At 41.0% G+C, this 72,089-nt stretch overlaps 2 protein-coding genes and 1 pseudogene across 2 annotated transcripts; 1 reads left to right on the forward strand and 2 right to left on the reverse strand.

The window, feature by feature from the left end:
* The first annotated feature begins 16,132 nt into the window (after positions 1–16,132).
* Positions 16,133–17,179, forward strand: LOC111876022 (cyclic nucleotide-gated ion channel 1-like; annotated as a pseudogene).
* Positions 17,180–17,659: 480 nt separating this feature from the next.
* On the reverse strand, positions 17,660–24,700 carry LOC111876018 (long chain acyl-CoA synthetase 4). The gene is made up of 18 exons (XM_023872534.3): positions 24,497–24,700; positions 22,755–22,818; positions 22,571–22,660; positions 22,419–22,475; positions 22,256–22,304; positions 22,075–22,151; positions 21,839–21,878; positions 21,661–21,755; positions 21,358–21,531; positions 21,109–21,219; positions 20,335–20,489; positions 20,169–20,244; positions 19,924–20,041; positions 19,214–19,471; positions 18,810–18,949; positions 18,435–18,617; positions 18,027–18,146; positions 17,660–17,929 (listed from the first exon to the last, which is right to left on the reverse strand). The coding sequence occupies exons 1-18, from the start codon at positions 24,646–24,648 to the stop codon at positions 17,894–17,896; spliced, it is 1,995 nt and encodes a 664-aa protein (XP_023728302.1). The 5' UTR covers positions 24,649–24,700; the 3' UTR covers positions 17,660–17,893.
* A 36,612-nt stretch (positions 24,701–61,312) lies between these two features.
* Positions 61,313–64,590, reverse strand: LOC111876017 (beclin-1-like protein). The gene is made up of 9 exons (XM_023872533.3): positions 64,276–64,590; positions 63,512–64,044; positions 63,285–63,409; positions 63,146–63,194; positions 62,918–63,076; positions 62,730–62,815; positions 62,567–62,638; positions 61,850–61,999; positions 61,313–61,765 (listed from the first exon to the last, which is right to left on the reverse strand). Exons 1-9 carry the CDS (start codon positions 64,442–64,444, stop codon positions 61,486–61,488), a joined length of 1,623 nt encoding a protein of 540 aa, XP_023728301.1. The 5' UTR covers positions 64,445–64,590; the 3' UTR covers positions 61,313–61,485.
* Positions 64,591–72,089: the final 7,499 nt, after the last annotated feature.

Consider the following 72,089-nt stretch of genomic DNA (forward strand, 5'->3'; position numbering starts at 1 on the left):
TCAAGTTTCTGGTACTGGAGTAAGCCAGGCGTGTTATGGGTGCGGAGAGACTGGACACTTCAGGAGGAATTTACCCAAGGAAAGAAATGATGGTGGTATGGGGAGAGTGCTGGCAATGGGACAGAATGAAGCAATAGCAGACCCCACGGTGGTTACGGGTACGTTCCTACTCAACAACACTTATGCATGCATACTCTTTGACTGTGGTGTGGAGAGAAGTTTTGTGAGTCATAAATCCAAACACCTACTTAGTCAAAAACCCCAACCACTCAATAAAATATTCATTATAGAAATGGAAAATGGTAAAACAGAAAACACAAGCGATTTGTACGTAGGATGCAGACTAAATTTAAACGAGTACTTGTTTCGAGTCGATCTTATGCCCATCTCCATAAGAAGTTTCGATGTCATCATCGGTATGGACTGGTTGAGCCTTCACCATGCCGATATACTTTGTCACGAAAGGGCCGTTCGCCTAAATCTGCCAAACGGCGAAACTCTTGTCATTTATGGCGACAAACCTAGTTCAAATTTACAAATCATTTCCTATATTAAAGCACAAAAATATCTTCGCAAGGAATATCATGCCTTTCTAGCCCACGTAGTAGACCAAAAACAAGAACCAAAGAACATTAAAGACATTCCGGAAGTCTGTAATTTCCCAGACATCTTCCCAGAAGATCTTCCAGGAATTCCACCAGAGCGCCAAGTTGAGTTCAGAATCGACTTAATCCCCGGAGCTACCCCAGTAGCAAAGTCGCCTTACCGTTTAGCCCCATCCGAGATGCAGGAACTGTCCAGCCAATTAAACGAGCTGTTGAGCAAGGGATTCATCAGACCGAGCTTCTCACCATGGGGAGCACCAGTCCTATTCGTGAAAAAGAAGGATGGAGCCTTTCGCATGTGCATCGATTATCGGGAACTAAACAAACTCACGATCAAGAACCGATATCCCTTACCGCGTATAGACGATCTATTCGACCAACTACAGGGAGCAAACTACTTCTCAAAGATCGATCTAAGATCTGGTTATCACCAACTGTGAGTACTGGAAGGAGACATCCCCAAAACGGCTTTCCGAACACGTTATGGTCACTATGAATTTATGGTAATGCCCTTCGGATTAACAAATGCTCCAGCAGTGTTCATGAACTTGATGAACCGAGTATGTCGACCCTTCCTGGATAAATTCGTGATTGTGTTCATAGATGATATACTCATCTATTCAAGAAGCCAGGAAGAACACAGCCAACATCTCCGCAAAGTACTGGAAACATTAAGGGCAGAGAAACTTTATGCAAAATTTTCCAAGTGCGAATTTTGGATTCAGGAAGTGGATTTCCTAGGACATGTTGTAAGCAAAGAAGGAATACACGTGGAACCTTCCAAGATAAAGGCAATAGATAGTTGGACTACTCCAAGGACCCCTACAGAAATTCGGCAATTTTTAGGACTCGCCGGGTATTATCGAAGATTCATACCGAACTTTTCAAAGATTGCCAAGCCACTTACCACCCTAACCCAGAAAAATGTGACCTTCGACTGGGGAGAAAAACAAGACAGCGCATTTCAGACACTAAAGCGAGCCTTATGTAGTGCGCCCATCCTAACCTTGCCAGAGGGAACAGAGGACTTCGTGGTCTATTGTGAAGCATCAAACCAAGGACTTGGGTGTGTCTTAATGCAAAGAGGGTGTAACACCAAGAATTTAAAACAATGTTTCTCATTTTATAAAGGCAAAATTCATTTAATATTCATAAAAACATCATTGTTTGTAATTCATTTCATAACATATAAAAAAAACCCCAAGATCAGATAATATAAAATCCCGCGTGTGTGCACTGATCAGGCCGGCGCCTTCCCGCGATCCTCACTAGTACCTGAAACAAATAACACCAACACTGTAAGCATAAAGCTTAGTGAGTTCCCCAAAATACCACATCAAACATATTAGCCACTCGAGGCTACAACTCTGTAGGTCCGTGCACCCATACTCTGTGAACCCTCAGGTTCTAACTCTGTAAACAAGCATAGCATAAATCACATAGAAGAATGTAGTGCAACACATAACATACATAGCATACAAATACTCTATCATATAACTCTGGTTACCTACTCAAGGTAAAGTATAGTGAGAAGACTCACCTCGCGTGTCTCGATATCTCACAACCCTGGGAATCCCTCGTGCCCGATTCTCCGAGCTCTAATCCTCCTATAACATTATATGTCCCTAGTTAACACTTTATATCTCTAATTTTGACTATCCCTAAGAAGTCAACACAGGTCCACTCTGGTCAACGGTCAACTTTGACCAGACTCGGCGAGCGCCAGGGCGACTCGGCGAGTCTAGACGTCCTCACCAATTCTCTAAGATTCCCTTTCTACACGTCGAGTATCTCCCCTGACTCGACGAGTTCCTCCTGGAAGAATCGCGGGGCCACCCCGACTCAACTCGCCGAGTCTGAAGAACAACTCGGCGAGTCCCAGTTCGACTCAGACCACCTGTTAACCCTCTCTAACTCGCCCTGACTCACCGATCCAACCCATAACCCGGACAGGACCATTCTAAGGCAATCTTCAAGCTACTCGCCGAGTCTGTTCATCAGACTCGGCGAGTCCATGCCATGCAACTGCTCAAACTGCTTTCTAAGGTCAGATCTGCTCCGGCAATTCATAGGTCTGGCCTTCCTAGACTGGTTCATCACATAAAGTCCTTATTTCGGTGCTCATAATACACCCCATGACTCATAATTGACGTTTTGACCTAAGGCATAAGGATTCCAATCCAAAACCTCCATTGATTCCCGAAAAACTCAGGCATGGGACACTCTGGACTTCCAAGGGTCCCAATATAGGGTTCCAATCGTTTGGGGGACTAAGGAAACACTCGATCTAGCCACAAAAGGGTTCAATAAACCCTAAATCCATATACACATCAACATAGAAGGGAACAACTTGAAAATATTACCTGAATAACGTTGCTCTGTGTCCCCAACCCTCAGAATATGGCTTCTCCTGTTGTTCCCTTAACCAAGCCTCCTCCTCCTTGCAAAATAACACTTCCAAGATCAATAATGGTCTTCTACCTTGCTCCAGATGCTCACAATCGAATTAGGGTTTCACTCAAAGGACTAGGGTGAACAATGACGGCCATAAGGCCCCTTATATATGTCCCAAACCTGGGAAGTTAGGGTTTCACTAAACAGCGCGGACTCACCGAGTCCATATCCGGACTCGCCGAGTCCAGTCGCGAACCCGCGACCAGATCCGCGATCCTACTCGGCGAGTCTGAGCTCCAACTCGTCGAGTCCCCTCTTAAAACACCCAAAATCATAAATATAACAATACCTGGAATTCCGGGCTGTTACAACTCTCCCCCACTAGGACTAGACTTCGCCCTCGAAGTCTCACTCTGAAAATAGCTCTGGATGCTGCTCCCGCATCTCACGCTCCGGCTCCCAGGTCATTTCCGATCCCTTCCGGTGCTGCCGTTGAACTAACACTAGAGGTATCTCCTTATTTCTCAGAACCTTGATCTTCCGATCTCTGATGACCACTGGTCTCTCGGCATAATTCAGGCTCGCATCCACCTGAATGTCCTCTAATGGAACTACTGCCGACTCATCGGCTATACACTTTCTCAATTGCGACACATGAAAAGTGTCGTGGATCTGTCTCAACTCCGTTGGTAACTCCAAACGGTAGGCCACCCGTCCTACCCTTGCAATCACACGAAAAGTCCCAATATACCGGGGCCCCAACTTGCCCCTCTTCCTGAATCGAATCACTCCTTTCCAAGGAGAGACCTTCAAGAGTACGAAGTCGCCGACCTGAAACTCAAGCTCGGACCGGCGTCTGTCTGCATAACTTTTCTGTCGGCTCTAGGCGGTCAATAACCTCTGTCTAACCTGCTGAATCTGCTCTGTCGTCTGAAGCACGATCTCTGTACTGCCCATCACTCTCTTTCCCACCTCTCCCCAACAAATGGGGGTCCGACATCTCCTACCATACAACAGCTCAAAGGGCGGCATACCGATGCTCGAATGATGGCTGTTGTTGTAGGAAAACTCCGCCAAGGGCAAATACGCATCCCAGCTACCCCCAAAATCCAACACACACGCCCGAAGCATGTCTTCGAGCGTCTGAATCGTCCGCTCACTCTGACCGTCTGTCTGGGGATGATATGCGGTACTAAAATGCAATCTAGTACCCAACTCCTCATGAAATTTCTTCCAGAATCTGGAAGTGAAACGCACATCACGATCTGAAACAATCGAGATCGGCACCCCATGCCGAGATACTACTTCTCTCACATACACCTCCGCCAATTTCTCTGCTGAAGAACTCTCACTAATGGCAAGGAAGTGAGCGCTCTTCGTCAATCTGTCTACAATCACCCAAATTGCATCAACCCCTCTGGCAGTCCTTGGCAATTTGGTGATGAAATCCATAGTGATCTGTTCCCACTTCCACTCGGGAACTTCCAATGGCTGCAACTTGCCATGCGGTCTCTGGTGCTCGGCCTTAACCCTACGGCAGGTCAAGCACCTCTCGACAAAACCACGCGACGTCCCTCTTCATGCAAGGCCACCAATATTCTCTCCTCAAATCCAAATACATCTTTGTAGCCCCGGGATGGATCGAGAATTTCGATCGATGTGCCTCCTCCATCAAAGTAGTACGCGTACCACCCACAAACGGTACCCAAATCCGACCCTGGAAGGTCATCAACCCTCGAACATCCGTAACGAACTCTGAAACCAAACCAACAACCCGTTATCTCTTCTGCATCTCCGGTTGCATAGCCTCCGATTGTGCCCCACGAATGGCATCCAGTACTGGAGCTATCACGGTCAACCTCAAACATACATTTCGTAATGGAGTGCTCTCCCCCTTACGGCTCAACGCATCTGCTACCACATTAGCTTTGCCCGGGTGGTATAGGATCTCGCAATCATAATCTTTGACCACATCCAACCACCTCCTCTGACGCATGTTTAGGTTGGGCTGGTCCATCAAGTACTTCAAACTCTTATGGTCCGTGTATATCGTGCAACGAACCCCATACAAGTAATGACGCCAAATCTTGAGGGCGAACACTACCGCCCCCAGCTCTAGATCATGCGTGGGATATCTCGCCTCGTGAGGCTTCAGCTGCCTCGATGCATATGCTATTACATGCCCTCTTTGCATCAGAACTGCACCCAACCCCGAAATAGATGCATCACAATAAAATACAAAATCCTCCATCCCTTCCGGGAGAGCTAACACCAGGGCTTCGCACAATCTCTGGCGAAGTGTCTCAAAAGAGGTCTGCTGCTCGGGTCCCCATGAGAATGCAACCCCCTTTCGGGTCAATCTAGTGAGTGGCACTGCAATTCTGGAGAAGTCCTTAATAAATCTCCGATAATACCCTGCCAACCCAAGGAAACTCCTGATCTCAGAGGGTGACTTCGGCACCTCCCAACTCATCACCGCCTCAACCTTGGCCGGATCGACCAATATCCCTTCCTGATTAACAAGATGTCCTAGGAATTGGACCTCCCGCAACCAGAAGTCACACTTGGAGAACTTTGCATAAAGCTTCTCCGATCTCAAAACCCTAAGGACCTCCCTCAAATGCTCCTCATGTTGCTCTCTAGATCTCGAATACACCAAAATATCATCGATAAATACAATCACTGACCGATCCAACATCGGTCTACATACCCTGTTCATGAGATCCATGAATACAGCCGGGGCGTTGGTGAGCCCAAAAGGCATCACCACAAACTCATAATGCCCATATCGCGTTCTGAATGCTGTCTTCTGTACGTCCTCATCCCGCACTTTCACTTGATGATATCCCGACCTCAAGTCGATCTTGGAAAACCAAGATGCTCCCTGCAACTGATCAAATAAATCGTCGATCCTCGGTAATGGGTAACGGTTCTTGACCGTCAACTTTTTCAACTCTCGGTAATCAATGCACATCCGGTGTGAACCATCTTTCTTCTTGACGAACAGAATAGGTGCTCCCCACGGCGAGCTGCTCGGCCGAATGAATCCCTTCCCCAGCAACTCCTGAAGCTGCGAGGATAACTCTTGCATCTCTGGAGGTGCAAGACGATAAGGCACCTTAGCGATAGGCGTGGCCCCCGGAATCAAATCAATACCAAACTCCACTTGTCTCACAGGAGGTACTCCCGGCAGCTCCTCGGGAAAGACATCTGGAAACTCACGCACCACCGGAACCTCCCCAACTGAACTCGGTCTCTCAGAAGTCGCTCGCGTATCCATCACATACGCCACAAAACCCTTACAGCCCTGCTGTAGACACTGCCTCGCTCTAGCGGCCGAACAAAAGGCTGATCCCGAACGCGTACCCTCGCCGTATACCGAAAGAACTCCCCCACTAGGGTCTCGTATAGTCACCAGCTGACGCTTGCAGTCGATGACTGCGCCGAATCGGCTCAACCAGTCCATGCCCACAATGACACAGACATCACCCATCGCGATAGGAATCAGGTCAATCGGAAACTCAACCCCGAAAATCTCTAACACACATCCCCGGAAGACCCCCGTGGCACAAATCACTCTATCATCAGCTATGGAAACTCTTAGAGGCCGACTCAATGCCTCACGACTAACACTGATATGCTGACTAAAGACCAAAGATACAAAAGACCGACTCGCACCCGAGTCAAATAACACTAAAGCAGGCACGGAATTCACAAGGAAGGTACCTACGCATAACCTAATATAAGCATAATATTTCAACATCAATATAAATACATGAAAGGAAACGTACCAGCCACCACATCGGGCGCAGCGCGGATTTCCTCCGCAGTCAGCTGGAAGGCTCTCCCTCGAGCTCTCGGTGCCTCGGTCTTCATAGGCCGACTCTCTGTAGCTCTGATGGCGGCAGGAGCAGATCCCTGAGGTGCTCCGCACAGCTGCGGACACTCAGCCTTCCGGTGTCCAGTCTGGTTGCAGTGAAAGCACACTGCAAACCCCTTGGGGCAGTCCTTGGCCATGTGCCCCTCCTTGCCACATTTGTAGCAAGACCCCGCTCGGCAAACTCCGTCATGCCCCTTGCCGCACTTTCCGCAAGTGCGGCCCTTCTGGCTCCCTGGTCTGGGATCAGCAGGCTTGGCCCGCTTGGCGGCCGGCTGCGACTGTGCCGGTCGCCGATCCCTCCCCTGAGACTCCGCCTCCTCCCTGGCCTGAGTCTCAAGCTCGATCTCCCTCTTCCGGGCAGTTGCCTGAAGCTCGACAAATGTCCGGTACGAGGAGTTCGCAGCGAACTCCCGAATATCCCGCCTCAAGATGCTCAAGTAGCGGCTCATACGTGCCTGCTCAGTGGGCACGTGCTCAGGGCAGAACATCGCCCTCTCGTGGAACATCCTCGTGATTGCTGTAACAGACTCAGTACCCTGCTTGAGGGTTAGAAACTCATGTGCTAAACGCTCCCTCTCCACCTGGGGAACGTACTCATCTCGAAACATGGTGGTGAACCTCTCCCAGGTCACCACAGAAAGCTCAGCAGGTGTATAATGCGTCGTTGCAAACTTCCACCAGTCCTTCGCTCCCAAGCGAAGCTGGTTCAGCGCGAATCGGACCTTCAAATGCTCAGGAGACGAGCAAGTGAAGAAGCACCCCTCAATATCAGATATCCACCTCATCGCTGCCACCGGATCTTGGGTCCCATCGAACTCTGGTGGTTTTGTGTTGCTGAATTCCCGAAATAGTAACGCATCCCCACCCTGCAGCCTTGCAGCAGTCACCGTTGCGGTACCGCTGCAGCAGCAGCCTCAGTAAGAGTGGCATAACGCTCGTCGAATGTCTCAATCAGCGTGGTCTTTATGGACCCAAACATCTCCGGAATCTCTGCCCTGATGGCTGCAGCTACCTCCTCCTGGATGATCCGGCGGATATCCTCCTCACTGGTACCACTGCTCTCGGACGTGAAACGTGTCCTCACCATGATCTACCGCTGAAATACGACATACAATAAATTTAGAATCCCCACGAACACACTCACACTCGTCAACTCTTTCCTCCTTGATTCTTGGCATTCCAAAGATTCTTACTTGGGCTGCACCCCGCTCCGGTGCTTCCAGTAGTACGGGCCCAATACTACTGTCCGCACCGCACCAGAATACACTCCAAGTCCTCCTCTTCGGATTCCAGGTCTCAAGTACTCTATCATGCGTAGACCACTCTCTAATAGATCTCTCATAAGTCCCTCGCTGCTACCTACTCACTCTCAAGCATCTCATAGCAGCTCACCTCTCCCTAGGCTAAGGCATCACAAATCAGGCCAATCTAGTTCTAATAGCAATGCCTAGCCTACTCTAGCATGCAGATACATCATATCAATATTAACATCACATAATGTAAGGGTATTTTGGGAAATCACCGTTCGGGCGCGGGCTGATCGTACACACATCTCTTGCTCTGCGTCTTTTCAAAAATCTTTTAATCTTTTGAAAATTACATCTCAAATCCTCAGTTTGAGTTCAAATACGCCCGGAGGTGTACTCGAATCCCTCAAACCAAGGCTCTGATACCAAATTGTAACACCAAGAATTTAAAAACAATTTTTCGCATTTTATAAAGGCAAAATTCATTTAATATTCATAAAAACATCATTGTTTGTAATTCATTTCATAACATATAAAAAAAAACCCCAAGATCACATAATATAAAATCCCACGTGTGTGCACTGATCAGGCCGGCGCCTTCCCGCGATCCTCACTAGTACCTGAAACAAATAACACCAACACTGTAAGCATAAAGCTTAGTGAGTTCCCCAAAATACCACATCAAACATATTAGCCACTCGAGGCTACAACTCTGTGGGTCCGTGCACCCATACTCTGTGAACCCTCAGGTTCTAACTCTGTAAACAAGCATAGCATAAATCACATAGAAGAATGCAGTGCAACACATAACATACATAGCATACAAATACTCTATCATATAACTCTGGTTACCTACTCAAGGTAAAGTATAGTGAGAAGACTCACCTCGCGTGTCTCGATATCTCACAACCCTGGGAATCCCTCGTGCCCGATTCTCCGAGCTCTAATCCTCCTATAACATTATATGTCCCTAGTTAACACTTTATATCTCTAATGTTGACTATCCCTAAGAAGTCAACACAGGTCCACTCTGGTCAACGGTCAACGGTCAACTTTGACCGGACTCGGCAAGCGTTAGGGCGACTCGGCGAGTCTAGACGTCCCACCAATTCTCTAAGATTCCCTTTCTACACGTCGAGTATCTCCCCTGACTCGACGAGTTCCTCCTGGAAGAATCGCGGGGCCACCCCGACTCAACTCGCCGAGTCTGAAGAACAACTCGGCGAGTCCCAGTTCGACTCAAACCACCTGTTAACCCTTTCTAACTCGCCCTGACTCACCGATCCAACCCATAACCCGGACAGGACCATTCTAAGGCAATCTTCAAGCTACTCGTCGAGTCTGTTCATCAGACTCGGTGAGTTCATGCCATGCAACCGCTCAAACTGCTTTCTAAGGTCAGATCTGCTCCGGCAATTCATAGGTCTGGCCTTCCTAGACTGGTTCATCACGTAAAGTCCTTATTTCGGTGCTCATAATACACCCCATGACTCATAATTGACGTTTTGACCTAAGGCATAAGGATTCCAATCCAAAACCTCCATTGATTCCCGAAAAACTCAGGCATGGGACACTCTGGACTTCCAAGGGTCCCAATATAGGGTTCCAATCGTTTGGGGGACTAAGGAAACACTCGATCTAGCCACAAAAGGGTTCAATAAACCCTAAATCCATATACACATCAACATAGAAGGGAACAACTTGAAAATATTACCTGAATAACGTTGCTCTGTGTCCCCAACCCTCAGAATATGGCTTCTCCTGTTGTTCCCTTAACCAAGCCTCCTCCTCCTTGCAAAATAACACTTCCAAGATCAATAATGGTCTTCTACCTTGCTCCAGATGCTCACAATCGAATTAGGGTTTCACTCAAAGGACTAGGGTGAACAATGACGGCCATAAGGCCCCTTATATATGTCCCAAACCTGGGAAGTTAGGGTTTCACTAAACAGCACGGATTCGCCGAGTCCATATCCGGACTCGCCGAGTCCAGTCGCGAACCCGCGACCAGATCCGCGATCCTACTCGGCGAGTCTGAGCTCCAACTCACCGAGTCCCCTCTTAAAACACCCAAAATCATAAATATAACAATACCTGGAATTCCGGGCTGTTACAGAGGGAAGGTCATCACCTACGCCTCAAGGCAACTAAAGACGCACGAAGTAAACTACACAACGCACGATCTTGAGCTAGGAGCAGTCGTCTTCGCTCTGAAGATATGGAGGCACTACCTCTACGGCACAAAATGTACAATCTTCACCGATCATAAAAGCCTCCAACATATCCTCAACCAGAAGGAACTCAACATGAGACAGAGACGATGGGTAGAACTACTAAGTGATTACGAATGCGAAATTCGATATCACCCCGGAAAGGCTAATGTAGTGGCTGATGCACTCAGTCGGAAGGAGTACTCAGGTCGCCGAGTGAAGTCCCTAACCATGACGATCCATTTACACCTGTTCACGCAAATCAAGGAAGCCCAAATAGAAGCCTTGAAATCCGAAAATGTGACAGGAGAAGCCCTAAAGGGAATGGATAAGAACCTTGAGACCAAGAGCAACGGAGTTCATTATTTCATGGATCGAATTTGGATACCGAAGTTTGGTGGATTCAGAGAAATCGTTATGGACGAAGCCCATAAAACACGATACTCCATACATCCCGGCTCCGATAAGATGTATCTCGACCTCAAGAAGTTGTACTGGTGGCAAAACATGAAAGCCGAAATTGCTACCTACGTGAGCAAATGCCTGACATGTGCCAAAGTCAAGGTGGAATACCAGAAGCCTTCGGGTTTATTACAACAACCAGAAATACCCGAATGGAAGTGGGAGCGGATAACCATGGATTTCATAACAAAATTACCCAAAACAACAAGCGGACTCGACACCACTTGGGTAATTGTCGACAGGTTAACTAAGTCAGCGCATTTCCTACCGATCAAAGAGATGGATAAATTGGAGAAGTTAACAAGGACATACCTCAGAGAAATTGTACGACTGCATGGTGTGCCCATATCCATTATCTCGGACCGAGATAGTAGATTCACCTCAAGGTTCTGGCAGTCGCTACAAAAAGCTTTGGGTACGAGACTAGACATGAGTACCGCTTATCACCCACAAACCGACGGCCAGAGCGAGAGAACCATACAAACCCTAGAAGACATGTTGAGAGCTTGCGTGATCGATTTTGGCAAAGCATGGGACACACATCTACCCTTGGTCGAGTTCTCGTACAACAATAGCTACCACACCAGTATCAAAGCTGCCCCGTTCGAAGCCCTCTATGGCCGCAAGTGCAGGTCACCTTTGTGCTGGGCCGAAGTGGGGGACACACAACTAGCAAAAGGACAAGCAACTGACAACACGCTCACTGGACCAGAAATCATAAGGGAAACTACGGAGAAGATTGTTCAAATCCGAGAACATCTAAAAGCATCAAGGGATAGACAAAAGAGTTACGCAGATAAGAGACGAAAACCCTTGGAATTCCAGGTTGGAGACCATGTCCTACTCAAAGTCTCGCCTTGGAAAGGTTTAATACACTTCGGAAAACGTGGGAAACTGAACCCTAGATACATCGGACCATTCGAGATCCTTGCCAGGATCGGTCCAATGGCTTACAAACTTAGACTACCTCAGGAGCTCCACAACGTACACCCTACCTTTCACGTATCGAACCTAAAGAAGTGCTTATCCGATGAGACCCTTGCCGTCCCTCTAGACGAAATTGCAATAAATGAAAACCTCCAATTTGTGGAGGAACCAGTAAAGATCATGGATCGGGAAATCAAAAGGACTAAACAAAGCCGCATACCTATTGTAAAGGTCCGCTGGAACGCCAAGCGAGGACCTGAATACACCTGGGAACGCGAGGATCAGATGAAACAGAAATACCTGCATCTTTTTCCTAACCTGTAAACTCTATCTTAGATTAAATTTCGGGACGAAATTCCCTTAACAGGGGGATGATGTGACAACCCTATATTTTCCAAAAGCATTGTAACACTCGAAAGTCAAATACAACGAAATTAACCTCGAAAATAAAGTGTTCAAGTATCTAAGTTGGGATGCATCAAATATTAGATATCATGCCAAGGTTCCCAAAAACATAAAGAACGCTTAAAACCGGGTTATATTGAAGAAATTATAACCACTCGTATATTTACGACACACCGTTAAAACATTAATTGACGTAAAAAGTAAAATCTCAATAAAATGCATTTTGGCCCTAAGTATCTAAACAAAAGTCGTAGATCTCGTTGAAAGGTGAGCGTGCATAAAAAGATCGCCCAAATTGGACTTCGTATGAAGAAGTTACGAATTTCCTAAGTTTCGTTACAGTAGCAGAGGGCTAAAAACTCAAATTGAAGATTGAGTGTTATTTAGCTATCGCCACCTAAACGGAAGTTGAAGATCTCCACAGTAGTAATAAAACGATAAAAAGACAAACGAAAACCGACGTCGAATAAAGAACCTATGAATTTTTAACGAACTTTAGGAGGCCCGGCCTATTAAAGATATATCATTAAAAATAAAGTCAAAACTATCCGATGGAGTCTAAATGAAAGTTGTAGAGTATAATCTCACCTACACGTGGATATAAAGAACACGAAAAACGGAGCTCGTACGCGAAAGTTACGGAATTTAGAAGAGGACAGGCCGGATTACGCCCCGCGTACTAGACCCAGAGTCGAATCCCATCGGCCCGCCCCCTCTACGCTTAGCTAGCCAGGAGTCGTAAGCCATGACGCCATATTACGCCCCGCGTAACCGAGGTACGCCCAGCGTACTCCGGAAGTACGCCCCGCGTACGAGGCAATTCCAGCCTATAAATAGAGAGGTTGAGCTTCGAGTTTTGGCACACTTTCACAATTCCTCAGTCATTCTCCCAGCTCCAGAGACCATTCCCTCACCTCGGTTTCCGTACTCGAGCCCCCGACGAAAGATCTACGCTGCAGAGATTCCCGAGAACCCGAAGACGCAACTTTCCGCGGTCGAAACTCTGCTCAACTCTAGCCTCTCTCTTCGAACTTAACGGGTGAGTTCATACCCCTACTTTTCAATTCTTTTCACATTTTAGGGGGGAAATACAAGTACATTACAAATCAAAGTATCGTGTTATAAACATAATACCTTTCTTATAGAGTTTTGATACAAATATCTTTATGTTTAAAGGGCTATTATATCACCAAGTTGTTCTTACAAAATGGAAACATACTTTTTGAGAAACTATAATGGATATAGTTATCAAGTTATTCATACATTATACATATACATCTTGACAAACGAAATACTTTCAAAAGAAGTAAAGTCTTTATTATCGTAAATCTATTTATACCAAGTAATGTGAGACATTCAAACTTCAACGTACTCGTATGTATGCATTTCAAGTCCTGTATTATATACCATAATCTCTTGGAGAGAGAGCATGATACTTGTGTATAGATCTATACGAGATTGACAACCCCGCACCTAAACTATTAGCTATAGTTAGACCGGCAGGTCTGGGGTGACAAATGTCATAACACTACAACACCTGAAGAATGTTGTTACAGGCCGTCAGTGTCAATAGTATGGTTATAAAACTCACATAAAAGTATAAAAACAAGTTTGATTTACGAGATTCATATTAGCATTCAGTTTTCCACTTTATTGTTAACACAAAGTTTATCATTATTATTCAAGTATGGAAAACACTAACGCACTCCAACACTGGAAACTTTTCAAATCATTTATAGAAAATATTGGATTTTCTGAAAACCTCGTTCATCGATTTACTATCAAAAAGGACATACATTTCAATGCAAAACACTTATGAACTCACCAACTTAATTGTTGACACTTTTTCAAAACCACTTGTATTTCTCAGGGAATCAGTAATACGGGTAACTACCAGCTTTTGGAAGAGGAACACTAAGGATGTTTTATTATTGAACATTTATCATCATATTGTAATATTCTTTTGCTAATATGTATAACGCAACAATGTACGTTTTCATTATATATATGATGGTTGTGTTACTTTCTTTACAATATTCAATTGTTGTGATACTACGTGAAGTCATCCACCCCCAAATGTTTCCGCCATTCTGGTTTGGGGGTGTGACATAAGGTGGCGGATGCTCTTTCACGACAAACCGAGGGCAGCACTGAATTTCAAGTCCTTCAGTCTACTTGGTCCTTGCCCTTGGAAGACCTGAATGAAGAAATCAAGAACGACTCACTCATTCAACAAGTGAAGGCTGACATAACAAAGGGTAACAAGGTGCACGTGGGATACTGAGTCGAGAACGACAGGCTCTTGTATAAGTGCAGGTTAGTAATTCCTCATAACTCAAGGCTAATACCTACTTTACTCAAAGAGTTTCATGATTCGGTGATCAGGGGACACGCTGGGGAACTGAGAACCTATCAAAGGTTAGCCTTTGAATGGTTTTGGGTGGGAATGAGAAAGACGGTGCAGAAACACGTTCAGAAATGTCAAGTTTGTCAAACTCAGAAATCCTTAAACACACATCCAGCCGGATTCCTTCAGCCTCTAGCCATTCCAGAACAGGTGTGGGACGACATCTCTATGGATTTCATAGAAGGTCTACCTAACTCGAAAGGATACAATGCCATTTTCATGGTGGTGGACCGCCTCACAAAATATTCACATTTCATAGCAATGAAACACCCTTTCACAGCAGTGTCGGTGGCAGTTACATTTGTCAAAGAAATAGTAAGACTCCATGGGTTCCCAAGAACCATAGTTTCCGACAGGGACAAGGTTTTCATGAGTTCGTTTTGGTGTTAGCTATTTAAGTTGCAAGGTACTAATTTACTCAGAAGCACCGCCTACCATCCCCAAACGGATGGCCAAACGAAGATAACCAACAAATTGGTGGAGCTCTACTTACGTTGCTTCATACAAGGGAATCCTCGAACGTGATCAAATTGGTTACCTTGGGCTGAGTTTTGGCACAACACAGCCTATCACACGTCCAGAAAGATCACACCTTTTAAGGCGTTATATGGTCGAGACCCACCTCAGGTGCTTAAGTTACAAGGAGGGGAGACAGTTGTTTCTACTGTGGAGGAACAATTACTAGAGAGAGATGCCATACTCGATGATCTTAAGGGACATCTGCTCCAAGCCCAACAAAAGATGAAGAGAGAGGCGGATAAAAACCGCTTGGAGGTTTCGTTCAATGAAGGGGAATGGGTATTTTTAAAACTGCAACCTTACAGACAACAATCTGTGAGACACGGACCATTCCAAAAGTTGGCTGCTCATTACTATGGGCCTTTCATGATTATCAAGAAGGTGGGATCAATGGCCTACAAGCTCCAACTGCCTGAGACGGCCAAGATTCACCCCGTATTCCACGTTTCGCAATTAAAAAAAACCATTGGGGATCAGGTAGCAAGGCCCACGCTACCAGCCCACTTGTCGGAGGACATGGTTTTACAATGGAAACCAGAATCTGTTTTGGGGGTGAGGAGCCAAATGGAGAAGAAAGGACAAAGAATGGAGGTTTTGATCAAGTGGAAGGACATACCAGATTTCGAGTCCACATAGGAAGACTTCACCAATATCCAACAAACATTCCCAGACTTTGACCTTGAGGACAAGGTCAACCTTTAGGGAAGGAGTAATGTGGTGCACCCACCAGTGCAATTCACCTATCAGAGAAAGAGGACAAAATAGATTCCAATTATGGAGGGGACCACAGATACTCTCGATAGCACTGCAAGAGTAGTGGGACAGCAGGGGCAATTTGGGAATTAGAATCATTCTCTGTCTTGGCAGTCTATATAGTCGGCAGGGTATATCCTTTTGGGGAAGAAGCAGAAAGAATTAGAAGTTTCTTCTATCTAGGAGACCTTAGCATCTCGAATAGCTATTTCTATCATTTCTATTGTTCTTGTTCTTGTTATGAAGTGAATAGTTTAATACAATCATTTGACTGCCAATCAATTTCTTGATATTGTGAGTGAGTTCATAACAGTACGCAGGTGCCAATGTTTGAAATAATGGACGAAAGACTGTTGGATGTAATGTGTGACTGTTTAAAACCGGTTCTATACATAGAAAACAGTTGCATAGTTCGTGAGGGAGATCCAGTGGATGAGATGTTGTTTGTGATGCATGGGGAGTTGCTGACGTGGGCTTTGGATCCAAATTTGTCTTCAACTCTTCCCATTTCAACAAGAACTGTTAAACCGCTTACAGATGTTGAAGCTTTTGCTTTGAAGGCTGAACATCTCAGATTTGTTGCTTCACAATTTAGGCGTATGCATAGCAGGCGCTTCTACTTTCAGGTAATAACAACCAACCTATTTTCTTGCTATATAAAAAATGTTGATAAATAGTAGCAACCTACTTTCTTTTTTTGTGAATAAGGTCATTTTTAACGTGTTACGTGTTGGAGTAATCTATTTTAAGGGAAAATGTCACTAAATACTAACCAAGTTTCACAATTGTGTTATTAAATAAGCTGTAATTATTTAAAAGAAAATTCAACTATTATATGTTTTACTGTTTATAATGCTATAGAATATTCCATCGTATTTATTAATAAACCTTGATATGAATATAATATATACAGGTACTACTCACAACAATGGAAGACATGGGGAGCTTGTTTTATACAGGTGGCATGGCGTAGACACTGTAGAAGGAAGCAAGAGGTGGCGTTGCGGGAGGAAGAAAAATGACTGCTGGAAGCATTGGCAAAAGGTGGTGAAACCGCCTCCCCAAGTTTTGGAGCCGCCATTTATGCGTCTAGGTTTGCCGCCAATATTTTACATAGTTTAAGGAGGAACCATTCACATGGGACAAAATTATTGCTGCCTGTGGTTCCCACAAAAGCCGGTGGAACCCGATTTTAGTGATGATCATCTTGAATAAGGTACTATACATAATACATGTTTCATTTATACAGATTTGTAGAAGATTATCTTGTTGTAATTTATGAACAAGTCTAGTGAGGTTGGTTGTGCATATAGATTTGGATTCATTTTATTTGAGCAAAGTGCTTCTGTATGAAGTTTTGTATAAATAAAGATATGTTTCTTTTTTAAACTGAAAATGACCAATTTACCCTTACAATCAAACAACAATTTTTCATGTCTATCAAATTTAACATGAAAAAAAAAAAAAAAACATGTCGAATAGGTAAATGATTGCATCTTAATACATTAAGCCAAGTTTTTTTTTTTTATTTAACCCATTAAGTTATTCTCTTCAGATTAAGTGAAATATATATAGGCATGTATAACCATCTAGATTCAGACTTAACTCACTATGGACATTCTTGGAAGGTTATCTAGTAAATTATGAACAAGCCTTATGAGTTAGTAAACAGATTTGGATTCCTTTGAGGCTAACGATCATCTGACATACATTCCAAAAAACAACTTTAATGTGAATGGAGTTGGGTTAGGGAAAAGGAGAAAAATATAAAGGGTTGGTGTCATAAAACATTAATTCAGGTTCTTGCTTAATCTATTAAGTCCTTGTGTCCAAATTAACTCAAAAAGAAATAACCACGGATTAAATGCTTAATCCATAATACTCATTATAATAATTTTGGATATACATATATAAAATGTATGAAATACTACAACACACTTTGATAGCAACCAAAGAACAAACTACTTCAAAGTTTGAAGTAGAAATATAAACTGATTGGTAGTAGCTGAAAATAATCATTTGGATCCTCATAGAAAATATATTGTTTATTTATATTATATTAGAGGCATCTAAAAATATCTTGATTATCGGCTGCTTTTATACATACCATCCACGACATTCTGCAAAATGGTTTCAATAAATTATTGAAGTATATGATTAAAAAAAAAAGTTGATGATTATTTGAATACTAGATAGGGTAAAGAGGTAATTATTTACCTGGTAGTATTTAAGAAACTGGGCTCTCTTCTTCTTGAAGGTTGGAGTTAGCAGATCTCGATCCATGTCAAATGGTACAGGATCAAGATGAACAGCTTTCACAAATTCAAAACCTTTCAACTGCCATCAAAATTCAGAAATTTATAGAGTAAATTAATATTTTGGTCCTAAAAATTTTTCTCCTGCAACTTTGGTCCTTATTTGAGATTCTTGTAACGTTTTTGGTCCATGTTCCAAGTAAATTGACTATTATTTTGGACCTTGAACATAGCTGATTTTTGCAAATTTGGTCCCAAAATATAGTCATTTGATTTTTAACACGGACAAAAATTGCAAGTGAAAATTTTGATTTACACTTTCATAAATTATACATATATATAAAAAATAAATAAATAAATAAAGATAAACCTTTTTCTGTTTAGCAATATTTGTTAGGTCTCCAAGAATATAAGCATTTGTTTTGGGGTTTTCACAAATGGTACAGAAATCACCATCCACCCCGTTTTCTACTGCCCATTGTTCAAGTGATTCTTTGTTTGGGTTCACAACCGCAACAAGGAAAGATTCAAAGCTGTTTCCATATACCCATATCTGAAACATGTAAAATCACCATTTTGCCCTTCAATGACCATAACACGGTGAAAGAGAAACGTAATTAACAATATATATATATATATATATATATATATATATATATATATATATATATATATATATATATATATATATATATATATATATATATATATATATATATATATATATAGATAGATAGATATTTACCGAATCAATGCTGGGAACAAGGGAGAATATGCTTTCTAGATTCTCGACGGAGACATACTCGCCTTGTGAAAGCTTAAAAATATTCTTTTTTCGGTCAATGATTTTCATGCTTCCATCCGGTTGCCACTCCCCAATATCCCCTAAAATCTTCAATTTTAGCCTTTTATTTTTTTTCTTTCAAGAAAATAGTTTTGGTATATACAAAAACAAGACTATTTTTTGGTAAATAACGTGTCTCTAGTCTAGATCTTTTCAGCCACTTGCCCCTTATGTGGGGTCCACATGTGTAACTTGTAAATTAATTTTTAGGTTCAACAAAATAATTGAGTTCAATGGCCACTTTTAAAAAAGTATTTGGCATTACTTAAATGCAAAAGCTGACAATGGAAGAATTACAAAAATACCTGTGTGGAACCATCCATCTACAAGTACTTCTTTGGTGAGGTCTTGACGTTTATAATATCCGGAGAATAATGAATTTCCACGTAATAGTATTTCTCCACGTGGAGGTGTAGTGGGCCCCATCCCTAGAGCATCGTATCCCATTTCAGGAACTGAAACCAAACATACATCCACATTTGGTAATGGTGGGCCCACTGTCCCACTCATTGATAGTTCATTTGGTTGTGCAACAAATGATCCCGCACACGTTTCTGTTAAACCTATAAAAAAAAATTCACATATGTATTTAAAGTTGATTACGATTTTACAATGTAATAATATAGGGTAAAAGGAGCAAAACCAAAGAGATTACTAAGTAAAGGGAACAAAAAAAAGGATCCATTTTGGACCAAAAGGAAATAAAATTATGAATGGGGACCTAAAATGAAAAAGATTGTTTTTGAACTAAAACCAAAAAGATTGCTAAGCATAGGGACCTCAAACGAAAAACGCTTCCTTCTTTGACCAAAGCAAAAGAAAAAAAATTCACTAACCACAAGAACTAAAAAAATAAATAAATAACCAATTCTATTTTTTGGACTAAAACAAAAGAAAATTACTAAACACAGGGACGAAAATTTAAAATTAGTTCCCTATTGGAACGAAAATTACTAACTGCAGGGACCAAAAATGTAGTTTTTAGTTTATGCTATGTAACAAATTTATTTTATACCGTATCCTTGAAGAACATGAGCACATGTGACCACTCTTAAGAAGGTTTCCACAGAAGGAGAAAGAGGTGCTGCTCCAGATAAGATAAGTCGCATTTTTCCTCCTAGACCTTCTTTCACCTATTTTTTTTTTAAACATAAATTAAATGATTAAAATACCATCTACATATCTAATGATTACAAAAAAAAAAAAAAAAAAAAAAAAAAAAAAAAAAAAAAAAAAAAAAAAATCAACTACATGCATTACCTTACTAAAAATAATCTTGTCAAACCTTGGTGCTGCCTCTTCATGTTTGTACCCTCTAATCATGTTATGCAGTTTGCTGCAGATATAAAAGTCAACTTTTTTAATATGCAACTTTCTGTATACATATGAATGAAAAAAACTATCTGTATATAAAAAAAAAACTCACTATGTATATGCAATATTAAATAAAGTATGCTTGAGAAAACCGCCTGAAGAAATTTTCTCCAGCAACCCTGAATAGATTCTGTCTAGCACACGTGGCACAGCACAGAACACTGTTGGCTTTAGCTCTTTCACATCGTCTATCAATAATTTTATGTCCTGAAATTCAGTATCAAAAGAATTCTTACATCACAATATATATGTATACATGCAATGCATGTGAGTGAGTGTGAGTGTGAGTGTATATACACAGTTACACACACATACGTATATATCTATAAATGATGTTATATATGACCATTGAAACTTTTCCCATCTACCCTTTTGACCATTAAGGCTTTTAAAGGGACGAGTTTGTAAATTAAGTTGATGTTTTGTGTTTATTTTACTATTTTACTGGTTCGAGCATGTTTTATAGGTTTTTTGTCTACGTGGCGTCCATGTGGCAGAGACATATGATACCATGTATGTGCCATGTGGCACATAGGATGCCATGTAGGGAAAAAAAAAACATACAAAACATGCTACAGTATGTTACAACGATAAAACGAATACAAAACATCAAGTTAAGTTCTAAAAACCTTTAATGATCAAAAGGTGAAAGGAAAATAAATAAATAAAACTTTAATGGTCTATATGACATAAACACCTATATATATATATATATATATATATATATATATATATATATATATATATATATATATATATATATATATATATATATATATATATATATACACATATTACAAAATTTTTGAATTTGATTATGACTTACCCCACGCCAAAATCCTATTGAGGCACCAGTGGAAATGAACAATTCTTCAATGACCCGATCGAATATATGGGCAAGAGGTAGATATGAAAAAAATACATCGCTCACTTGGAACTGATAAAAACCAGAAGAAAAAAAAAGTTAAAAGACATGTGGGATTAAATTAAAAAGGATAAGAAAATAGGATGTAATTAAATGCACAAAATAGATGTAATTTAGGTTGTTTGTTAACTAATAGTATTTAATAGTAACCTCTTCACTCATGCTGTCAAGGTGGTGATTTACTCCAGACAACATTGAAAGAATGCTTTCATTGGTTAAGATGACTCCTTTTGGTTCACCAGTAGTTCCACTTGTATACATGATTGTACAGATGTCACTTCTAGTCTTCAATGGCAGCTCAACTCTGTCTTCAACTTCCTTTGACTATTAATCAACCAACCACATCAATCATATATAGATTATTATAATTATAATAAAAAAAAAAAAAAAAAAAAACAAACAAACAAACAAATTTACACAATATAATGAGTTAAGAATATCAGATCTGCTTACCAGATGTAAAAATTCTTCCCAAGAATAAATTTCCAAACCACATTTTTCAGCAAGTAACTTCTGTTCATTTGTGATTGTGCTAAAGCTAACAAGAGCTATAAAATAAGACAAAACATATTAACTCATGAGAGGGGTATTTATGTATTTATTATGAGAAAAGCAGATAAATAAAACTTACTTTTCAAGTACTTCTCGGTATCAGGAAAAGTTTTTAACACCTATAAACAGTGAGAACGTTTTTGTAAGTGACAACATATAAGCATGTCCAGAATAGTACATATATATATATATATATATATATATATATATATATATATATATATATATATATATATATATATATATATATATATATATATATAACAATTAAGCATCATAATTTTTCTTAATGACGATGTAGATAGAATTACTTACCTCAGAAATTTTAGTTGCTTCTGCAAATATAATTGAGACTTCTGCATGACATATGATGTATTTCACTGCACCAGCACCTGAAAAAATGTTGCTTGTTTACTTGGTATGTAATCAATTTATTTAAAAAGATCTTTACAAAAAAAAAAAAAAAAGAAAAAAAAACTGGAACAAAATGTATTACCTAAAGTGTCATATAAAGGAACACAATGAAGGCCATGAGCATTGCAGGCCTACAGAAGATTTAATGCAATTAGTTGAATATCCTTGCAGCATATAAAACTTCAAAATTATAGAATGTAATTTGGATTATAATAATGTATATAAATCTGAATCATCAAAGTTACCTGCATGCTTACAACCCAATTAGTGCAATTTATCCCATATATTCCACATCGTGCCCCCTGAACATGAGCAACTGTAATGGTAAGCCTTTCTATACTATCACAAGTGAATAAAAGCAAGTAAACTGTAAACTATATTAGAAAAAAATCCTCACTTTCTTAATTCCACGACTATAGATGGATTCTCCAACATTCAGTACAGTATCATATACTTCTTTGTAAGTTAACCAAACATATTTACCAGCCTGAACAAAATCAGAAACCACTCAATGAGATTCAGAGGAAAAAAAAACTACCGAAATCATAAAAAGAAGCAAGATTATGTCTATAATTAAGCACCTTGCCATCAATAATCTCCCGCTGGCCAAGCATCTGGTTGTTAGGATATTTCTCCACCGATAAACTGTGTAAAAATAGAATATAACAGCTCAAATGACCGTGAACGTTAAGTTCTTTGCAGTTCTTTTGTTAATTTTTAGAGCAAATCATATTAATAAGAGACAAATAACACCAGATTCCAGGTTCAAAAACCTAATCCTAATTTACAAAGAGCGATTACAGATAATCGCAAACGCCTTTGCAAATACAAAAGGCTACTAAATACCAATCTAAACCTATTTATAATGTTACAGGTTCAAAAAAATTACGTTCTATCGTCGACGCGAAGTAGATTTTACACATCAAAAAATCACAAATGCATCGATAATTGGACATTGCGAGCACGACAATGCATTTGATAACGGTGTTGTACATTTAAACATTTCATATCGTGATGTTTTTTCATAAAATTTAACAATACAGCAATATAGTAGATCAATCAGTTCATCTATTTGAAGACGAAATTATGTAGCATACATCAGACAACGCAATTACATTATAGACACACAGAGATTTATCCATATTGCATCTATATAATCGACAAATTTAAGCGCACATAGCTAGATACTTACACGACAGTTCCATTTTGAAATCAACACTCTGCATAGTAGCATAGGCACTATGCATCCATCTTAGAAGAAACTAGAAGAAAAATGATTGTAATAGCGGGAACTAAAACAGACTAGTATTGACTTTCAGCCGTTGGCCCATCGAATACATGTATATGGGCCTCAACCCAAAAGATATGAACATAATTGTTAAGGCTTTTACTTTATACTATTTATTATTTAATTTAATTTGGGTCAAATTTTGCAAAAAAAAAATCATAAAACCGTCCTAATTTTCCAAAAATTTTAGAAACATGTTATAGGTTCTTGGGTCTAATTTTGCAAAAAAAAAAAAAAAAAAAAAAAAAAACCAATTTTAAGAAAATATAGTGGATTTATTAAAAATACTCAAAAATTCTTAACTAACCAACTAACCATTTGAGTATGTATCTTTTAAAGAAAATTACAATAAATAAAATTACAGCTGCTGCTTTTAAGAAGATACATACTCAAATTGATTACTTTAGACTTTTTGAGTATTTGGACTTTTTAAAATATAAATTATGTGTTGACTTAAATACATAGTTTTGTTTCTTTCTAAATTAATTGAAAGTAACTGTTATTGGTGAAAATCAATTTTTTACCTTTTTTACCTTGTCTTAACCCTAAAAATCATATGAATTGCAGCCTCGTATGTTTATTATTTTCATCACCACCGGCGACTTACATATAAATTTACTATTTTACTTCTTTCTTGCTAAATATATAACCATCGTTTGTCAAACACTAATAAACAGTTTATCAAATTATAATGTTTTGGTAAACTAATTCAAACCTTTTTGTAAGACTTTATTTTGATAACGCTTAAAATAAGCAATTTGACAGAAAAAAATAAATAAATAAACACACACACACACACAAACAACAAGTTAACAATCCCAAACACCCCTAAATCTTGGATTAAATCCTTGAGAACAAAATACAATGAATCCTGGATGTTATGTTTATAATGGTTAAAACAGAAATTTTGAATATTAAAAAAATCGGATATAACAAATTACTATAACAAAAGAACAATAAATCATGCATGAATGTAAATTTATAACATGAAAATACAAAAACTAAAAGGAAGAGGAAGAGGAGAGTTGGACCTACCGGAAAACATCCCAACAACTATTGACACCGTCCTTGAGTGGCCGGAATCCATCTTTTGCCAGCACATTCCGGTACACCGGACCAACCGACGGCCTGCCACCTTTTGCTTCTTTTGCTTTTTCAATCTCTACCACATATTTCTTCATGGCCATTTTGTGTTTTTTTCTTATTTCTTTTGTGAGAAATGAATGAAGAAAGAGTAGCTATAAGCCTATAAATAATAACGAAATTTAAAAATGGGCTTTCAAAGAGTTTCACGAAATTGTGTATGTGGGTGGCCTAACAAATTGTTTATAGTACGAAGATCAAACCCTCAAAGACAATTTACAGTTGCAGGTGGCCACCACAAAATAAATGGTCAACTAGTTGGTCAACAAGAAAAACAATTTTTTTTGTTTTAATTACATTTAATGTCTTGTTAATTCTAATTAATGCAAATTTGATTTGCTTCTAAATGGATTGACTGGTTGATTAAGATGGTCAAATATGTTCTTTTTTATTGAATGTAAATACTGTAGATTGGTACGGTAATTTTTCTATTTTTTCGTGTAAATGATTGTTTTTATTTGGCAATTATTTAATTGGAAGTAACATATTGAGAAATAATAAATTGACATTGAATGTTTTTTTCCATTGTGTTTAACAAAGTGGAAAGCATTGTTACATCATATTCTATTTTCGAATGAGATGACTCCTATAAAAATAAAAGCGTACATCATGTATCAAAATAAACATCTTGGAAATCATTTATGATAACATCCATAATATTGGCGGTAGAAATTCGATAATTTCTTGGTGTGAAATCTCATGTGATGGCTTTAAGTCGGTGAAGGATATGTGGAATATTGTGATGTATATGGAATGACAGAAATAAAAGGGTCTTTAATAACATTCCTTTTGTACCAGCGAATACAGTGGAAAGGATAAAATCGATAACTTTCATTTGAAGCAAACATAGAGGATTACTCAAGAACATGGACCGGAGAGTATGGAATTTAGGTCTTTTTCTTTGTTTGTAACTTTATTTTTTGTATTTTCTTTTTCCTGTCTTGTTCTTTTCTTGTTCTGTACTATTCCCTTGCATTATCTTGATGTGAGTTTTTAATATATTTGTTGTTTTCAAAAAGAAAAACTTAAACAATTACAAGTTCATCTCATCTTCTTTTTAAATTTTAAAGTTTTTGTGATATTTTTTTTCATGAGATACAAGTATATATACGTAGCAGTTGCTAACTACACCGTTCATTTTTATATTTTATATTTTTTATTTTCTAGATATACATATAATTTACTTTTTTGATTAGGATGGTGATGATCACACGATGAGGTTTTGGCTCTAGTTCTGGTACAGGTTTTGGCTCCGGCATCGAACCTATTGATGAGCGTATGCGTGAGTTCATTTCGGCTGAGGTTACTCGCGATATCTTAGATGCTACCCATGTGTTGTTCGGTACCATCAAGGAGGAGATTTTGGAGCTGATGGATGAGAGGATCGGGACTTTTCGAGCCAAGATTGTTGCAGGTCAGATTGGAGCTCGAGCTCCCTCATTTCGGGAGTTCAAGGCTTTTGGAGCTCCTAAGTTCTTTAGGGCTAAGTGTCACACCCCCAAACCAGAACGGCGGAAACATTCGGGGGCGGAGGACGTCATCTCAAGTATCATAACAAATGAATAGTAAAGAAAGTACGCACAACCATCATATACATAATTGAAAAGTTTACATGATTGTAGTATTACATGTTTGCAAAAGAAATCAATTACATTATGGTGTTCAAAAGATTTAACTAACGCCTGGGCGTAAGTCTTCAAAAGCAGTTGCTAATCCTGTTTAATGATTCCCTGAGAATACAAGTTATTTCAAAGAAAAAGTGTAAACATTTAAGTTAGTGAGTTCACAAGAAGTTCATTTGAATGATTGTATACCATTTGAAAAGTTCGCGTTTGATTTCAGTAAATCTGATATTTTCTTAAGAATGATGTTGTAAAACCGTAGTTGTATAGAATGGATGTATTCGAACCAGAAAATCTTATATTTTCCTATATGTGAGAAGCAATCTTAAATAACCAAGATTGTAACTTGTAAGCAAATATGTCACACTTAGGATGAAGAATGTATAGTTGTATGTTTAAGTAAAACTGGTTAAGAAGGTGTTTATCCTGATTTATGAACATGCTAATAATACTCCATTGTATAGTTATTACCCCCTGAGCATGGTTGAGTTAAATATATTACTACGTACAAGAGTCGTTGTTTCCGCGGTTTGTGAGTTTCTCATAACCATACTAGACGTAGTACTAATGTCGACATTTGTCACCCCAAATGATGAACTGTAGCTAACAGTCAGGGTGCGGGGTCGTCTACCCCGTATAGATCTATACACAAAGTCGTGCTCTCCCTCCAAGAGACTCTGGTTAAATATGGGGACTTTCATTTGGTACAAACAAAACCATGTCTCACATGATTGCTAACAAAAAGTTCACGAGTAATATAATGAAATACCTTTTGTATGAAAAGATGATCCTTGATATGAAGAATGCATACTTATAAATAAAACATATTTTCCTATTTATAAAACGCATTGTAACCCAAGAGGGTAAAGAAATGTTTGTGAAGTGTTTCTTATGATAACGACTTTAAATTATAGTTAAAATAACAGTATGAAATGCATAGCAAATGATATATATTTTCACACGATAATAACCGGGTGTTTACTTGTATCCCCCCCCCCCCCCCTTTTAAAAGTATTTAAAAAGCATTTAAAACGTATTTAAAGTGTGTTTGTAGGGGTATGAACTCACTTGATATATTGAAGATGGTGAGACGAAAATCAAGCAGAACTTCGACTTGAGAAAGTTGATTTCTCGGGAATCTCGGGAGTGTAAAACATTCCTTCGGAACTTGGATGTGAAGACCGGGGCTTCGGGATGGCTTCGGGGGTTTAAACGCAAAGTTTCGACACGAAAAAGGGAAGAAATTAGCAAAAATGGCTAGCACCCTCGCATCCTATTTATAGGGGTGTGAGTGGCTTCGTATGCTGGGCGTACTTCGGAGTTACGTTGGGCGTAGTGCCTTCGCAGCTCGTACGATGGGCGTACTTTGGAGTTACGTTGGGCGTTCTGGACGTCGCTACATGCGTACTTCAGATTGGACAAGAGCATAGAGGCGTAGGGGCAACGTGGACGAACCGAGGCCTAGCACCCGAGTACGCTGGGCGTAAATTGTCTTGGTTTGTGTGCCTCCAACTTGTAAAATCCGTAACTTTCGCATACGAGCTCATTTTTTTTACGTTCTTTATATGCACGCATAGGTGAGAATATACTCTACAACATTCATTTAGACTCTGTCGTGCTAGTTTTGAATTTATTTTTTTTAATTATTTATTTTTAATAGGCCGGGACACGAAAAGTTCGTTTAAAATCCATAACTTCTTCATCCGGCGTCCGTTTTCGTCAGACTTTTTACCGTTCCACTACTATTGTTGACATCTTCGATTCTCATTTAGGTTGTTTCGGCCAAAAATCTCTCGATCTCTATTTCGAGTTTTTAGTTGTCTACTCCTATATCCGGAACTTGGAAAAAATCATAACTTCCTCATACGAAGTCTGATTTGGACGTTCTTTTTGCGTACGTTTATGGTTTAATGATATCTACAACTCTCATTTAGATACCTAAGGCTAAAAATTATTGTATTGAAACTTCGCGTTTTATGTTTAACAGTATTGTCGGTTTTGCTGTGAAATCTTAGATTGGTCATAACTTCATCGTTATAACTCGGATTTTAGTGTTCTTTTTATTTCTGAAACCCTTGATACGATATCTATCATTTTATGCAACCCAAAAGGGACTTTTGAACATTCTAATTTTGACGCTAATTACATTATATTTAAAGAGATTACAATTCTTGACTCCAGGTGCAAACATATAAGGAAGTCGTGGAGACCCTCCAAGGTCTTACTCCGGGTGCCATAGGAACCCCCTCATGGTCTTAGCCCACTGTCATGGGAACCCCCTCATGGTCTTAACTACCTGTCATGGGAACCCCCACATGGTCTTAACTAATTGCCATGGGAACCCCCACATGGTCTTATGTAATGCGCCATTCCTGGTACGTAATTATTTAAAATTATTCAAGAAATTAGTTGAGCTACTCGATGAGTTGGTAGCCCTAACTCGTCGAGTAGATGGCAAAATGGACGCGGAGTTTAAAGGATCTACTCGACGAGTCCAAGCATGGACTCGACGAGTAGGTCTGCCAGAGGGAAACCCTATTTTCGGGGTTTTGCACCCTATTTAAACAACTTAAAACCCCCTTTGGGTCTCCCTTATCAGCCTCCCTGTCCTCTAGAAACCCTAAATCGTTAGAGAGCCACTTTCTTGAGCTTTTGAGTGTATTTTGGTGCCATTGAAGGTAGTTGCAAGAGCTTGGAGCTAACAAGCTTGGGGAAAGAGAACAAGATCCAGAAACACACTCATGTTTGGCAGCTTTCTAAGGTAAAAAGTTCTTAGCTTGATGAACTATAGTCTAGATCTCTTTTATGATGAGTTTTTGGGTCTTTTGGCCCTTTTGAGAAGAATAAGTTAGTCTCTTTGGGTTGTATGCAAAATAATCCCTTCTTCCTATAGTATTTAGCTTCTAAAATCATAAAAGGAGACTTGAATCCGTTTTCATCCAAGCCATGGTCACATTTATGGAAGAAGATTGCTATAACTTAAGTTTGGGTTCATTTGAGGTGTGCAAAGCCATCAAGTCTCCAACTTTATAGAAAAGGGCCTTCGAAATGATATAGATCTGTAATGTGGAGCTGTAGAAGTGAGAAATCAGTTATTTAGGGTAGATCTGCAAGTGACTCTACGAGTTCAAGAGGGAACTCGGCGAGTCCGGTGAAGAAACCCCGATGATCTTCATAGGACTCGACGAGTTGATTGAGGACTCGACGAGTAGTATGATTTTGTCCCTTTTTGGATTTGTTGGGCTGAAGTTCTGTTTTGTATTGCGTCTTTTGGGCTCGTAGATTAGCCTTGTATTCTCCGGTTTGGGCCTGTCCTACCGAGAGCCTTTTATGTATTGTATATAAGTTATCGCTTGCATGCATATTAGGTTAAGATTCAAGATTTCTGTTTTAGCGTTCCAGAGTTTACGATATTGCTCTCTTGTAATCTTCCAATCCTTTACAGTTGATGTTCTTAATCGAGCTCTTCTAAGGATTTTATTTAATCATTCGACACGTTTGATTCAAGCTGTTTGTTCTTATTATTGCGTTCTGCCTTGTTATTTATATTGTGTTCTTGCAGTTTCATATTCATATACTTGTTCACGATCTAATCGATCTTTATAGATTAAAAGTTATTATTTTAATCTCATCAATTGGTATCAGAGCCAGGGCACGGGTCGATGTGTTCGACGGGGATGTCGAACCCTATAATGGGGGGTAAAGGTGGGTTAGATCTGATCCCACATCGGCTTGGAAGGAGAACGAAACATTTCCTTATAAAGGGGTGTGGATACCTTCCCTATCACAACGTGTTTTAAAGCCGTGAGGGCAGCAGATCCCATAAGAACTCTGCAGTTAAGCGTGCTCGGGCGGGAGTAGTATCAGGATGGGTGACCCCCTGGGAAGTCCTTGTGCCGAGTGGCCCAAAGCGGACAATATTGTGATACGTGCTAGAGGGGGATGTTATAAATGGTATCAGAGCACTCCATCCAAACCTTGCTTCTATCTGAGTTTGGAGAATTCAGGCAAGGGGCCGAAGAAACCGTGACCCAGACGTTTGATCGCTTCAATCATCTTCTCAGCAAGATGATCAAACACGACATTGAAAGGAAGCTCATCGAACAAAAGGTTACTTTCTTGAACGGACTGAGATCGGAATGGAGAGCAGTAGTTTCCACAGTCAAAGCCCATGAACAGTTTAAATCATACTCTTTGGCGAAACTGGTGGGTATTCTAAAGTCCCAAGAGAAGATTGTTGTTCAAGAGAAGAACGTTGTGTCTAGTCTTGGTTCGTTGGCCCTCCTATCTAAAAGTAAAGCCGGGATGGAGGATGAAGAGCTCAACTTGGAAGAATATGACCTCACAACTGAGGATTATGCCATGATGGTATCCAATCCTAAGAGGTTCATAAAGAAGAGATTCCCCAGCAACAAAAACCGAAACTGGCAGGGGAGTTATAGCTCTGAAAAGGCAAACAATGAACCGAAGGCTGAGGAGTCCAAGAAGGAACCGAAGGCAGATGGCGATTCCGGAGTAAGCTGTTTTTACTGTGGTGGCAAGAACCACGATGCTAAGGACTGTGTTCTTAAAATGATGGCTGAAAAGGATGACGGAAAGGATGAGGAAGCCGTACTGCAGAAGAGGTTGGATGAGTTGAGGAAGAAAAAGTCTACCGCTAACCCTTCTATTAATGCTCTTATTGTGCAGGGTTCGGTTAATAACGATGAGTTCGGTAGCACCGAAGTTTGGTCTACTGACTCAGAAGACGAAGAAGTGAGGAAGCCTACTCATGGAAAGGCTTATATGGCTAAGGAGGAAAGCAGTGGTGGAAAATGCTTCATGGTGTCAAGCGCATCTCAAATGAGGGGATACAATACCGATGGAGGAAGCAATGGACCGAAAGTGCAGGAAGATATGTGCTTCACAGCCAAACCACTCAGCCAACAGTTCAATGAGCTTGATGAACTGATAAAGAAGGTACAATCTGTTTTTATTTCATCTAAAGTACCATCATCCTCATATGAGAAAGAACTAAAAAACGTTAACACAAGAATTTCTCATTTAGATAGTAGCTTAACTCAAACTAGAGTCACCAATTCTAACCTGACTGATCAATTAAGCAGGGTGGCGTCGAAGAGTGAGGAGCGGCGTATGTGGATTGAGTTAAAAGAGTCGGAATTAATTAAAGTCAAAGACGAAAACATTTATTTGCAGAGAGACAATTTGAAATTGTTAAAACAACGAAATGTTTTTTGTTTAATAGCTAAACGTTTATATTCCAATATTACTCAGCTGCACTTGGACTGTGAGATAGGCAAAAAGATCCACCGTATGATTTTACCATTCCTAGAATTTAAGGAGGATGAAATCGATGCCGAAGCTTACAATTGTGAGAGTGTGATTTCGTCTGATGATGTCAACCCAACTTATCAAATTGGACTGGACAAAATTGAGTCCTTCATTAAAGCCAAAGACCATAAGGACATGCTCAAAAATCTGTTGGACGAAAATGATAGACTTAAACTGAGAACCGAAACCATACAAAAGTTTGACTCTCTAAATGCCAAAGTAAGCTCAGAAAATAAAATTGATGTTGAAAATGCATCTGAGCTTAACGAGGACGAAAACATGAGTGAAATTTCTGTAGAGGATACGGTTGACTGCTCAGAATTTGTGAAAAGCGAAACTGAAAACCACAAAAATCTTGTTTCTGAAAATTCTGTGGAATTCGCTAGATTGTCCCAACAAAAGTCCCCGAAATTAGTAGAAAAGGCTGTTGTCTATCAAAAGGTCAGAACCACTCCGAATCAGGTATACAAAGTGACTGGAGTAACCGAACATCAGACAGCTGAACTCACGGCTATTGTTAACGAAGACAATGCTGATGGTTGTGATGAGTTCTTCTGGGAAGCTCCTATTGACAATGGAAACGAAACCGTTGGCCTATCTGAAAGAACCTCTTGGATGAAGAAAGGGAGATACATACCTGAACCCTTGAACAAGCCTGATAATTTCAGTGAACCAAGCACAAGTGGTACAAAAGACACTCCTCAAGAGGTTGATCATTCAGTAAAAGAAGACATTCCTTCAACGCCAACAGCTCGAAGTGAAACTTCATCAGATACTCCTTCCACTTCCTCAGGGCAAACTGAATCTTCTTCAGATATTCCCTCTGCTCCCTCGTTTCAAAGAAAAACTCCTAAAGTTCAAAAGGAATCAGCAAAGGTTACATCAAAAGCGAAAGCGAACGTTCATCATCAACCTAAACAGATGAGGGATAAAAAGATAGAAAGGAACCTAAGATACAGGAAAAACCTTTCTGAAAGGAAACAATTCTGGCACTCCCAGAATGCATACTATTCACACAAGGACAAGAATCTGAAGTATGAAAATAATCTCGTAAGAAAGCACGATAATTCCAACAACCGAAAGCCAAGGTTCGGTTCGCAAGAAGATACCAACCGAAAGCCAAGGTTCGGTTCGCAAGAAAATTCTAACCGAAAGCAAAGGTTCGGTTCTGAAAAGGATTTCAACCGAAACCAAAGGTTCGATTCCAAGAACAACTCCAACCGAACTCAGAGGTTCAGTTCTGAAGTCAGAAGAGAACAAGACTCAAAAGTTAAACCCACCAACGATCAAAAGCAAAAGGGTCACCTAGAGTCATCAGCAAGGAAGACACCTCCATCCAAATCCAAATCCTCTCTTCCTAATTCTTCTTGTTCATCTCCATCTTGCTCTAACACTAATTCCATGGGTTCTCAAAAACCACGTCCATCTGCTGAACAGAAGGAAAAGCAGAAAGTCGGTGAATTCAAACCTGAGTCTAAAGCGAACAAATCCAATCCTAACAAAATAAAAGTTTTCACCATTAAAAAGAAATATGAAACAACTTTAATTAAAAGAACATATCTTGTTGATATCTCTCTAACTATTCCTGTTCCCATGAAAACCTCACATGGACCCAAGAAACTTTGGGTTCCTAAATCTGCTTAATTTTTGCAGGTTATAAGTGACGAGCAGTTTGACGAAGAATGGTACATCGACAGTGGCTGCTCGCGTCACATGACAGGAAGGAAGGAGGAACTCAGGGAATACAGATCTCTTGCAAATGGTGGCAACGTTAAGTTTGGAAATAACTCTTACGGCACCATAAAGGGATATGGGATGATAACGAATGGTGATTTTACCATAAGAAAGGTGGCCTATGTGGAAGGACTTCAACACAACCTCATCAGTGTATCTCAGCTTGTTGGAGGTACAGGTCTCAAAGTTTCATTCGATGATGAAGGTTCTGAAATCATAGAGAAAACAACAAAGAAAGTGATTCTGAAGTCAGAGCGAAAGGGTGAAATGTTTCCGCTGAACATGAAACCCATCAAAGGAAACCCAGCAATTTGTCTGCTATCAAAAGCTCAATACGACGAAAGCTGGTTGTGGCACAGAAGACTCTCTCATCTCAATTTCAAAGATATCAACCGACTTGTCACTGGAGGTCATGTTAGGGGTCTTCCATTGCTCAAGTTTGACAGAGAGCATTTATGTGCTGCATGTGAAATGGGAAAGCAGAGTCGTCAAAGTCACCCATCCATAGTTAACACAAAAGTTGTTGAACCACTCGAATTGCTTCATATCGATTTATGTGGTCCTTCATCTATTGAAAGCATCGGTGGTAGCAAGTACATTCTTGTTGTCGTTGATGACTTCTCTAGATTTACATGGGTGTTCTTTCTAAAGCTCAAATCTGAAGCGACTCAAAAGCTGAAAGTGTTTATCAAGCAAATTGAAGTCCAGCTCAAGAAGGTCGTTCGCAACATCAGGAGCGACAATGGTCTCGAATTCAAGAACAGGGAGTTTGAAGCGTTTCTTGCAGAAAAGGGAATTAGCCATAATTTCTCAGCTCCCTACACACCACAGCAGAATGGAATAGTCGAAAGACGAAACCGATCTCTGTGTGAAGCTGCCCGAACTATGTTAAGTTTTGCTTCCTTATCTCTATATTTTTGGGCTGATGCTATTTCTGCTGCTTGTTATACACAAAACAGGTCCTATCTCAACAAGCGATTCACGCTCACACCATATGAGATACTAAACAACAGGAAGCCCAATGTGAAATTTTTCCACGTTTTTGGCTCAAGGTGTTTCATCTTTAACTCTAAAGAACACCGCAACAAGTTTGATGTCAAAGCCGACGAGGGAATCTTTCTGGGTTACTCACTCACTTCAAAGGCGTACAGGGTCCTAAACAAACGATCAAGAAGGATTGAAGAAACATACTATGTGACCTTCGACGATAGCTATGTCAAGAAGCTACAGGCCATAGATGACACTGCCAGGGAAATCTTCCCTCAAACTGGTCAAGTCACAATCTCAATCGCCAATATGTACGAGAATTTTCTGGATCTCTTTGATGAACCGGAAAAAGCTTCTCTCTCAGAAGCAGGGGCAGCCGACAACAAAATAGATCATATGAAGAAGATTGTCGAAGATGCTGCAAGAAGAATGCATGAAGGAGAATCGCCTACTGATGAATCTCCAACCAACAATGCTTCAGTCGAGGGGGAGCCAAATTCTCTTGTCGAGGGGGAGCCTAGCTCACAAGTCCAGGGGGGCCAAGCTCTACTACTTCAACCGAAGGTCCTTCATCAACCGAAGATGCACCTCCTCACGAAGGTCCTTCAATGCCTGAAAATCCAGCACCACAAGAAACCCCTGAACCTCACGTTTGTCAAGACTCATCAATTGAGGGGGAGCATGATGATATGACGCTTGATTTTGATAGCCAATCCGAGCCTGAAGAGATGATCAACGCTGAACTAGATCCATCCTTTGATCTGAATTACCCTCCTCTTACAAAATGGACCAGAGATCATCCTATCTCTCAAGTAGTTGGTGATGTATCTGAAAAGGTTCTGACCCGATCTCAACTGAAGGCAAAACAGACATCCTTATTCTCAAAAGTTGAGTTTTGTATGTTTAACTCATTTGTATCAAAAGTCGAACCGAAGACAGTGAACACTGCCCTCGATCACTCTGATTGGGTTCAAGCTATGCAAGACGAACTAAACGAGTTTGAGAGGAACAAAGTCTGGCGCCTCATTCCAACTCCTCCGGATGCTTCAGTTGTTGGTCTCAAATGGGTTTTTAGAAACAAAATGGACAAGGAAGGTAATGTCATAAGAAACAAGGCTCGCCTGGTTGTCAAAGGATACTGTCAGGAGGAAGGGATAGATTACGAAGAGACGTTCGCTCCAGTAGCTAGGCTAGAATCGGTTAGAATATTTCTGGCCTATGCTGCTCACAAAAACTTTGAGGTCTTCCAAATGGACGTCAAGTGCGCATTTCTCAATGGAGAACTTGAAGAAACGGTGTATGTGGAGCAACCTCCTGGGTTCGTGAACGAAAAGTATCCACATCATTGCTACATTCTGGATAAAGCTGTGTACGGCCTCAAACAAGCTCCGAGAGCCTGGTATGAAACGCTTACAAAATTTTTAAAGATGTCCAAATTCAAACAAGGTTCGGTTGACCCCACCTTCTTTCGCAAAAAGGAAGGTAACCACCTTATGATAGTTCAAATTTATGTCGATGACATCATCTTTGGCTCTACGAATCCCAGCTTAACAGCTGAATTCAGAAAGTTGATGGAGACTAAGTTTGAAATGAGCTCAATGGGTCCTATTAATTTTTTCCTTGGTTTAAATATAAGACAGGGACCCGAAGGCATCTTTATCAATCAGGAAGCTTACACGAAGACTCTCCTAGCAAAGTTTGGCATGATGGGAGACTCAAAAGTCAAAGTCCCTATGGCATTCGGCACCAAACTTACCCCTTCACTAGATAAACCGGCCGTCGACATCACGCTCTATCGTCAAATGATAGGCTCACTGATGTATCTAACTGCTAGCAGGCCTGATATCATGTTTTCTGTATGTTATTGTGCTCGATTTCAGGCTAACCCACGCGAACCTCACCTGCTGGCAGTGAAGAACATCCTACGCTATCTCAAGCGAACCGCCTCCTTGGGTCTATGGTATCCATCCAACTCTGGCTTCTTCGTTCAAGCCTATTCTGATGCAGACCTTGGAGGATGTGGACTCAACCGCAAAAGCACAACTGGTGGCTGTCAATTTCTTGATGGGAAGTTGGTCAGCTGGCAATCCAAGAAACAAACATGTGTGTCGCTGTCTACTGCTGAAGCGGAATACATTGCCGCTGCATCCTGCACATCACAAGTGATTTGGATCCAGAGTCAACTTCGAGACTATGGACTCAATATGAAGAAGATCCCTCTATATTGTGACTCTGAAAGTGCAATTAGGATCTGTCATAACCCGGTGCAACACTCTAAAACCAAACACATAGCACTGAGGTATCACTTCATCAAAGATCATGTGGAAGATGGAAATGTCGAAGTTCACTTCGTAAGAACCACTGATCAACTGGCTGACGTCTTCACCAAAGCTCTTCCAGAAGCCTCATTCAATAAAATTTTGCAAGGACTAGGTATGATGGAATCAGAATCAGTACCTCACACTACCTCTCAATCTCAAACGTAAGAAGCGAAACCAACCGAACGTTCGGGTTCGGTTCAACCATTTCACTCGCTCATTACTTCAAAGGTAGTTTTTCTCTGTTGTATCTTTCTTGTGCAAATTTGATTTTCTTTATGTAAAAAGTTTTTTTATTGCATATCTAAACTCCTTGGTTTCTTAAAATTTTCAAGAACCGAAACCTCCAGAAGGTTCGGGTTCGGTTTTTCAAAATTTTCAAGAACCGAAACCAACCGAAGGTTCGGGTTCGGTTTTTCAAAATTTCCCTGAACCGAAATCAACCGAAGGTTCGGGTTCGGTTTTCCAACTTTTTCCAACCGAACGCTCGGGTTCGATTTTTCAATCTTTTTCCAAGTTTTTTTTAATTGTGTTTTTTTTACTCTTCTATAATTTTTTTTTTATTATTTTTAATTTTTTATATATATAAATTTCAAAAACTACAAAAATATTTTCTTTTATTTTTCTTTGTGTGCTCATTTGTTTATGGGAATATATTCCATGCCTTACTTAAGTGTCCCTAGAAGCATGTTGCTGTATGTGTCCCAAGCCTCATAAGATTTTGAATAATAGCCTTCATGACCTGGTAAACACAAACCTTGTCTTCCCAATAAGGCTAACTTATTTATTCTAATCGTGAGCTACCTCACTCTATTCTCACACGAGTTCAGAGTCTCCTGCTTGGTCCTTATGTTCGCAGCAGAGGTACTATGTCTTCTTCCACCATCTCCATTACAATTCTCCATAACATTCGTTTCATCACTGTAACCCTTGAGACTCTCAGCAACTTTCACTGGGGTTTATGGTTACACAACCTCTGTGTTTATGATCTTAGTTTCGTGCCACTACGAACTGAGTGAAACCCAAAATTCAACACCAACGAATTGACGGTGACCAATTAACTTGATCAAGTTTTCACCAATGAATTGACGAATGTACCTTCATGAAATCTCAATTTCTTTTCTTTTTGCGTGGTTCCAATGAAATTGTTACACACCATAACATTTCTTCCCAAGGGATCCAGTTTTAAATTTTTATCTGAGATTTCATATTCATCCAAGCCACTACAGAATCAACTCAACCCTACTTGTTCAACAGACTACACTGGTCTCACAAGTACTTTGTTCACATTCGTTCTTATATCAAGAATTGAATTGATGAATCAAAGCGAAACCACCCTTAATTTGCCTTATTAAAAGAAGCCTTTCAACATTTATTAATGAATGTTTGATCGTAATTTAACGGGATTCCACACTAACACTTTGCGGTCTCTCTTGACCATGAAGGAAGAGATTCGTGCCCGGGATCATCAGTTTTGTGTCATCATTGACATCACAGATTATCCTAAAAAGAGTTGCTTTATTTCTTTATTCATTTTACACTCTTTGCACGAAAATCCTAGATTTTCAAAAAATTCCGTTACTAATTATTTTACAGGCTGGAAAATTAATGGATGGTTCATAATGAAGCTGTGGTTACCAATATCCACGTGGGCGTTTTATTCAAAAGACAGCAGATTAAAAAGGGGAAGAGACAAAAGATGCTGACGCGGCGGAAGTTCAAAGGATAGAAATTCAAACGACGGTAAAAGGCGGGCGCGTGAATTTGAAGAGGCCGCGCTTTTTCTGACACTATTGGACGCGTGTGCAGTATTGAAGCGTCATCCATCTGGCATTAATGGCGCGTGTGGAAATGGAATCGGTTCCTCTCTCTGAACCGGCGCTTATTGGGCGGCGTGATCCTAGGAATCTGACACTCTCTCTCCTACGTGATCATCGCACGTCTCAACTGTCACCAATCAGTCACCCAAAAACCCTTCCGTATTTCCATAAGAGATTTGAAACGATTTTTCTCTCTCCTATCACCTACTATAAAAACCCATCAACACCACCTTTTACCTCTTTACTGCCCCCATAATTCCTAAAGCGAAATTACTCCCAAAACTCTCTCCCGGTCATCTTCTTCTCCACACCTGCAACAATGGCTGAATCTTCATCCGTTCATGCCACTTCTCAAATTCTTCCCATCAGACCTCAACAATGCCTTGTCATTGATCTGAACCCACTAGCCTATGATCCCTACATGTCGTCGGTTATTGAATGCCTCAAGTACTCCCAACTTGCTCCGGCATTGTCCAGAATTGAAACGGTGCCAATGGTGGCTCTATCTCAGGTCTATGTGACGGCCTACTACGACAAGGGCATCGACAGGATCTTTTTCGAAGTGGCGGAACACAAAACGTCGATTTCTCGTCCCCGCTTCTGCAACATGCTTGGGTTTGCTGCAGACCCATCGCGCATTAACCCGGAGACGATTCCGGTTGGAATGTTATACAGCATGTTCTACAACATGGGCTACACGGAAGTTCTTACCTCCGTCGCCAGGTTCAAGAATTCATGCCTACCGCCCCTGTGGAATGGGTTATTTACAGTTCTCTTCAAGGGACTGTCTGAACGGAGCTCAGGCTCGGACGGGGCTAGTCGTCTTTTCCTGTCAATCATGTATGGGGTGTACAACGGGATCAACCTCGACTACGGGTCTGTCCTTTGGCAACAACTGATTCAGAGCCTTTCTTCCACTTCTCGACACTCTGAAGTGTCGCTGGCCCGGTTCTGGATCTTGATTACAAGATGGGCCATGGACAGGTTTGACGTCCCAACTGCTGACGGTGCACCGATGTCTTCTGTTGGTACGTTCCATACCAAGAAGATCATTGTATCCGATGCATCAAAATTCTCCTTCATTGGCTCTATCCCGGAGTCGATGTATGGCAGTGTGCCATCAGACAGCAGTATGATCAAGGCGATCAAGGAGTTAGGGCCATCTGGTCCGAGGGAACTGACACCGGACATGCTGCGATCAATTCATGATGCCGACAAACCGGTGGCAAGGGGTAAGAGGGCAGACAAGGGGAAGAAACCATCAAAAGCCCCAAAACCTACTCCCAAGAAACGCAAACAACCAAAGCCTGCTTCCTCCCCAAAACCGAAAAGGAGGAAGACCCAACCGAAACGGACGCTCGTCCTTTCATCAACCTCCAGTGAATCCGAAGGTGGGAGTTCGGACTCTGAGGAGTCACAAGGAGACGAATCTCCACAAAGAGGCAACACACCCCCTCGGTCCCCAACCCCGGAGATGGAACTTCACCAATCCCCAGTTCCTTCCCCTCCACCCACAATTCCTATTTCCATTCCCACCATAAACCCTACTATACCACCAACCTCATTCCCTATACCACCACCCATATTCACCACATCAACCGAAACCCCACCTGTAACCGAACCTCCACAAACCGAAACCCATACACAATCACCACCCGAAACTAACCCCCCACCCACTCAACCTGCACCAACCAAACCCATAACACCCCCAACTTCCCCACCACCTCCATCTCCAGAAGACGCCTCCGATGGCGATGATCAATACCTCGGTGGTGACCATCTGAACTTTGATTCGGTCTACTATAGTCCGTTTCAAGTTCAAAGTGATGAGGAGGATGATGCTCCTGTGACAAAGAAGCATCTCCGCGCACTGAACGAGAAGGTTGATCAACTTCTCGCCTCCTCTTCCAATCAGCAGTCATCCTTATCTGAAGCTGCCCTTCAGAGAATAGTTGATGCCTTCTCTAGGGCTCAACATGACTCAGTAGCCTCTGCTACTGCTGCAATAGACGCCTCCACCCGAGCTTGTGAGGCAGCGACCGAAAAAGTCGATAAACTATTCCATGACGCTACAATCCTAATGCAGTCTATGCAGGAAAGCGCCGAAGCCACCAAAACAACACTGGAACCACTTGTTAATCAATTGGCCCAGTTTGTAAAGACGGAGTTATCCTCGTTCGCTACCCTCAGACAAAACCTTAGCGACGACAACTCGGCACTCCGTGCCTCCATTGAAGCCCGCTTGGCAAAGCTACAAGAGGATCTTGCGGCTGAAAATAAACTGATGGACGTCCTGGCGAGTAAGACTACTGCCCTCAAGGTCAAGAGCACCCAACTTTCCAACTCCGAACAACAATTGGAGGCTCTTCGATCCGAAAGGGAAATCATCAAGACGTGTGTTTCGGATGTCCACGCCGCTCTATCCAACATCCTGGAAGCACACGACCCCATCCTCAACCACTCGGTGAGGCGTACCCTCGCTGAGAAACTCTCTCCGGCCATGGCTCTCTTGAGTAAAATTGAAGGCCTACCCAGTTTCGTGTCCATTCCGAAACAAGGGGGAGATGAGAAGAAAGGATCGAAACCACCTCCTTCCTCAAAAGCAACTCACACAACCGAACCACCCCCAACTGGTCATGCCTCGGGTTCGGGTGTGAAGGACAAGGGCAAAAACATTGCAGAGGGAGGAGATGAAGATGAAGATGAAGATGAAGATGAAGACAAGGAGACTATTGCGGACATGTTAAAGAGAAAGAACAGTCGCAATACTGATGACGATGTCAGTCGTGTGGCACGTGAAGCTGAAGAAGCCGAACGTAAACAAAAAGAAGCCAACGATCTCCTTGAGAGCCGAAAGCTGCTCTTCCCTGCCTGGACCAGGGATCGACTGATAAAAGAGGCCATAGAGACTCCAAGTATACTATGGCTCGAGCCGGTGATATCATTCGACTGCATCAACTCGGTCGATTCGCAATTTGATATGCCGCTGACTCGAAAGGCGTTCATCTTCCACGCCTTCTCCAACATTTTCGAAGTCCCGCATCCGAACGATGAGCTTGACAGGGAGCTCATTGACTTTTATCTGGAGGCCGCTCGCCCTCAATTCCTTACATGGAGCGCCCAGAAGATTGTCAATGTTCGGGTGATGAAGCCATTTGCCGTGGGGAGATTCACAAACGTCAAGTTCAAGCTTATCCGAGGATCTGCAAGAACTGCTCACATGATCTCTCTGGCGGATCTGCCCAATCTGAACCCTCATGATTGGATAGTCTTGTACAACATCTTGCTGACAAACGAAGCCGAATATGGTCCCATCTTAGACCATGTTAAAAGGATGCTGGCATGCTATATCATGGAGGTGGCCCTAATGGATCAGGAGGTTGCCACAGTGTTTAAGAAGAAACCGAAAGTCAAGCCTGTGGGATCGGCCAGTGATCTAAACACGATGAAAATGGGCAAGATAGATTCGAGGCGAAACTCTGTGATGTTCACCAGAGCCGAAGGACAGAAATGTCTGTTCGCGTTAGCTGACAAGCACCTCTACACCACTACCTGCTTGGAACACGTCCTATCTATCGTCAAGCGGTGTAAGGACAATTCGGCTGATGACATCAAATATTTTGAAGATATGATCAATTGGTACATCCGGTTTAGACAGACCATCCTTTCCATAACCAAGTGTCTGTTTAGTACCGTGAAGAAGAAGCATCCAGCTTCAGCCGCCGGCCCAAGTAAGAAGTGATGGTCTCGCTCCAAATTGACGCAAAGGGGGAGATTGTTGGGCTGAAGTTCTGTTTTGTATTGCGTCTTTTGGGCTCGTAGATTAGCCTTGTATTCTCCGGTTTGGGCCTGTCCTACCGAGAGCCTTTTATGTATTGTATATAAGTTATCGCTTGCATGCATATTAGGTTAAGATTCAAGATTTCTGTTTTAGCGTTCCAGAGTTTACGATATTGCTCTCTTGTAATCTTCCAATCCTTTACAGTTGATGTTCTTAATCGAGCTCTTCTAAGGATTTTATTTAATCATTCGACACGTTTGATTCAAGCTGTTTGTTCTTATTATTGCGTTCTGCCTTGTTATTTATATTGTGTTCTTGCAGTTTCATATTCATATACTTGTTCACGATCTAATCGATCTTTATAGATTAAAAGTTATTATTTTAATCTCATCAGGATTACGCTAGGACTAGGCTAGTCTAAGGACGACTCGACGAGTCAATTCGTCCAGTCGTGATGACATTTAGCATGGGGACTCAGCGAGTCATGGGGTGACTCGGCGAGTCGAGTCACGAGTTTTAGGGTTTCTGAGTTCTAGAACTCGGCAAGTCAATAGGCTAACTCAGCGAGTAGGTCAACCCAAAAGGTTGACTTTGGCCAGGACGTTAACTTTGACTAGGGGTAAAATGGTCATTTTACCCTAAGAAGGATTATCAATTTTAGATTAAGTGTTGTTATGGAATTTATAGCCATAGAGTCGCCAGAGCAGCAGATAGGGATCCCTCACCTAGCTTTTCAGCAGTCAGTCATATGAGGTGAGTTTCCCTTCAGTAGGAACAGGTCTAAGGCACCAATGTCGGCCCGTTTTTGTAGTAGTAGCATGTTGGGGTAAGCCCGATGCTGGGGTTAGCTCGATGCAGTTTATATGTTTTCGGACTTCGGTTTGATGCCGGGGTGGTCCCGAGAAGTAGTTATGTATGCTTATGTATTTGTGATTCATGCATGTTTATGTTATGTGTTAAGTGTTCCGGACTTCGGTCTGATGTCGGGCAAGCCCGATGCAGTCAGTATATATGATTATGTTATGTGTTGATGTTTATGTTATGTTTAGTTTATTCCGGACTTTGGTCCGATGTCAGGCGGGGCGCGTTGCAGTAGGCGTGGACCAAGTTATTCCAGACTTCGGTATGATGTCGGGCGGGGCCCGATGCAGTGGGCAGGGCCCAATTTATGTCGGACTTCGGTCTGATGTCGAGCGGGGCCCAATGCAGTGGGCAAGGCTCAGTATGTGTTATATGTGTTATTGTATGGTATGTGGTAGTTTGGGTGAACTCACTAAGCTTCGTGCTTACGGTTTTCAGGTACTTCCACTAGCAAAGGGAAGGGCTCGGGATGATCGCATGAAACACACCACAGTCACAGCCTGGGAGTTTACACTGATATTTTGTTATGAGATTTTGATTTGAGACAGATATTATGATGTTTTAAGATACATGATTTATGATTTTACTTATGACTTTGGATGGATTATGATTTTAATAATGATTTGAAAACAAAAAATTTTGGGTCTTATTATTGGGATGTTTCATCTTAACTAATCAACAGAAATGTCATACAACCCATATAAGCCATACATACAAACATATAAAGGTGTAATGAAAACCCTCCATGGTCTTACACCGGATGCCATAGGAACCCCCACATGGTCTTAGCCCACTGCCATGGAAACCCCAACATGGTCTTAGCCTGGAATGCCATGGGAACCCCCACATGGTCTTATATCCAACTGCCACGGGAACCCCCCCCCCCCCCCGGGGTCTTCCATGTAAGTATCACATAGACAACTAGCATACCAAATACCATACAATCAACTAGCATACCACAAATAACTAATTTTCATGGGAACCCCCGCATGGTCTTCACATAAACACATAATGTAACGATAGCACATCCAATAATCATCACAACTAGATAAATGGGTCGGCCTTGGTGCCTTCGACCCATTGGTATGGTGAGGAGACTCACCTCACACTGTTGAAGTCTTGCAGATAAAAATCTAGCAGTTGGATGACAGATTCACGAACTGTCAACATCAAAACAACACCTAATTAACCATTTGGGATTCAATACATAACCATAAATCCACACTTTGGGTAAAAGGACCATTTTACCCCTAACCTAGCTTGGTCTATGACCAAGGCCCAAACTCACACTCTGAAGGCCTAAAAACCAAATAATCAACCAAGGCCCAACATATGGCCTAATTTTCCAAATTGGGCCCAATCCCATATGGTCCTTATCCTAAGCCCATATTCTCCTCCAATACACTCCAAGTTACTCCAGCACCCACTGGGGCAAACTTGGTCAAGTGCATCGGTCAAAGGTCAAAATCAACGCCAAATTCAACGGTACATGTGACCAAACTCGCTGAGTTAGTCCTTCAACTCGTCGAGTCCACTCCAATTCATAATCGCGATATTGCGATCGAACTCGTCGAGTTCATCTGCCTTTCAACAGACTTTGGGCAACCCCAACCCAACTCGTCAAGTTCACCCATGAACTCGTCGATTTCTTTGATCTGTTAATCCATTTAATGCATTATGCCCTTTTTTCTTGAATCCAAAGGCTCCAAACCTCAGATCCCCATCCACAGAAATGTCTAGGAGGATAAAGTTTCCAACTTTACTCCCAAGGATCATCCATGAGGCTACAAACTCAAACCCTAAGTCCTTTAAGGAACGTCTTAACCCATTAAGCCCTTAAAACCTCATTCCAACGTCCCAAAACACAGATTTGATGTCTAAGGGTGGACAAATCACGTAAAGTTTCTAACTTTACATCCATGCATGCTTGGAACGCTCTCTAAGGTCCATTTTAGGATTCATAATGAACATATGGCAAGCATGGGACATAGGGGCCAATAAAGCTTGCAACTTTAAGCTTCTAGAGGTCATTTAAGGGTCAGATCTACACCCTCAACCCTTGAAAACCTCTTTTCTTTAAGCAACTCAAGTCAAAATCCCAAGACCAAGCCAAAACTACAAGAAATTAGATCTATTAAACTACATGTCAAGGTTGTAACTTTATACCTCAAAGATGTAGCCTTTGATGTAGAGTTTCTAGATCCAAGATCACTCATTCAAGCTTGCTACTTCTCTCTTCAAAACTTCATTCAAGAATCACTCTAAAAACTCTCAAAACTCAATGAACAAGTGGGGAAAACGATCTAGGGTTTCTTCAAGGAAAGGGAGGTTGGTAAGGAGGCCATCCCTTGAAGTTAAGTCCTTTAAATAGGGTACAATGCCCAAAAAATTAAGGTTTCCTTTTCCAGCGCCAACTCGTCGAGTTAGGGCTCCCCAACTCGTCGAGTAGGTCCTCTAATCTACGCAGCTGGAAAGCTTTCTACACGATGAGTTGGAGACTCCTAACTCGTCGAGTTCCTTGCAATACTTCAAAATAAATTCCTACCCTTTGGTCCAAAAACTCCAACTGAATACCCGAGCGACCATGATACATTATCTAACTCCAACTGGGTCCAAAACCTAAATCCTCGTGGTTCTGAAGGCTGATAATACCCAACCCTTTTGATCACCAATTCAAAATGGGAACAATTTGAAACAGGATGTTACACCAAGGCTTCTGATTCGCATTGTAGGGATCAGCAGGGTCGAGACCACTGTAGCAAGTTTGACAAGCATTATAGCGGTGTGTGTCGGTCAATGGGTTCAGGTTGCTACAGGTGTGGGAAAACTTGGGAGCGAAGGACTGGTTGTAACATCCATAAAATTCATGCCAAATTTAAACTTTTTAAAACATTTTCAAAAACCAAGAGTATTACAAACATGTTTCCAAAATAGTATGATGTCAGAGTATCCCAGAATCAAATCATAAAAACATATAATATGAGGAGTTGTACGATCATGCCTTCATCTTCCCGCAATCATCAGAGGTACCTGAAACATAATCAACAACTGTAATCCCGAAGCTTAGTGAGTTTCTTCAAAATACCAACGACATACATATATAACCATATCGTATAACATATAAGCCAACAGCATGCATAATCAACCATCAGTCTCACTGGACCAACTCCCAGTCCTCGGTCTATATGGACTGTAACATCCGGGATTTCAGGAATATTAATTATTCTTTTTATTTTGAGTTTTGTGGAAGAACTCGGTGAGTTGGTGCGTAGACTCGCCGAGTTGAGACGCGATTTCTCACCCGGATTGATGCCCAGACTCGGCGAGTCGCCTTGGTAGACTTGGCGAGTCTGCGCTGTTTAATGAAACCCTAATTTCTCGGGTTTGAGGCATATTTAAAGGGCCTTATGGCCGTCATTTGCGCTCATCAGTCCCTAGAGTGAAACCCTAGAGCATCTAAGCGATTCAAGTGAGGGAAGAGCCATTATTGATCTTGGAGCTATTGCCTAGCAAGGAAAGAGGAGATCTAGCCAAGAGGAAGCAAGAGAGGGGTGGATTCCTGAAGAACTGAGGTCCAAGACATCACAACTGAGGTACCATTCTGAATCATTCTCTGTTATTGTGATGTTCATGTAGATTTAGGGCTTTTGAACCCATTTGTGGCTAGATCTAGTGTCCTCATGGTCCCTTAGCGAGTTAAGGTCCTGGATTTGGACCCATAGAGGTCCAGAGCACCTCTTTACCAAAGCTTTATATGCATCCATGGAGGTTTTGGCTTGGGATCAATGTATTTGAGGCTAAAACACCATTCATGAGCTATTCGGTGCTTAATGAGCACCAAGACTTGAACTTTACGTGGTCAATAAGCTTAAGGAGACTGGATCTATGAGTTAGTGAAGCGGATCTGACCTCGGAAGGTCGTTTGGGGTTGTGCATGGAATGCACTCGCCGAGTCCATTCCCAGACTCGGCGAGTTGGTGCAGGTTGTTCAGTGATTACGAACCAGGGGTTGAGTAACCGAGTCGGGTGAGTGACTCGGTGAGTCGGAAGAGATTCAGAGGGATCGGGTTCCCGTAGGGACTCAGCGAGTCGGGTCAACCATTGACTGTTGACCAGAGTTGACCAGTGTTGACTTGATAGGGGTAGTAAACCTTAGTTGAGAAAGTGTTAATTATAGATCTATGGTGTTATAGGAGGATTATAGCTCGGAGGATCGAGCGTGAGTGATTTCCGGGATTTGCGAGTTTTCGAGATACGCGAGGTGAGTCTTCTCACTCTACGTTACCTTGAGTGGTAGTATTGTGTGACCGGAAGGTCGTATGTGCTTACATTGAGTATTATGTTATCCTATTGTATGTGACATGCTATGCATTACGTCTTTGTGATTTATGCTATGTGGAGTTATAGACCGGACCGGAGGGTCCAACGATACAGATCGGACCGGTGGGTCCAACGATTCAGACCGAGCCAGAGGGCCCAACGAGCTATGACCAGACCAGAGGGTCCAACGAGCTACGGGACTGGAGGGTCCCGCTGAGAAACACCGACCGGAGGGTCGTACTGTAGCCTCGAGTGGCGTATGTGTTGTATGCGGTAGTTTGGGGAACTCACTAAGCTTCGTGCTTACAGTGTTTTGTGTTGTGTGTTTCAAGTTATTACAGTATCACGGGACGGCACCGGCTCGATTGTACACACCAGAGAATGAGTCATGTTTTGAGGATCCTGGTTTATCATGCAAGTGGAAATGGAGTTATGTTTTGTAATTCGATTATGAATGAGACTTTAAACAAAGTGTTTTTAATAATTAAACGATTATTTTAAATGGAAAATTGTTTTGAAATTTTCGGTGTTACATGGACCACTCTCCGAGCCCTTGGCACGTCTGGACCGCCCTCCTCGGGGACTTCAGCCTATCCAGACCGCTCGTTGGGCTTGCGGCCTGACTAGATTTTCCCGGCTCGGGCCTGCAGTTTACCCGGTCCGCCCAGGGTGTCTTGGCGTACTGCACACAGCAGGACCTGCCTTAACCGTTTCCCCCAAAACCAACAAACATGTGCACATACATAAAAACAAATAATCATTTAGATCTAACAGATCACTAATCATGGCAACCATCCTATAATCAAGATACTGATCTAACCGATCTCAAACATAGCAACCATCCTATAACCAGGATACTGATCTAACCAATCACTAACATAGCAACCATCATATGACTAGGATACATATCACAAAGCATAACGTGCAACAACCCGGATACAGATCCCAAAAGGGTCGGCATTGGTTCCTTCGACCCTGTTAATATAGTGAGGACAACTCACCTCGCAAATGTCGAATCGAAGTGATAAACTCAAACTCTCGAACCACGGCCATGAACTCCACTACCTATATTTACCATAAGGTCGTTTCCATGAATTTCCAATTTACCAAAATACCCTAAAAGTCAAATAGTCAACCCTTAGTCGAGGTCCAAGTCAATGGTCAAGGTCAACAGTCCATGTTGACCCGACTCATTGAGACCTTCTTGAACTCAAGAAGTCGTGAAATCCCCAGTTGACTCGTCAAGTTTCCTTGCAACTCGCTGAGTTCATGCATGTACAAATGTCGGGAAAACCCTAGCTGACTCGCCGAGTCCATGAAGAAATCCTTGCACGACAATCTTCATTGGACTCGCCGAGTTAGCCATGCAACTCGTCAAGTCCCTTCAGTCGTTTCTCCATTCAGATGCTTTTCAAGCCACTACAAAGCTCCATATTGTAGATCAAGCTTCCTAAGGCATGTTTATCACGTAAATTTGCAAACTTTACGTGCATGCAAGGCTCTAAAGGCTTATAATGTCAAATCCAAGCTTATAATGGGGTTTAGCTCAAAAGGGAAGGTTCATACTTGCTAAAGCTGGAGACTTTACAGCTATAGAGACCAAGATAAGCTCATATCTGAAGTTGCAACTTCATATCCTAGCCCACACTCAAAAATGGTTAAGATATATACTAGAAAGCCCTAATATTCAACATAAAGAGATCTAAAAAGAGGGAAGGTCAAGGTAATGACTTGTTACCTTCAAACTGATGCCAACAAGTAGAAGAGTGAGATCCACTAGCTCCTCTTGAACTACTCCTCTTATACTTCAAGTCGTCTTCTTGCAAATCAACTTCCAAGCTTGAAAATCACACAAGAATGGAGCACACACACAAATTATGGTTTTTGGACTCACAAGGTGTTGTAAGGGGAGGCTAAGGAGGCAAAGGATCCTTTAAATAGGGTGCAAAACCCCGGAAATAAGGGTTTCTTCCTTCAGCTGCCACTCGTCGAGTCGTATCCTCCGAATCGTCGAGTTGGTCACTTAAACACGTGGCCAAAAACGTTCCTACTCGACGAGTCAGGGCATCAAACTCGTCGAGTAGACCTTTCAATATGAAAAATAAAACTGTAAAATTAATACCTGAGAGTCGGGGCATATAACTCTCCCCTACTTGAACTAGACTTCGTCCTCGAAGTCTGTTGCGGTGAGCATCTCCGGATAGTGCTCCCGCATCTCAGCCTACGACTCCTATGTCCACTCGGACCCTGTACGGTGCTCCCACTGTACCTTTACCAAGGGTATCTCCTTGTTCCGTAGAACCTTCACATTCCTCTCCAGGATGGCCACGAGCCCCTCCACATAATTCAGGCGCTCGTCGACCTGAATGTCATCCAATGATACTACCGCCTCCTCATCCGGAATGCATTTTCGCAATTGCGAAACATGAAAAGTGTTATGGATCTGACTGAGCTCCTCAGGAAGATCTAGTCTGTAAGCTACCTTGCCAACCCTGGCAATGATTGTAACGACCCAATTTTCACGACTAAAAATTTTCTTTTAAAACATTACTAAAACCACATTTATAAAAAACTGTATCATAAGTCATAACATAATTTCATAGTATTAATTTCAAACATAACTTATTATCAGAGTAAAACATCCCAGGCTAACTGACTATGGTGTGTGCACTGCAACCTCTCTGAGCTCCTCCTTTGAAAACTGAGTACCTGAAACCAAAAACTGAAACCGTAAGCACGAAGCTTAGTGAGCTCCCCCAAACTACCACATACCATACAAACATATAAAGCACATACTGGGCCTTGCCCACTGCATCGGACCGAAGTCTGGAAACTGCATCGGACCGGAGTCCGGAACTGACCAGGGCCTTGCCCTCTGCATTGGACCGAAGTTCGGAAACTGCATCGGACCGAAGTCCGGAACTGACTGGGACCTTGTCCCCTACATCGGACCGAAGTCCTGAACTAACTGCATTGGACCGAAGTCCGGTACTGTCTAGGACCTTGTCCACTGCATCGGACCGAAGTCTGGAACTAACTGCATCGGACCGAAGTCCGGAACTGACTGAACATAGCATGGCATAAACACATCAACTAGCATGAACACATATACTGCATACTGCATCGGGCCATAGCCCGGAACACATAACACATAAATCCTGTCTAAGCCACGAAGGCATCAAACATACTAACTACTGCATCGGACCGAAGTCCGGAAACTACTACTACTAAACGGGCCAGCATTGTGGCCTTAGACCCGTTCCTACTGGAAGGAAACTCACCTGCACTGCTGGAGTTTTTGCTGATACCCTTCTGACTGCTATCAGACACTCTCGAACTGCTGCTCCAAAAACTCCCCGATCTACTAATACCAAATATAACACTTAGTCTAACTGTCCTCCGAAAGTCAACTAAGTCCACTCTGGTCAAATTCCAAGTCTTGGTCAAAGTCAACCTTTTAGGTCAACCCTACTCGCCGAGTCTGCCTACTGACTCGCCGAGTTCATACGCTCAGAATCCTTTCATTCGCAACTTGACTCGCCGAGTCAGCCCCTGACTCGCTGAGTATACCGATTTCCGAGTCTTGTCCTGACCAACTCACTGAGTCCCCACTCAACTCACTGATCTGAGTCTTAACTCGAAGGGTTTGGGGTTTCGTGACTTGACTCGCCCAGTCCAAGAACAAACTCTCTGAGTCCAAGGCAATCTTCAACAGACTCGCCGAGTTGTTCATTCAACTCATCGAGTTCATCTCCATCTTCATACTACTCGCCGAGTCTACTCGAAGGACGAGCCGAGTCTATTCAGTCCTTCATATATTTAGAGGCTTTTGAGTCATTCATGGACTCCAAACTGTAGATCCACTCTTCTGAAGCCTATTCCTTACGTAAAGTGGCAAAATTTACGTGTAGCCAAGGAGATCTAGGCTCAAAACACTATAAACTAGGGTTTAAGACAAAGGGGCTTAACAATCAACCCATAGACTGATGCTTTATGATTCTCTAGGCCAAGATACACTTAGATCTGAAGTAGCAACTTCAGATATGGGCTTCTAACTCGAAATGGTTCTTAAACTTGCCCGAAAAGCCCCAAATCTCATGATAAAGGTTGATCTATATGCAAAAGAGTGAAGGTAGCGACTCATTACCTTCAAATGCTCTGGAAAATCCCACAAACTCTGGATCTACTGCCAATCCTTGAATCCCCAATGGTTCCCTTCTTCCTTCTTCCTTCAAATCACTCAAAATGGCAAGAAAGCTTGAATGAGCAACAATGGAGGCTTAGGGTTTCGTATTATGGATAAGAGAGGCTGTAAGGAACCCTAAGGGAGAGAATGAGTTGCTTAAATAGTGCACAAAGTCCCGGATTTAGGGTTTCCCTCTTCAGGTCGGACTCGCTGAGTCCTCTTTGCCGACTCGCCGAGTCGGTTACTTAATCGATCCCCTGGATCCCGCTCCGACTCGTCGAGTTCCTTCTGGACTCGACGAGTTGACCCTTTGACTTAGGGGTTTCTTTCATTTCTTGGTCTTTCTGATTTTGGGTGTTACAATGATCCTGAATGGCCCAATGTAATGGGGCCCCAATTTCCCCCTCTTCCTGAAGCGGATCACACCCTTCCAGGGCGAGAGCTTCAGGAGTACCATGTCACTGACTTGGAACTCTAACTCTGATCGGCGTCGGTCGGCGTAGCTCTTCTTTCTACTTTGTGCAGTCTGCAACTGCTGTATAATCTGTTGAATCTTCTAAGTAGTTTCTAAAACTACCTCTGTCCGCCCCATCACTCGGTGACCAACCTCACCCCAACAAATCGAGGTGTGACATCTCCGCCCGTACAACAGCTCAAAAGGTGGGGCACCAATACTGGAATGATAGTTGTTGTTGTAGGCGAACTCTGCAAGGGGTAGGTGGGAATCCTAGCTCCCACCGAAATCGATGACACAAGCCCTCAACGTGTCCTCGAGGGTCTGTATAGTCCGCTCGCTCTGGTCGTCAGTCTGAAGATGATATGTTGTGCTAAAATGCAGCCGCGTGCCCAGCTCCTCGTGGAACTTCTACCAGAAGCGGGAGGTGAATCTAACATCTCGGTCGGAAACAATAGAGACCGGAACTCTGTGGCGAGCAACGATCTCGCGGACATACACGTCGGCCAGCTTCTCGGCCGACGAACTCTCCCGTATGGCCAGGAAATGGGCACTCTTGGTCAATCGATCCACGATGACCCATATAGCATCAAATCCCTTCGTTTTCCTCGACAACTTGGTAATGAAGTCCATCGTGATATGTTCCCATTTCCACATGGGAATCTCCAGAGGGTGCAGCTTGCCATGCGGCCTCTGATGCTCGACCTTGACCATCCTGCAGGTCAAGCACCTCTCGACATACCAAGCGATTTCTTGCTTCATGCACGGCCACCAGTAGCTCAAACTCAAATCTCGGCACATCTTGGTGGCTCCCGGGTGAATAGAGAAGTGAGACTTTTAAGCCTCCTCCATAACCGTCTACTTGACCCCACTAGACATTGGAACCCATACCCGACCGCATCGGGTCAACAATCCCCGACTATCCTGCACAAATCGGGTGTTCTCACCCCTGATCCTCTCCAGTTTCTAGTTCTCTGGTCATATTCCCTCTATTGCTTGGGGCCCAAACGGAAATCCACTCCCTTCCTCGTCAAACGAGTGAAGGGTATTGCAATTGTGGAGAAATCCTATATGAATCTCCGTTAATACCCTGCCAATCCCAGAAAACTCCTGATATCCAAAGGGGTTTCCAGAACATCCCACTGCATAACCGCCTCGATTTTGGCCGAATCGACCAAAATCCCCTCCTGGTTAACGAGATGTCCGAGGAACTGAACCTCTCGTAACCAAAACTCACACTTCGAGAACTTGGCATAAAGTCGTTCCCACCTCAGAACTCCTAATAACTCCCGAAGGTTCTCCTCATGCTGCTCTCGAGTCTTGCAATACACCAAGATATCGTCTATGAACACGATGACCAAGCGATCGAGCATCAGTCTGCAGACCCGGTTCATCAGGTCCATGAATACTGTTGGGGCATTGGTGAGCCCAAACGGCATCACCACGAACTCGTAGTTCCCATAACGAGTCTGAAACGCGGTCTTCTCTATGTCCTCCTCCCTAACCCTGACTTGATGGTACCCAGACCTTAGGTCTATCTTGGAGAACCAAGATGCTCCCTGCAACTGATCAAAGAGATCATCTATCCTCGGGAGTGGATAATGGTTTTTCACCGTCAGCTTGTTCAACTCCCGGTAATCAATGCACATTCGGTGTGAACCATCCTTCTTCCTAACAAAGAGAATTGGTGCTCCCCATGGAGAACTGCTCGGTAAAATGAACTGCTTGCCCAGCAGTTCCTGCAACTGTGATGACAACTCCTGCATCTCTGGTGGCGCAAATCGGTACGACACCTTGGCGATAGGGGCCGCACTTGGCACCAGGTCGATCCGAAACTCGACCTGCCTCTCCGAAGGTATCCCTGGTAACTCCTCCGGGAACACGTCCGCAAACTCACTGACCACTGGAACCTCTAAAACTAAATTCTAATCTTTGTCTCGTGGATCCACCACATACGCTAGATAACCCGCACACCCGTGTTGAATGTATTGTATGGCCCTTTCAATATGAAAAATAAAACTGTAAAATTAATACCTGAGAGTCGGGGCGTTAGACTGGTGGAAGTTTGTGACAATTGATTATTCTCCTGCAGACCATGCAATAGTGACTTAGGAGAGGTTCACCCAGTTAATCCGATATGAGTATGTTCCCCTGGTGGAGAGGCAATGATTGGCCCAAGAGTTTCTGTCTCTCAAGCAGAAGACAAAAACAGTGACAGAGATTACGAGGATGTTTCATGAGAGGGTGTTGTTCTGCCCTGAGCATGTGTTTACGGAGCAGGCACGAGTGATCCGGTACTTGAGCATTTTGAGGCGATATATTCGGGAGTTTGTGGCGAACTCATCATATCGACCATTAGCTAAGTTACAAACCAATTCTAGGTGGAGGGAGATAGGGCTGGAGATTCAGACTAAAGAGAAGGGAGAGACAGGAGACCAGTGCAGTCGCAGCCAGTGACCAAGCGGGCTAAGCCCGCTGATACGAGAGCAGGGGGCCAGAAGGGCCGCACTTGTAGAATGTGCGGCAAGAATCATAGGGGATCTTGCCAATCAGGGATTTGCTACAGATGCGGAAAGGAGGAGAATATGGCGAAGGATTTTCCCCAAGGGATTTTCGGTTTGCTTTCATTGCAACCAGACTAGCCACCGAAAGGATGAGTTTCCTCAGCTCACTCAGGGACCGGCCCAGGCTTCTGATCCTACTGCTTTGCGTGTTACTGATGGCCGGCCAAGGAAGGCCGGGACTCTGAGAGCTCGTGGGAGAGCCTTCCAGCTGACTGCGGAAGAGGTCTCTGCAACAGTTGACGTTGTTGGTGGTATGTACCTCCTTATCCATGATATTATTATTATTTGTTTATGCTTATATTGTGTTTTATATAGGTACTTTTCTTATGAATTATGTGCCTTCCTTGGTGTTATTTGACTCCGGTGCGAGTCGATCCTTCGTGACTTTATCCTTTAGTCATCGCATTAATGTTAGACACGAGGCTTTAAGTCGACCGCTGAGGGTTTCTATAGCCGACGAGCATGCAGTTTTTACCACTAATGTATTCCAGGGATGCATTTTGGAGATTTTTGGTGTTGGGTTTTTGATAGATCTGGTGCCAATAGCGATGGGAGATGTCTGTGTCATAGTGGGCATGGATTGGTTGAGCCGGTTTGGAGTCGTGATTGACTGCGAGCGTCAAATGGTGACAATACGAGATCCTAGTAGGGGAGTACTCACTGTCTATGGCGAGGGAACCAGATCGGGATCAGCTTTTTGCTCTGCCGCCAGGCCAAGGCAGAGTCGACAGCAGGGGTGCATGGGCTTTTTAGCGTATATAGTGGATACGCAGGTTATCACTAAGAGGCCGATTTCTATTTCCGATGTTCCACTAGTATGTGATTTCCGGGATGTTTTACCCGAGGAATTGTAGGGTGTGCCTCCTGAGAGGCAAGTGGAGTTTCAGATCGATTTGATTCCATGGGCGGCACCTATTGCTAAGGCATCGTATCGTCTTGCACCATCTGAGATGCAGGAGTTATCCTCGCAGCTCCAGGAGCTATTGGGGAAGGGTTTCATTAGACCGAGTAGCTTGTCGTGGGGAGCATCGATCCTTTTTGTCAAGAAAAAGGATGGTTCACACCGGATGTACATCGACTGTCGGGACTTGAATAAGTTGACAGTCAAGAACCGTTACCCACTACCGAGGATCGACAATTTGTTTGATCAGTTACAGGGAACATCTTGGTTTTCCAAGATTGATTTGAGATCCGGGTATCATCAGATGAGGGTCTGCGAGGAAGATATCCAGAAGATGGCGTTTTGGACTTGTTATGGGCATTATGAGTTTGTGGTGATGCCTTTCAAGCTCACTAATGCACCGACGCGTTCATGGACCTTATGAATCGAGTGTATAGTCCCATGTTGGATCGGTTGGAGATCGTGTTCATCGATGATATTTTGGTGTACTCGAGGTCTAGGGAACGTCACGAGGAGCATCTTCGGGAGATTCTTGGGGTGTTGAGGACGGAGAGGCTATATGCCAAATTCTCCAAGTGTGATTTTTGGTTACTAGAGTTCTAGTTTTTAGGACACCACGTTAACCAGAATGGGATTTTGGTCAACCCGACCAAGATTGAGGCAGTTATGCAGTGGGATGTGTCGAGGTCCCCATCCGAGATCAGGAGTTTTCTGGGCCTGGCAGGCTACTATCGGAGGTTTATCATAGATTTTTCCAAAATTTTTGTTCCTCTCATCAAATTGACCAGGAAGGGCGTTATTTTTGCTTGGGGGCCTGAGCAGCAGGCATCATTCAAGACTCTTCGCCAGAGATTGTGCGAAGCTCCAGTGCTAGCTCTCCCGGAGGGAGTAGAGGACTTCGTAGTCTACTGTGATGCATCCATATCAGGAATTGGTGCTGTGTTGATGTAGAGAGGGAACATGATAGCATATGCGTCGAGGCAGCTGAAGCGCCACGAGACGAGATATCCCAACCATGATTTGGAGTTGGGGGCGGTGGTATTCACCCTCAAGATTTGGCGCCACTATCTTTATGGTGTCCGATGTACTATATACATGGACCATAAGAGCCTGAGATACCTTATGGATCAACACAACCTGAATATGAGACAGGGGAGGTGGTTGGAAGTAGTGAAAGACTATGACTATGAGATTTTGTATCATCTGGGAAAAGCTAAGGCAGTAGCTGATACCCTGATTCATAGAGCAGTGAGTGCCCCGATTAGAAACGTGTGTATGAGGATGACGGTGATAACTCCAGTCCTGGATACCATCCGAGAGGCCCAAGCGGTGGTCATAAGACCAAAAATCCGTAAGAGATAGCGGGTGATCGGGCAGATTTCGAGTTTGAGACGGATAGTCGGGGGCTTACGACTTTTCATGGGCGAGTATGGGTGCCATATACGGGTGGAGCCCGACGGATTTTGATAGAGGAGGCACAAAGGTCGAGATTCTTGATCCATCATGGGGCCACTAAGATGTATTTGGGCTTGAAAAAGGATTATTGGTGGCCCTGCATGAAGAGAGATGTGGTATGGGTAGTCGAGAGATGTTTTACCTGTCGTAACGTCAAGGCAGAGCACCAGCGCCCCCATGGCCATCTGCAACCTTTGGAGATTCCCATGTGGAAATGGAAATAGATTTCTATGGATTTTATCACCAAGTTACCGAGGACTGCGAGGGGTGTCGATGCGATCTGGGTGATTGTAGATTGGTTGAAAAAGAGTTCTCACTTCCTGGCTATAAATGAGAGCTCTTCTACAGTGAAATTAACCGGGGTCTATGTTTGAAAGGTGGTGGCACGGCATGGGGTGCCAACATCGATAGTGTCAGATCATGATATACGTTTTATTTCTAGGTTCTGGAAGAAATTTCATGAGGAATTAGGTGCCGACTACATTTCAGCACCGCATACCACCCGTAGACGGACGGGCAGAGCGAGCGGACGATTCAGACACTCGAGGACATGCTACGCGCATGTGTTATGAACTTTGGTGGGAGTTGGGATTCCTACCTGCCCTTGGCTGAGTTTTCATACAACAACATCCATCACTCCAGTATTGGGATGCCTCCCTTTGAGCTTTTATACGGAAAGAGGTGTCGGACTCCCATCTGTTAGGGGGAGGTCGGGCAAAGAGTGATGGGGAGCACTGAGATAGTGCTCAAGACGACATAGCAAATCCAGCAGGTTAGACAGAGGTTGCTAACGACCCAGAGTTGTTAGAAGAGTTACACATATCGAAGACGTTCTGAGCTAGATTTCCAGGTCGGCGATTTTGTCCTCCTAAAGGTATCCCCATGGAAAGAGGTGATCCGATTCAAGAAGCGGGGCAATTTAGGCCCTAGATACATTGGTCCCTACAAAGTGATTGCTTAAATAGGTAAGGTAGCTTATCGGTTAGGGCTGTCTGAGGAGTTGAGCCAGATTCATGACACATTCCATATATCCCAGCTGAAGAAGTGTGTAGCCGACGTGACGACAGTATTCCCTTTAGAAGATATTCAGGTCGATGAACACCTGAACTACATTGAGAGGTTGGTGGCGATATTGGACAAGAATGTGAAGATCTTGAGAAATAAGGAGGTGCCCTTGGTTAAAGTTCAGTGGCAACACCAGAGGGTATATGAGTGGAGTTGGGAGCTGGAGTCTGAGATGCGCGAGCAGTACCCATAGCTGTTTCCATAAAATAACTTTGAGGGCGAAGTCTGATTCTAGTAGGGGAGAATTGTAACATCCCAACTCCCAGGTATAAAATTTAATTGTTTTATATTCATATTAATACAGCATCTTGACGAGTTGGAGGCCCTAACTTGTCGAGTAGGTACTGAGATGGTCGTATGAACTTTAGAACCAACTCGACGAGTTGGAGGACTCAACTCGATGAGTTGGAGCTGAGTGTGAAAACCCTAATTTTAGGGTTTGCACCCTATTTAAAGGACCTTAAGTCCTCTACCCAACCTCCCTTATCACCTAATCACCCAGAGACAAACCCTAATCGAGCTAGCTTCCATTTTGAGAGTGGGTAAGGCTAAGAGTGTGTGTTTTGGTGCATTACTAGGAGAAACTCGAAGATCTAAGAGCTTGGAACGAGAACGATTCCATAGATCCATCATCCATTCAGTTGTAGCAACCATTTGAAGGTAAAAAGTCACTACATTGATCACTTGTTTGTTAGATCTCCCTATTAGAGAGTTTATGGCCATTTCTAGCTTCTTCTTGAGTCATTCTTGGTTTTGAGCATGCTTTGAAGCTAAGACTTCGGGTCTGGACACTACTAGGCCCCTTAGGCCTAAGGACTCAAGTTTTATCAAGCTTTGGCTAACTTCCATGCCTTAAACCCCTTGTTGAGCCTTGTTTTGGAAAGATTAGCCCCTAGACGCCATGCATGGATGTAAAGCTTGCAGCTTTACGTGGTATCTCATCCCTAAAAGACTAGATCTATAGTTTGGAGCTTTGGGTTCGCTTAAAAGCGTCTGAATGAGAAAAGGGCTGACGGAACTCGACGAGTTGGTTAGGGTTTTACCCGATATTCTGGACACTGTGCAACCTTGACGAGTTGGCGAGACAACTCGGCGAGTTGACTCGAACTTTCCTGATTTTCGGAGAACAGAAGGAACTTGACGAGTCGTATAAATGCACTCGACGAGTTGAGTCAACATGGTTTGTTAACTTCCGTTGACTTTTAGGGTTTTGTCAAGTTGTGGACTTCGAAGGCCATGAAGGGGTAAAATGGTCTTTTACCCTTCTGAGATTTAGAAGAGGAATTAGCCTAAAATCTTTGGGGGTTGTTAATATCAATTATTAATTAGAGATTATTGTGATATCTGATAGGTGAAGTCTAGACCGGAAGTCCGAGTGCGAGACATACTTTGCTTTACTTACGAGGTGAGTCTTCTCACTATACTTACCCGAGTGGTAATTATTGTGTGACCGCAGGGTCTTATTTGTGTTACTGACCGGAGGGTCTTATGTGCTTATACTGAGATATGTGATAGTATGCATTCTGTCTTTGTGATTTATGTTGTATATTATTTTGTGCATTATTAAGATAGGACCAGAGGGTCCAAACCGAGTCGTGAGACCAGAGGGTCTTCACTGAGATACGGGACTGGAGGGTCCAACCCAAGCTATGGGACCAAAGGGTCTTCACTGAGACATATGACCGAAGGGTCCTTATCGAGATATAGTCATGAGAGGCTAATTATTTGTGTATGGTATTTTGGGGAACTCACTAAGCTTCGTGCTTATAATGTTGTGTGATATGTGTTTCAAATACATCTCAAGATCACGGGAAGGCGTCAGCATGATTGTACACACCAACTGGTTGATTTGTGTTTTGAGGATTCTGGGATATTTGACAAACGATTTTCATGTCTTGTGTTTAAAACATTTATAAATTGAGTACGAGAGATGTTAAACTATGTTTTGTGTGAAATTAAAAATGAAAATTTTATTTGAAAAATTAGAGTGTTACACTTACCTAGAAGTGCACATTTACCGATTTTAACTATTTCAGTTTTTAACAAAACTTGTTTGATGTTTAACTAAATTTTTCTACAATGGTTTCGATTTTAATCAGTTTGGTTTTTTCGGTTTTTTGAAGTGAATTTGAGTTTCTAAAAAAAATCGGTTAAAAACCCAACAAAAAAAAAAAAAAAAAAAAAAAAAAAAAAAAAAAAAAAAAAACTGGTTTCAGATATTTATTAATCAGTTTTGGAAAAAACTGGTTCTCAAAAAACCTTTTTAGTTTTTTTTGTAGGTTAAAAAAACAGTTTGTATGTGCATCTCTACTCTTCCCAAAGTAAGGATACCAAGAGTAAAAGTTTAAGTTTCTCATAATCGGTGTTCTTATATTCTCCTATATAGGAGATCTAAGTCTTGTATATAAAATGTCTTAACCACACAAGTTTAAACTCACCTAAAACATGAATACACATGATCATGATAAAAAAATTCAAATGTATCTTAAAATACTGCAAATTATATAAAAGAAACTCCATTTTAAAAGTCATTCTAAAAAATGCCATTAAAGCATTATCAAAACATTTGAATGAAAAGAATGCCACAAATAATTATACATATAGTATCAAAGCATGGGTATACATATAGTTTTACACACTATTGAAGAAAAATGTCCAACTACATCATTATATTTGGGGGTAACTAGTAAGTGTTCAAATGTACACTAACATCCAATAAGCTCTTCGAGATATAAGAATTGTTCAGGGACACCTATAAATGTTCAATTATGTAAAATACCATACTTAATCAGCTCAACTACTTAACTTCTGTTCACATACACTTAATGACACTCATATACCTCTTAAACTATCATAATAGAAGTTTGATGAATGCAAGTAAAAATGAGTGCCCATATCGTTTGTACTACTGTCCTCTTATTTAGCCTTGTTTTCATGTTTGTCCATATCGTTTGTACTACTGTCCTCTTGTTTACCCTTGTTTTCATGTCTGTCCTTAATAGGATCGAATTATAACACATGTATATGTACACACATGACCAACGAATCAATGCTCCTTTATGTCACAAAAAAACAATTTACATCTCTCTGTAATAAATATGTTTTGTATCCTAAGAAATTTATGTATTAACAATCTAGTTTGATTTTAATCATTTTGAAGCTCCAATTCTTTTTCCATTCTAAAAAACGATTCTAAAGTATTTTTGACTAGTAAAAACAAAATTCATGACACCACATACGCCTCATTATAATAATACAGTAAACTAAAAAAAAAAAAAAAAAAAAAAAAAAAAAACATCACCAAAAACATAATCTACAATCAACCATATATATTAAATATTATATAGGCAAATTCAAGAAACTTTATGAATTCAAATCAATATCTACCAACCTAGAAATAATATATATGGAGTGGATTATGTGTAGCACTTTTATCTTCATACCTATTTACAAATATTTTTATAAGAAAAAAAAAACATATATTATGTTTTAGGGGGCAGGGGCAGTGGTGGCTGTGACTTGGGCTTTCTATACAAACTGCCCGAAGCAGAACCAGAACCATGAAGATCAGAATGTTGGGCAGGGGCAGGGGCAGGGGCAGTTGTGGCAGATTGAGATAATGGCTGAAAATTTGTATTACCAACAAACCAGTAAAGTGCCCATTTTAAATTACAGAGTGTATACTTCAAAGCTTTTGTCCAATTCTCTGGTTTGTTAAAGCTCTGTGTGATCGAATAGCTTTCCACTTTGTCATTCTCAATCCTGTTGTTACCACCATTCACCAAAAATATATATAAATATAAATATAAATATAAGAGACTAAATGACCATTTTACCCTTGCTTACTTGTACGGAAGCTTGAAACATTTATCAGGTGGGATGTTGTTTTCTTTATCTTTAGAGTTTGCAAATTCTGCAAAGTCTTTAAGGCAGCTCAAGAACAATGTCATTGCCTTGTCATATCGTGTGCTCCAAAACAAATTCACCGGACCAAACCTATTAACAAAATGACACGTCAGCAGTAAATTACATGTGGACAATGGACATGGCAACAAAACACTTGTGCCATGTCATCAAGATTCACATCAGGTCAACAGCAATGGGTAATTTTTATATAGAAAGTAAATTGGTATTTTCTGCATTTAGCCCAAAAAAAAAGAGTAAATTACACGAATGGTCCCTATGGTTTAGGGTAATTTGCGTGTTTGGTCCCTAACTTATTTTTTTTTAACTCAGAAGGTCCCTACTGTTTGTTTTTGTTACATGTTTGGTCCCTGTCTTACCTAAAAAGACTATTTTGCCCTTTATTTTTTAATTTATTTAAATAAACACACCCCCATCACCTTACCTTACCTACCCCACAATTTTTCCCTATTTAAATAATAGTCTTTTTAGGTAAGGCAGGGACCAAACGCGTAACAAAAACAAATAGTAGGAACCACGCGCATAACAAAATCAAATATTAGGGACCTTCCGAGTTAAAAAAATAAGTTAGGGACCAAACGCATAAATTACCCCAAACCATAGGTACCATTCGTGTAATTTACTCAAATAAAGACTTACAGCTCATAGGTATTGTTGCTGCTATCCATTATTCGAGGGTAACTTCCCATAGAAAGGATTTTTATTCGGTATCTGTTCAAAAACATATTAAGGAGGGATATATCGTATCAAAAAGATAACATTTATTTTATATAATTACAAAAAATAAATAATTAAAGGATACTGAAACTTTGGTCTGAAATATTGAGCCATTGTGTGAAGCAAAAGGCAAGCCTGTCCCCATGCAGCATTTATCTCATCCCACTCAACCTATTTCCACACCCATCATTTTGCAAACCATAAATTTAATTGCAGAAAATAGAAAAAGTATTATTTATATTAAGAGTATTTAAGTTATAAGAAGCAACAGACCGGAATTTTAGGAAGTCTCCCCAATCTGAAATTGTTGATTGTTCCAAATTCTCCATCATACCAAATTGGAAACGCATCATTCAAAACATTAGTCCTCTTTAAAAGTTCTAAATGTGCTTGTGAAACTTCAATTTTTGCCAATATCGCATCTCTCTCTTCCTGTTACATAAAAGATTTTAAAATGTAAAGTTTAACATTACACAAAAAGAGACTAATTATTGAACTCACCTGATGAGATATCAACTGAAACTGGAAATTATTGAACTCGTGCCAATATCTGATAACAAACATTTCAAAAAACAGTTGCTAAATCCTTCAAATACGTGAAGTAATTGACTTCTTACATATTATGTCAAAAGTAACTTACCTTTCTTCCAACTCTTTGAATCGATTAGATTTGAGTTCGAGTTCCTTCAATTCACCAGTTACTTCGGTGCACTCTTTTTCTGTTTCTTGAATTGCTGCTTCAAGTTTACGTTCTTCTTCTTCTATCTTCAATATCATTTAAAACAAAGAGGATACAGATACTTTAATACTGCTTTGTTACGATTTATGAAAAATAAACTTGAATGTCTTTCTGTGTAATGTATTTACCTTTAGTTTCTCCCTTAAAAAGTCAGCTTCACTAAGAACATTCCTAGGTTCTCCCTCTAAGCGCTGAAGGCAAGCTTCATATGATTTTATGTCGCTATTCACTTCTTCAACCTCTTTATCAAGTTTATCAGATAACACCCTCATGCATTCCAGGCATAAAGGTTGTTCAACCTGTGTTTGTGTTGTGGCTATCTCAAATGCACGTTTCAAGACAGTTATGGTTGAGTGGAAACCAGAGTTGTTTGATTGTGTAGGAGCAGAATTGGATCCACCTTCATGTGAATGAACATGGGTCCCACCTCCATCAGCTGCAGGGTCGGATTTGTACACAGAGGCAGCAGGTGGAGGTAATACCACGAATGATTCTTCCATGGTTTTTCCAGACTGAGTTGAATCAGGATTCATGGCTCCATTACGTGGACGAGGTGGAACACCCGATGATTGGTTCCTTTGTTTTGGCAATACAACAAATGATTGATCCATTCGTGTGCCTAACACACTGCCTGCTCCATGCATCGAAGAGCCCTGCATCCCTGAATGTTTCAACTCATGTTAATTGAAATTTCATAAAACTCAAAACGAAACATGAATAATTTCCTGAACTTCTAGCTTAAGGTGTTTCACAGGGTAATTGCTACTCAATTGAATCAAAAGCTCACGCTCGAGCTGCATTGCTTTAGTAATTGTTCTCCAACAATGATTCATAATTTCACGATTCTAGTAATCAAATAGTAAAATTGGGAGGGGAGGTGGGAAACCCTAACCGGATCGGTAAGTGGAAGAGTCATTGAAGAATTTATCAGGGTAAGAATCAACGCCGGTGATGGAGAGACTGTGACGGCAGTTCTGGCAGACCCACCGTGGAAGATTCGGATCAACTGGCAAGGCCCGAGTCTTATCCGACACCATATTGTTATTGCTGTTGTTCTTCATATCATCTCTGTTGAATTTCTTCCGATTACATATGTATGTGTGTTTCGCGAAGAGATTTGGGATACTTTATAAGAATTAGGAGTTCAAAGATCGATAGGATAAAAGTAAATCCAATTTTGGGGATAAACCCGTAGACTGTTGCTGTTAGCCTGTTACGATTGAAGATGTGAATTTCTTATTTAAACCTTCTACTAAATTATTTGACAACTATGCCCTCTTTTTCCTTGGAAAATTGCATTTTCTCCAACACCAATAATATGGATGATCATATGTTTTAAAGGTGAAGTTCTAATGATTAGTTTTGCAATGTTAATAGATTTGATTTAATTTTGATTCTAACATAAACCAACTAAATTTTATAGATATCTATAATAAATGTACACTAACATTGACTTTAAAGGTAAATTTGATAACATTATAATAAATTTTATGTAACCTTATATCAAGTTTGTTATGAAAATACCAAACTGACCTAACATATAAAATATAGGGTTATTTTTTAGCACCATAAACTATCAATTATATCCTTATTTGTTCAGTAAACTTATTTTTTACGATTATGGTCCTTAAAATAGCATTTGACTTATTAAATAAGACATGTAAGATATTTCTTCCCAGTTAATCAGTTGCAGTGCTTAGGTGGACCTGATTTTACTCTTGTCTACATAAGAGACACATCGACTAGGCTTCTTATACGCATCTCCCAACCCTACCGGACATGTAACACCCTGTTTCGGGTTGTTTCATAATTCGGGGTCGTACCCAAAGTATCATAAGGCTTCGCGTCTTGGGAAAGAGAGGTTTAGACCGATTTAGTGGTAGATAATATAGGTTGTGGGTACTGAGTATTAGGTTTGTGTTTTGGAGCCCAAGGGTATAACAGTAAAGTGATGGTGCGGGCTTTTCATGAAATTGGATTTAAGTTTGGAAGGTTTTAAGGAAAAGGAGAGTTGATAAGATTGTAGAGCTTCTCATTACCTTTCCGTAGATATAAAGATCATTGAAAATAGAGTTGGGACGCAAAAGTTATGGTCATCGGAAGATAGATCGATAAAGAGCATGTTGTGTACGTTGGGCGTACATGGCTAGAGTAATCATGAAGGCTCCTTAACGTATGACGAACGTACACGACTCAGTCTCAAAGCCTAATTTAGGGTCTTGGACCTTATTTAAAGGCCTTAACTCATTCTCAAACCCTCTTATCTTCAGCCTACATCCCATTAAACCTAAATATGAAACCTTAGCTTGTTTTTAGTGTTCTTGAGCTTTAGTGGTTAACCTTTGATATTTTTGCTCACTTTGAAGAGGAAGTAGCTTGGTCTTCAATCATTGGTTGGAGTGTAACTCATAGATCCAGAGTCTTCATCCATTTTGCTAGCATTTGAAGGTATAAAGTTTCTAACTTGATGGCTCTATGTGTTAGATCTAGTCTAGGGCTTGTTTTGGGCATTGTTGGGTTTTGGTATAATACAACATCCTATGGTGCACATACAACCCTAAATACCTTGGATCTATGTTTTCACTAATTATACATGAAAATGGTTTCCAAGGTATTAATTTTACAACTAGCATGCATTTAACATAAACAATATAAGATACTAGTTAGCATAACATACCTTTTGATGGAGCTTGATGTCTTGGTGTATTTGGCCTTAAAGAGCTTAGCCCCAATAGTGTGGAAGCCTCAAGTGGGATCACAACACATCATGGACAAAGGATGAACTTGAGAGAGAATTCCATGCACACAAAAGACACCATGAACTCCAAGAAGTTACAAGTGGCGATGTTGGCAATAAAGTATCTATTTATATGTGGGATTTCTAGGGTCATGGATATAACCCAAATCCATACACATGGGTTTTTATGATCCATGTTTCATGTGGCCCAAATCTTTATGTATCCATACATAAACTTGGTCCAACATGGATCATAAGCCCAACACATATAAATATAACTAATTATCATAATTAGTCCTCATGGATTTAATTAGTCTCTTTTGACCACTAAATTAGTTCCAAATTAATTCTTGATCAACACTAATTAAAACATATGATTTCATATTAATATATTATAACTTATAATATATTAATAAAACATAAATAACCTTCTCTCAAAAGTCCATCCTAACAAATCGTCCTGATGATATGCAACCCAAATGGGACCATGCTACTCTCGGGTCAAATACATACCAATAATAGTTATGGGCTTAGACACCTAATCCAACAGTCTCCCACTTGGATAAGTCTAAAACTATTATTCAAGTATGACTCCAAGATCCCAACTAGCAGTCGTAGCTCTTAAAAGCCGTTGTCGAACTCTGAACAAATCATTGACATGTCCATTAGATAAGGGATCATATATTCCTCCATTCTAGATATCATATGGACTGAGACATGGATTATAATCATTCTCTCTGTCCATTTGTTTTTTCCCGATTCCCGATTTATGACGACTGACTAATTGAACAAATCAAATCAGTCCAGGCCCGGCCATGCACTTACGTTTGTCATCACCAAATCATCGAGGGGGCCACATATATCACTTTTATCCCTCCAAGGGTAAAAGGAATGGATAAACTTTGACTCATATGCTTGTTCTAGTACTTGTTTAATCATACATAAAGGCACGTTTTATAACATCGAGTTACCAAATGCGTTTACGTGCAATCAATGTATAACCAACTCATAGGCAACAAGACATATCTCTAGGTTTGAAGAATATAAGATATTATCGTCTCATGATCACTTGTGATAAAATCCATGAAGTGATTCAAATGAGCGTGGGTTGAATCCAATACTCGAATCCCTATTCCAGGAGTACTCATGAATGTCGTAGTAACTCTTACGATGTCCACTACCTTGGACATCTACAAACCCGATTCATGACAGTCTTGCCTTAATACCTACTTCCAACGTATTATCGACTGTGGATGGTTTGAATAACTTAGTCATTCGGAAAGAATAACCTAGCTATTTTGGAAGTCAAAACATGCAAAATGAAACACAAGAATAATACTAATCCTCTATGGTCCCAAGCACCTTTGAGAGAAAATAGAACACCTTTTATTTAAACACCATATTGATTACTCATTATTCATTATATAATGTTTCAAATAATCAACTTTATACTTGAATCAAAACAATAGCCATGCCATGCTCCAAGCATGCACACTATGTTTGTCTATGATCCTTACTTTGTGAAACAGACCAATTGAACATGATTCCAATGATGCTTATTTCACAATCCCAAATCCTTATCGAAAATGTAAGAATTTCAAATTCCTATCATTTATCGAAATTTTTTAGATTTTCAACTTATATGCACAGGTCCTCTTGTAATGACTATGTACAAAGTCACAAAGACTTGTCAAAAGACATTATAGAGTATACCAATGGAGATCAATTCCATGGGAAACTTCCTTCTTGCATTAAGTTTTATAATCTTACATAGATTTAATAACTTCCATCTATGAAACATTCCCATTTTGACTATCACTTCTGAACAAGAGTTGCCTCTTTTCAAAATATGTCAATATGGTCCTTCCAAAAATTAACACTATACTTCCAACTGTCCCTGAGCAACCAATCTTTGGTAAACCTTAGACAATTGCTTAATCATTTTAGTCATATCCAATTCTAGACTTTTCCCCTCTTAATGCCATGAGCATTTGGAAAATTTAGAAAGGATGAATATTATAACACATGCAATCGATCCTATATCCGAAGCATATGGGACATGATTCATGATGTCTCACATAAAAACATGATACTAGACCAGTCTTTTGCTACAATATTTTTATTTTCCATGTTCTCAAAATTTGACTATGAAGAGGGATGCCATAATCATAATCGAATTTTGAAAATACAATCTATATATAATTTCCTTAAGTCAGACCATTCCAACATAAAATTCATATATATATTTGACTAAAGATGATTAAAAACTCAATCTAAGCTTTTAGAATTGAAATGAAGTATAATTTCCTCTCCCTTAATTATAGCATAACAGCTTTTCAACCCCCGCATCTTCACGAATTGAAACTTTTGTTTTCTATAATTAACATTGCTAACTTGCAATACTGAACATAATAGTCATGCTCCCACTAACATAATAATTATCAGCATAACACTTATGCTCCCACTAGCTTTGAAATGTACTCAGAAATCAAATGGACTTCTAGAAATCAATACTTTATTAACTTTCTTAACAAAGTTCAGTTTTCTGATACGATATGCTTTGATAAGACTTTATCAAAATCATACACATTATCTTAGATAGCTCACAGGTGTGTCTAAACAATTTTAGAACAATGAAAAGGGATGTCGTAATCATAGTCTCAATTGTTTAGACCTTTGCTATCTACTTCAAATCTACTTGGTGGAAGTGATTCCTCACCATTATTTTCATGAATCGGAGAGAAACCTTATGAACCTTAGATTTTATGGTATATGTGTTCCTTTCCATGTGAATTTTTGTAAAAACCATAATTACAAGACAAGATTAGTGACAATTCCAAATTCATATGGACTGAACTTGTGCAATCTTAAATTCTAGCCACCTGGCAGCTCAAGGGCCTGCCATTGCTTCCAAGTTGATATGCAACCAATTCAGAACTCGAAGAACTCATATGCAAATCCAGCTTTAACTGGAATGGGCACATAAATAGAAATATGTCAACACGATAGGTTATAAACCTCACGTCGTGTGCTAGTGTTAAACTACAAGTTTTTTATTCTTGATTAGATCTTGAAATTCTTTTAGGATCTTTAAGAATCCCACTGTCCTCTTGACATATAAGACTATCATGCCAAATATTCAAGAGATAGTGCGGATTCTTTATCAAGACAATCACTTCACACAATTGGCCTAAGTTGGTCTTTGTTTTATCCAAAACATCACAACTTACCAATTTCAAATGTACAAGAGTAGGACACTATTACTCTTACATTTGACAAGTGTTTTAAACCTTTCTTTAAGATATGTCACTCAACTTACAGTCTTGGAGTATGACTCTAAGACTTGTTTTGGAACGAAGTATGACTCATCTTCTTGATTTGACCACTTCAACAATTCATAGCTCCTCTTCTTAACTATCAGAATGCACTTAGAGGATGAATTTTGATAAGGTGTCAAAATCATTAAGATGATCTTAAAACATGAGACTAAAGTACTCTCCCATCTTTTCAGATTTGAGAAACTTTTATCCTTCTGCCTAATTTGATTCTTCTTATTCGTTCTGTCATACACTGAAAATTTTCCAATGCTTCAGAATTATACTTAAGCCTGTAAGTATAACCATATTTTACTAAACTTTAGTAAATCATGACAAATAGTCTTATCGATATTTTGTGGTGGACTTAATCAGTGCACAACAATGTGTACTCGATCCATTAGTCCTTTACTTGACTTAATTATCCAAAGATGAAAATTCCCATTCATCATACAACATGTATGATTCCAAGTTTCGGTCCAATTGAAACTTGGGTGATGAGAATCTTTCCTTATTTGGTAAATTTAGACACTACCACAAATGAACGAATCGAATCCATTTTCCAATATTGTTGTCAATGGAATCATATAAATAACAATTTTTCACAAATGCCATTGTAAGGATATTTTTAAAATAAATAAAATTAAAACCCTTTTTTTCTTTTATTTTAAAACTTTGCGGAGAAACGTATCCTTACAATGCATATGAAAAACTTATTGTTATCTATTCCTAAGCAATATATCATAACTCTTAAGCAATAGCTCAAAATTCTAATCACCGAACCATGCGATCAAAATCCATCTTTGCGATCAAAATCAACATATACTTCTTTTAAGCTTCCTCTCTTTTCTTTGATTCTTAAAACATCAACATGTGTCCTAGTCACATCATGTAATAAGAATCTTTGAATAGGAACTTAATAGAGTTAGATAGTGGACTTTACCCGAAGTAGATTCAAACCTTTTTGACTTTACCATCCTTATAATCTTTCAGGTAAATAGGGTAGCTTCACAAGCAATGTCCCTTCCTTTGTCAACATAAACATATGAACTCTTTGGGAATGGTACACGAGTCTATCTCATACTTAGCCTTTCTCTTTACCATTTGGTCAACCGAGTTGACTATGGTCGATCCCTTTCCATTGGGAAGATAAAACTTTTCTGGATTTCCAATGTTACCATTGTCAATGTCCATGAAAGTTTGGGAAGCCGATCTTCCATTCAAATTTGCTTCACCAGTGCTCGAAATCATTGCTGACTCAGCAGCACCAAGCAAATAGGTAAGATCATTAAGGGTAAAGTCATGGTCTATCACATATTAGTCCCAAAGGAACTCACTATGTGACTAAAAAAGTGATTGAACATCCAACTTTCTCAAGACTTTGACACCTAACTCTCCCGGCTTGTCAGTATGTGACTTCATCTCCAAGATGTGATCACACACAGACCTTTCCTTGCCAATAGGAATTGAGTTACCTTGAACTTTTCAAGAACTTGTGGGATAGGGAGGATACTTGGAGGGGTGGAAGAAGTTAAATTCCAAGAGATTTGGGAAGATAATAGATGTCTTAACTAGACATTTACAATGGGAGATATTCAAGTTAGTTGATTTTTAAGTCCTTAATATGACACCCAGTATGAAATATTAAGGCTAGGACCCAACACAATACTTTATAACTTGGAAGAGGGATGCCATAATCCAAGCTATAAGATATTTGAAGGTAGGCGAATGACGATTCACCAATTTCCACCATGAAAAACGAAATAATTTATTAGGTTTTAATTGGATCTGAAACTCCTAGATATTTTGAGATTCATTGAACTTTTTTAATGGCATGTTTCAATCTCGATTGTGCCCTCTCAAATTTTATGACTGGGATGTCGAGGATCACAAAAAAAAGGTGTGAATAACCATGCAAATTGACTTGGTACCCTTAATATTTACCACCTAATTGATGTGTCGGTTACCCACACACGCTCCACCAATCTATGATAAACATTAAGTCACCCTTTGCCACTCTTACCAGTCCATGTTAGTGTGTCGGTTACCCACACATGCTCCACCAACGACTTGGTAAGGTACAAAGTGTAATTTCATGGGTTATCACCAAATTCACATTTTCCTAAGTAACTAAGATTGGGAATTTCATAAGTGTTTAGTTACTTAGTATTTTTCATTATACTTTTAATGAAGGGAGAATTATAGTCCTGTCAAACCCATTCGGCTAACGACCCTCCACCAGTCAAGGAAGCGGTTGGTGAGAGTGGATACCCATTAAACTGCCATTTTATAGGCAGTAACCTTATACCCCATTTATAGACCGGCTTCGTGAATGAGGCATACTAGCGGTAAGACTGACTTTTAATCTTATACATATATATAAATATTAACTTTTAATATTATAATAGTATAAGGGTGTATTTTACACATTTAAAATACTTGGTGGTTTAATCTAATAATTAAACTATACTCTTAATTTAATTAAACTTAAACCATTCCATTATGGAACTATTAAATCTTTTAATTAAACACTTTAACTAATTTAATGAATTCCATAAAGTTTGAATTTTAACTTTTAAAATTCTAGGATTTGGAATTAAAGTGTACATGGGGTGACTTTACAAATTCCAAAACTTGAGGGCAAGTTTTGATACT

This window comes from Lactuca sativa, chromosome 3 (genome assembly GCF_002870075.4).
Source record: "Lactuca sativa cultivar Salinas chromosome 3, Lsat_Salinas_v11, whole genome shotgun sequence".
Taxonomy (NCBI): Eukaryota; Viridiplantae; Streptophyta; class Magnoliopsida; order Asterales; family Asteraceae; genus Lactuca; species Lactuca sativa.

What these genes read in the sequence shown, in the direction of transcription:
- LOC111876018 (XM_023872534.3), bottom strand. Translation starts at nt 24,648, where the DNA reads ATGGCCATGAAGAAATATGTGGTAGAGATTGAAAAAGCAAAAGAAGCA. An exon ending in ATAGTCGTGGAATTAAGAAA is followed by an intron (nt 22,476 to 22,570) that starts GTGAGGATTTTT and finishes GCTCATGTTCAG; the next exon opens with GGGGCACGATGTGGAATATA. An exon ending in ACAAGATTATTTTTAGTAAG is followed by an intron (nt 20,042 to 20,168) that starts GTAATGCATGTA and finishes AAAAAAAAATAG; the next exon opens with GTGAAAGAAGGTCTAGGAGG.
- LOC111876017 (XM_023872533.3), bottom strand. Translation starts at nt 64,444, where the DNA reads ATGAAGAACAACAGCAATAACAATATGGTGTCGGATAAGACTCGGGCC. An exon ending in TTCAAAGAGTTGGAAGAAAG is followed by an intron (nt 63,195 to 63,284) that starts GTAAGTTACTTT and finishes GTTTGTTATCAG; the next exon opens with ATATTGGCACGAGTTCAATA. An exon ending in TGTTTCAAGCTTCCGTACAA is followed by an intron (nt 61,766 to 61,849) that starts GTAAGCAAGGGT and finishes TGGTAACAACAG; the next exon opens with GATTGAGAATGACAAAGTGG.